Genomic DNA, 72,089 nt, shown 5'->3' with positions numbered 1-72,089 from the left:
TAACATGTCTTTTTGTGTCCTGATATATAGGTAAAACCCTCTTTTTCTTCATTTTCTCTATTTATCTTGTATTCATATTTCCCCTGCACCACGAAAGGTGGTTTTGAAAATGAACCAACCAAAGAAACAAACAGCCATTGTGTTGCCATTTTTTTTTTATTTTTTAAATACTATTATTTCACAGAGTTTAATTTTTCAGCCAAACAACATAGAGATTTACACTGATACCTGTTCAGTTAGTTCATTCACCCATTAATGAAATCCTGAAGCATCAAGAAAATAACTATATATTTGGAGACTACAGTTTCCATTGCAAAGGAAACTCTGAAATTTTATATAGAAATTTAAATAAAAAAACCTTTATGAATCCAGTGGCTGAAATTACTACTGAATTGACTACATTGGTTTAGTTTATTTGACTTATTGAATAAACAATAAAAAAGAAACAAATAGATCAAGAAAATCACCTCTAAGCAAATCTTTCAGCACTGATAATAGTCAAGGGCAAGATAAGAAGAGTTCTGCACAAAGACATCAAAGGGACTATTATAAATGAAGAAGGAAGAATAGGTCTCTGAGAAGATGTATTTTACTAGATTCTAATCAAGAGGTAGAAAATAATTCTGTGTGGTGAAGGAAAATTCTCCAGTTTTAAAAGTTTCATGAAATATTTTTTCCTTTTTTTTTTTTTTTTTTTAAGTTTATTTGCTTTACTACCTTAACTGTCCTAACAGAATTACAAGTGCTTACAAAACCACTATCAGAGCTCAGCTGGATCACCTGGGAATGACTGAAGACTTGGCTCCAGCCTACAGTGGCCTGGTGGTGGCAGAATTATGAAATTCCCCCCAGTACCAAGTGACTGAGTGGAACATAATTTGTGAAGGCTGCACACGGAAGGAAAGGCACCTTCAAACCTGTGGCCGAATATCAAAGAAGACCATCATTCCCGGAGAGTGGGAGTTCTTGTGGCAATGTACCAGTGGGTGGGAAGGAGAAGAAATTAATGTTTTCCAATAATGGTGATAGAAACAAGGCATAAAATGCAGGGACTGGTTTGAAATATCAATTAATCTTCCATTACTAGTAACCAATAGTGTTACATGCCATGTTGTAAGTGGATACTAATACTATATTCAAGCTAAATTTTCCCTCATCTTATGTTTAGGACACAGTGTCACTCTCCCATTATAAATTACCAAAGATTTTCTAAGGAACTCCTCAGGACACAAAAGTTGAGATGACATAAATTATTTGACAACTTGACCCTAAAAATTTGGAGAGACTCCAAAATATGATTTTCTAGTACCTTAGCTTCACATGGTTGAAGCAGCAGAAGAATACTGAGTGTATTTTACTCCCCAGATGCATATTGGAGGACATTTCCAGCCCTTTAACTTTCATTTGCTCTCTTCACACCATAGAGCAGAGTGAAGCATATAAGCTAATGTACAGGATATAAAGCCTAATTTAGAATTCAGAGCATTTGCTTGCAATATGTTTGATGCTTTAGTCAAGATAGGGGTGTCTAGAGATTAAATCTACAGCTGTTGGAACATTTTGGAATACTGGGTGAAACCAAATAAGTACTGCATGAAAATAGAATTAAACCTCTGAAGTGTAAGCTTTTCTTACTGTAGCATATGAAACAAGTCAGGTAATAATTTAATTATTAAGGTCTTCACCCAGCTCTGCATCAATGTACCTTTCCAACTCCACAGGGTTCTGCTTACTTCATGGTTGTTTGAGTTAAGCTGAGGCTAATTTTGGAGTCAAAGGACAATTTTTTAAAGACTTATTTTGTGTATCATTACTTAAATCTTCTATTTGGTTTGTGTCCACCAGTATGTAGGATGACTGTAGTGGTAGACACAGATGAAAAGATAGACTGGCCTAGAAGTTCTAGGAGCTGAATTTTTCCTTTAAATAATTGACTGCTTTAAGTTTCAGAATTTTTGCTTGCTTCTTTTTCACATGGAGACTTCCTCTGTCTAGAAAGAAAGAGCATCTTGGAACATCCTTTCAAAAACATGTTTTTCTTGCAATCTAATACCTACACAGACAAAGTAAAGGAAAGTCAAGCTTAATATTAGTCAAAATTTTTTCAGGCTTTCACTGTCAGATAAAATACATATGAGATGGTCACACATGCCTAAGAGCTAACTTGCTTTTTCAAACAGTGAATAATACCATCAAAAGTTCATGTTGTGAGATACTTGTCTGACTTAAATAATTTGATATTGACATTCTTTGCTTTGCCTTTAATAATTCCTACAGAAAGCTGAAAACAAGATTAAAAAAGAACAAATTAGTAGATCTACTTTATAGGGAGCATTTATTATCTCTCATATTTATATATAAAATGTGGTTCAAAATGTTGCTCTCAAATGTAATATCTAAATAATTCTTAGACATTCATTATAGAGTGTTGAAAGTATAATGAATATGAATATATTTTCATTTGATGACATCTTTGCTATTTTCTCTTTTACTATGCTTTGATTAAATACTTGAGTTGCAACAGCCTTACAAAGTAATTTTTCAACTTTACCCAGAGTGCCATCTAATGGTATTGTTGTCTTAAATGGGAGACAAAAAAAAAAAAAAAAAAAAAAAAAAAAGTGTGGGTCATACTGAAGATTTTATTTTAAGATACAAATGAATTACATCACTATGTTGGAATACAGCCATCGATTTCTTTAGCTAGTAGGGAAGAGTAGAGCTGAAGTGATCCAATCTTTATATTGTTTCCTCATTGGATTAATTCATCATCAACATAAATTCTGTTATTTTAGTGAACCAGTAAGACTACAGTATTTAGGAAGGGTTGGGAATGAAGTAACAGTAGTGGTAGGATAATCTCATTGTCTTTTCCTTCATCCTCCTTTTCTCTTCTCTTTTAGGTTGATATCATTTTCTGCAATTCTGAATGTTACTTGACTCTAATGCAGCATAGTGTTTAATACTATGCAGAAACTTAAATTTCAGCTCCAAGGATCTATATAACTAAAGGCACAAAATAATCTTGGAATTTAAACTTTGCTGACTTAATTTGTTCTGTGGAACACCTTGCAGATATGTGGCAACTTTAAAACCTACTATTAATGATGACACATGGCTCCAGCTGGTGCCTACAATAGGTATCTAATGAATTACTTCAAATTTGTACAGATTCTTTTGGTTTGACCTCCAATCTCTTGTTAGGGCTTGTATTGAATATAAATCTTATATATACTAAATGCCTGTGGTAATATGTCAGGCTCACTTGACTGTGAGAAAAAATTTAGCTTGAAAAGCCTTGTACTGCATAACACCTTGGCCCATTATACTTCATTTACTTTTATTGCAGACAGGGAGACCTGATTCATCTCACAGCTAATGCTGGCTTCAAAGGAAAAATGCACTGCTAATAATGCACTTTGTGTTGGTCCCCAGATAATGGTTTAAAAACTGAATTGATTATTATTTTTTTTATTTTACATGCAATTTTATTCTTCTTAGTATAAGTACATTGTTGAGATTGAAACTGTACAGCGGAGGGCAAACAAAATGATTCAGGTTCTGCAAGTCTAAATTACAAAGAAAGATTTGCCTGTATAGTTTAGAAATAGAAGTCTAAGCAAAGGCCCTGTAGACAGGGAAAAAAGATTTTGAAAGAAAGGAGCACTCTAAAATACATGAAACATTTAATAAAAAAAAATAAGAATAAAATTAAAAATACTCTAATTGTCCGAAATGACAGAAGATGTCAAAGAAATTATGTAATCCACAAATTGTACCAAATGTTTACATCCATTCTGTAAAATAAATCCATTCAATGAAGTAATAGACACACAGAAAGGATAAAAAATAAGAGATACCTTGTTGATCGAATAATACAGAAATACAGCAAGCTGTTGCATACGAAGCTGTCATGAGGATGATCCCCTAGGTGCCAGCAGGAGCTGGACAACAAATTGTATATATGCAGTCACCATAAGCTCCTCTGACCAGCATATCATGCCTTTCATAGGTACTTAGAAAGCAAATAGAGGATGGATAGTTCAAGTGTGAATTATTAACTTATGTCCAAATGTGACTGTAAGTTTCTATTTGTCACCTGTGTGTATGTTCAAACATATTTCATCCCTGAAACATTCACATTCATTTTGTAATCAGGATATTGAACTGGAACACTCACCACTTCCTGCATCTCATTTTTAGAATTAGTAACTCAGTTTGAGACTCAAAACCTTTAATTCTCTCTCTTTTTGATATAAAGATAAAACCATTACAAACCACAAAGGTTTGGGGTCCTCTTTGACCACAGCTGCAATCACCAAATGGAATTGCTTTTCAAATTCAACACAGACATTTTAGGATAAAAGGCTTGATAGCTGTGAGCTTTTTCCTTAGGATATACTATACTAGGACCAAAGCATTTGAGCCATCCTGCAAAAGCAAAATACTCTAAGCTTTATTTTGGACTGCTCTTCAGACTGAAAATTTCTTACAGGAAAAGAGAAATTTTACAGCTCTTGGACTGCATATCTAGAACTGCAACCTATGATAGATAAGGCCATGTTATGAACTTAACTGTATCCATTCAAATGCATCAGTTTTATTGGGGTTTTCTCAGTGGAAGAAAATGCAATCTAGCATACAATATGAAATAGGAAAATATGGAGTCTCAAATACTACTTTCCATTCATGTTTATGTACCATTAAGGTATTACAAAGGAAAACCAGAAAAAATAATAGGTGCAATGAATTTACCAGTGGATAGTTTTGTGACATGGTGATTTTATGAGGCTGTTTCTTGAAGAAAGATATCCTCACTGCATAACACTACTGTGTGATTTTTCAACTTCACATTGCAGTGTTACCAGATCTTGAATAAAGGTCATAACTTACTCCAGAAATTTGTGGACAGTTTTCCTGGACTACTGCTTGTTATTTTACTGATCTTTTGCTTGAAATAGCTATTAGAGAAGACTGTCAATTATTTTACCTTGATATGTGCTGATTTTTTTCATATATATCATCTTTCTAAAGAAATCATCACAAAGACCTGTGATAGTGCTAGTTAACTATTTGTATGCAGTTCACTGCAAAAAACCCCCAGCTAATTCCAGTGCAGAGATGGTCACTACTTTTTCCCTCATTTTTTTCTTAATATGACATTAAACATCATACTTTTAAGATGACTGAGCCTAATTTCACAATTTTTTTTGCATCTGCTGGCCACTGTTTGCCATTTATTTTAACAGTAGTTGCTCCTTTGACCACAAGTGGGAAGGGAAGTAGAAAATGTGTTGGCATAAGAAAAGGTTGTACAAGTATTTCCATGTCTATGCTGTTTGTGTGCATGTTGCATCTGTTATTTCTTTTGCATTTTACACACACATATATAATTTAATGCTGTTGCACTCATGGTCAGAATGCGGATTGGAAAAAATCAAAACCAAAAACCAAAGCCAAACAAAAACCCCAAAAGATAATTTATTGGGATCTTTTGAATAATGTAATGCTTTCTTAGGGAATTGAATCTCTGTGGCAGGATGGTTGGTCACAGTCCAGAGGGTGATAGGAGTCTTTGTTGCAAGAGTCCTTGCAATGACATCCAGCTGAATTGGAATGGGGTTCCTTGAACCACTGATCTGCTCAGTTCTTACATCCAGCTAGGCTGTGGTCCCACATGACCACCTCAGCACATGCATAGAATCATAGCATCATAGAATGGTTTGGGTTCGAAGGGACTTTTGAAGATCATCTAGTTTAAACCCCTGCCACGGGCAGAGAGATCTTTCACTAGATTAGCTTTCTCAAAAACCCAGCCAAACTGACCTTGAAAAAGAGAAAGGAATGTGTCCATACATTTTAAAAGGATGACTTCTTCAGTGTAAATGGTTTGAAGCTTGATTCAATGGCAAAGTTTCGCAGAAAAATTTCCCTTTCTGTATAGCGTGAAGGAGCTATTTATAATTTTATATTGTAACAGAGAAGATTAACAGTGATGACATGCATCTCTAGAAAATCTCTTCCACCACTAATATCTGCACAAGAGTAAAAGGAAGGATTTATACACGTGTCTTCTTCTTTGGACATATGTAATTTGAGCATTCTCTTCTTTAATAGCAAGCAACAGAGATGTTTGGCTACAAACTCCATTAATAATAAGCTCCAGAAAGCATCAAATAAGCTTCAGGGATACTAGTATGTACATGTATTTATTCATCTGATGTTACAAAAATAGGCGTGCACAGAAATAAATAAATTAATACATTGAAAAAGGATTGAAAGACTATATATTCCAATACCTTTTATGCTTGCAGGCTGACTTATGCTGATGCCATAAGCAGCTTTATTTCATATTTTGTAGCTCCTCTAAATCACGGTATGCTGTAAATGCACATTTAAGGGACTTGGAAGCAAAATCCCAAAAGAACTCATCTTAAGCATGTTGAAATAAAAGCTGGAAATGTATCTGCTTCCCAAATTATATCTGAGTTCAGAAAGATAGCTGTATACATGGCTCACAGCTTTAAGCTGTGCAGTCAGGGTCTGAGATTAAAATTGTGACCTCTGCCCAAGCGTGACCTCTGTTGTGATGATTGCCTCAAAATAAGTGTATGAACTTGCCGGTAAGCACCAGCAAAGTTTTGGTGTGATACACTAACATTATAACAATCATATGCTTTGTCATATGTGTTTATCTAGTCAATCAGTACAATATTATTCCATTTGCATCTTATATAGATGTTACATTGAGGACAAAACCAAGTGTTTGGAGATTATCAAATTTATAGTGGACTGAGAAACAAAATATAAACATCATTCTCTGCTCTAAAGTGCTAAAGCTTTAAGGGACTGCGGGATCATATTTTCATCAAAGCAATAAAGGACCTCATGAGGATCTAACATCCAGCTATAACAGTCATCCATTTCAGTCTTTAATTTTGAGTGCATTAGACTTTTCCCCAAACATTGCTTATTTTTCCTGTCTTCTTGTTAATTTCTATATCCTAGTGTCTTTATTTCTAATGTAATTTTTTTATTTGTCATTTCTACAAAGATGCACTTTGATACAAAAAATGAGAATCTCCCCCTACGTATTTTAACAAACTTATTTAATTTTGATCACTACACTTAGGTATCTCTGACACTATGATTGCAACATATATGACTGCAGCTGAAACACTAAATAAGAGCAGATGAAAAGAATGTTATTGTGGGTTGTAAGGTGATGATTCTGTGATCATAATGTAATGATTCACCAATGCAATCATACATCTGTTATATACTCAAGTTGGACATCTCTCTAGTTTGTGTATTTAGAATTACTAAGTAGGTAAGAGTGAGCATTTTTCTTGCAGATACTCACAAAGGTAATTTTGTTCACCAGATTTTGCTTTTTTCCGCTGTATATGAATATCCTGAAAATAGGATACAACATCAGTTAAGTACTTTACTACATAGGTTGCCTGACTTCTTGGTGCAAATATTTTCTTGTTGCCATTCTTTTCCCATGTTTTCCTCTCCATAGTGACCCTTCCATATTAGATTCAATTCCCAGATCTTTTGTCATTGTTTTCATGATGTTCTTTGAATACTCTTGTTTAATTGTTCCCCTTACACAGTAGCCTAAATGATTCTTTCTGTATCTTTAAAACCAGCCAAACAAAAAACCCCTAAACATGCACATGCTACTGCTATCTATAGCTTGTCTGCTCATTTGTCCAGTTCAGATTCAGTTCAGATTTCTTGTTCATGTTTGTTACCACATTGCTTCATCGTCCTGGTAATATGTATTCATCATTTATATGTTGAATTAAAAGGCAGCTATTGGTTATTCATTATTTCAGGCCTAATGTTCTTATCCTTTGTAGGTGGATGATTTTTCCCCCCTTACCTTAGATATTTAGTTGTCGCCTCGTACTAATCCCCCACCCTCACTCAGAATAGTGCTCTGCATCTGAAATAGCCAAAACAGTACAAAATGTAGTTTTGATCATTTATCATCTCTGAAAATATTTTCTGCTGAACCATGACCAAATGCCCAATTACATGAGCATTTGGAGATACATTCTGGCATCTTTTGATTGAATAAGCATCTTACTCCTCAAGATGTCCACCTCAACACAAGTAAAGTACACATGAAAAATATATCCAGTAACTGTGAATAATGGAGCCAGAATATGGCCTCAGTAGAACATGCTGTCAATCCCCAAAGAAAATACTAGATAAATATTTAAGTAGCTAAAAACTGCACATAATGAAAATGAGTGGTATTATAATTTACATTTACAGATGGATCTTAAAAAAAAAAAAACAACTAAACTTTTTTTTTTTTTTTTTCTCATGAAGTAGCTGACATCTGTGTTTAATGCCAGGAACATTAATCTTGCTACGGTTGTCTCTGTCAAACTTATTTGCATTTTACTATTATTAATTCATGAATGGGTGAAATCTTTTGCTGTTCATTCATATAACTATCCTGTCTCCTAAATATCTCCTACCTGTTTTACATTTAGATAACCCAAGTGATTTAAATGCTAAATTAGCCAGTTATATCTGAGACTATCACCAGTAAAGTGAGACATATTCAGTGCAATGTTTGCAATACTAACTAAACCTTTAAAAAAGGTGATGATTACTATCATGAAAGAGGTAAGTATAATTTCTGAAAAAATCCTGCAGTTTTCAAGTTGAGATTTGAAAAATAACATTCGTCACTTGTATCAGACATAAACCTTCAAAAGAGAATATAAGACAGATTATAGTTTGCATAAACTTTGTGCTGGCGTCCTTCAAAGAGGTGTGTGTCATACTCTGTCCTCACATAGGCAAAATTACCATTGAGTTAATTGTGAATTTGTACTGATGAAGGGCTTTAGGTTACTGTCTATTGAATATTTCTGTTTATTATAGTAGTTTAAACTGAAAGATAATGGTAAAGCATATTTTTCTTTCTTTCACGGTACTAGGGGTGGTTTCTAAAGCTTTAATGAACTGGTCAATTCCTTTCCCCCATGACCTTCTCTTTCTTGCCCCTTCTCCCAAGCAAAGGAACAAAACCCCAAACCCAAACCACCCAGCTCAGCTCTTCTCTGTCCCAGAAGAATCCAAACAAAAAGTTCATTATAGCTTCTGGATTTGACTGGCTTATGTGCTCATTTGTAAAATGTACTGCTGACAGTCTTAATTTTCAATTCATTATCAGTTCTACACAGCCCAGCATGTTGAAAAATACTAAGCATTTTATAAAAAAATCCTCTTACTTCTTAAGGAGTAATCATAATTACACATTTTTACAATGTAAATGGTTCTGTAACCACTCCATCCCTGGTGTAACATTGATAGAGTATGTTTAATAAATCAGTTTTATAGCTCATTCTGAAATGACAATACTTGGGCTGTGTTATATTTTCAGCTGTATCTGTATGGTGCAGAGTTCTGTTCTGTACCTCAGTGTTTGCCAGTTATAAGATAAAAATAAGGGTTAGATAACAATGGCACTTAAGCCGTGTGCTTTAAATGCGTTGGCATCACAGCAATTAAATCACCAGTCTGGCAAGACAGTCTTCTGCTGTCTTAAGTGTGTAAGATAAATAATTCTGCAATAAACTCTTCACAGTTACCCTTAATGCTAAGTGGCAGGTTGAGATAAAGGGCAAGTGTGTTACTTAGCTTCAGTTACTCCAAAAACTACTTCGAAAACTAACATTTTGTGGCTGTGGCACAGTCCCAGAATTATACTGCTAGCACCCATGGTGGTGAAAACAAATTGAGGATTGATCTAGGGACCAAGATGAAGTATAGCTATCCTTGCAGTTGTGACTGGTCATTGGTGACTAAACCTAAAAGACTAAGAAGAGCATGAAATCTGTGGGCATTTGCAAAGCACACTATGAGGGAGACTGCCTACTGTCTTTCTTTCATGAAGACCTTATGGTTGTCCTCTTTGCTAAACAGACTCATCATGGACTGAGAAATAAACTCTACCAGGTACAACACAGAAAACCCTCAGATTTCTTGCTTTTTGTAACAAATATATAGTTTTTACCTTCTCTTGGAGCAACACAGTAATGCACTGTGTAGTCATTTATTAAGCACTAATTCAGGTACATAATTTTATGCACCTAACTCTAAATTTATTTATTTCCTTGAAATCATATGTATTTACAAAATCTGCAGCAGCAGGCTACATTTCCTCCTTGTTCTGCACAACACCTAGAAAAAGTGGCATTAATCCCATTGGCAAATACACAAGCTATCACTCTTCACGAGACCAATCTGATGATGAATATGTTATCAAAGATGCAATGGTATCTGCAGTAAAAGTGATATCAGCAGAACTGTGCTTTCCACACTGCTGTGCTGGTATGTCTCAGTGCTGACATTGCTCAGTGACAGAGAATTGAAACTCCTCTCACTCACAGCATTGGAATCCATTCTGATTAGAGAGAGACTGGGAACTTTAGCAAGATTTTACATTGTTACAGACCTTCACTGCTCATAGTTCATTGACTACGCACAGGGTACCAAGCACTAGCAGTCTTTAATGTCGCCCTGATACAGTTTTAAATAAAACACAATTATTGTCATAAGCAGAAAACAGGATGTACAGAAGGTAGAACCCAAGTGCCAGGTATTAAACAGTGCTTTGTCACCTCACAGGGAGTGTCAGCAGCAGTGGTTTTTCTTGAGATTAAAAACCTGTTCAACAAGAAAAATCTTGGTGATGCCCACTAAGGACTTTCGGATTGTGCACATTATTTAGACACCTCTTTGCTACCTGCCATTGTCTGTTTTGAAATGGTAGGTGGTTTAGTGTGTTCTGATCCTTCCCTATTCCTTTTCAATTTATTTCCTCAGAGAGTATGGGTTAGGCACAGCAGCTGGCTGTCACTGTGACTTGTTTTTTACTCAGCTGTGCAGCTGAGCTGAATAAGGAACAAGGAGAAAAAGTCAGCAAAGTTGTCCAAAGTCAGTCAGTGCCATAGCTGAAACTGGAACATGGAATCATCTTGACTTCCAGCCTAAATGCTGCAAGAGTTGCCTGCTTTTAATTAAATACTGTACATTTTGGAAAATATCTTGCTTTTCTGTTATATTTTACTTAAGCAATTCTTTGGAAAAAAATTGTGGTAGTGGTGAGGAAACAAAAAACAAAGACCCCATACTGTGAGCTAGATATTTCAACTTACTGTATACAGGAGTTTCTATATTTTCATATACATGTCTGTTTATTGCTTCAATTCAATATTCAAGATTTCTGAATTCATTGGAAAACAGTAAAATGGGTCTAACACAGGAATGAAGGCATGTAATAGGTGACAGACAGAACAGAGCATATTTTTAAATGCTTTTCTCATTGAATAGTGATACATTTTAATATATTTTAATTAATGTCATTTAAGTAATATGATTTTTAAAAATTCCAGCTATATGTCTAATGAAAGTTTATGTTCAGATAAGGTCAAATAGGTTTGTTCTTCTTGACCCCAAGTGATATGCTGGTATTTCTTTACAATGAGTGAAAGTGTATGTTTATTTCACTTCTTGCTTTACTTTTCTAAAACTATCTATACTGTCTACTGTGACTTGGATGTTATTTGCATGATTTACACTCTTTCCTTAAGATTTTTGTTTGTTTGCTTTAAATAAAACTTGTTTAGTTTTATAAATTTAGGTAGCATCTGCTCCAGGTAATACAGTGCTATTCAGAGACATTTAAATGAGTTGTACATGAGCTACTTCCGTAACTATATGCTACAGCTCAGTCAGTGCAGTGGTTTATTTCAACTGAATAATCAATAATCTGAGAAACCAGGCAATTGGTTTGGGGTAGGTGATACTCTGAACTATATTCCTCAGCTGCTACATTATTTCAAGTAGGGATAACTGCACATTTGGAGGCAGCTTATGTCTTGCAGATGTATCCATGAAATCTCATGTTATTAATAAGCAGAGGTAGCACTCAGGTTATCAGAACCCATAGAAAGGAAAATAATTTGTTTAGAAGATAGGGGAAAGAAACACGTGATAATGGAGCAACCAGATGCAGCTGAGGAACTAAACCTAAAAGTATGATTGTGGGCAATTACTGAAGTAGAATAGAAGCCCTAAAGATGGATTATGTGAAGGCTCCACAGAGAAAGCCCTTCAACTTCTAAAGACAGATTCATTTAAGGACAGACTCAAACAATTGTTACTACTGCAGAAATTTATGCAGGTTTTGGCAAAAGAAAACCAGAGAAAAGACAAAGAATGTGACCTTTCTGGTCCAGTGTCTATAGTGTAAGAGTAGATACAACAGAGTCAGAAAAAACAGTAGTCCACTAGGTGAGATGAAACTAAACTATTTCATGTCTTTGTGTTGCAACTATGCCATAAGTTTCATAAGATCATAGGAAAATTCAGGTTGGAGGAGACCTCAGAAGGCTGTCTTCTTAAAGACATCCTCATTAATATGGCAAGACTTCCCTGAAGCCAAGTCTTCCCCAGGTTGTACAAGCTCCACTCCATCAACCTTTCCTCACAGGACAAAAGCTGTACCTCCTCACCACCCCGCTGCCTTTCTGCTGAACTTGCCGCAGTCTTTCCAGACTGTGTACAGCAGGTCCAGAACTGGATGAATTATGCCAGACTTGGTTCAATGCTGAGTAGAGGGGCATAATCTACCAGGAACGCTCCTGTCAGTACAGCCCAGGAGGCACTGGCTGCCTTTGCTATCCGGGCACACTGCTGACTCGTACTCCATCTATTGCCAGCCAATACCCACGGCTCATTTCAGCGCAGCCGCTCTGCAGCCAGTTAGTGCCCAGCCCTTGCAAGGGCTTCCCAGGTGCAGGACTTTGCATTTGTCTTTGTTGATTTTGATGACATTTTGTTGTTCAGTTCCTCCAGATTCCTCTGGATGGCAGCCCTGTCCTGAGTGATATTAAATGTTCCCCCCAGTGTGGTATCTGCAAAACTGATGAAAGTCCCTTCTCCTGGTCATTGGTAATGATGTCAAACAAGACATGATCCAGGATAGACCCTTGTGTTATTCTACGTGTTACCTACCATGTTACCACATGCTACCACCTGATAAACGTAGTAACAGAAGGTGTCCCTGCCCATAGAGTAGGGGTAGGGGTGGGGTGGGAGAGTGGAAATAGATGATCTTTAAGGTTACTTCCAACACAAACCATTCTATGAGTCTATTGTTCTATACCTTGAAGCAGAGACCCACCAACCATTAACTTCTGAGCCTGAACATGCAACCAGTTATTTACCCATCTAGTTGCCCACCCATCCAGACCTTAATATCCCAACTTGGATTCCAGAATATTGTGGGAAGCAATGGTAAAAGCCTTACTGGTCAAGGTAGATGACTTCCAATGCCCACCCTCCATCTGTAGACTTGGTTGTTTTATCATATGAGGCAATCGGGTTGGTCATGTATGGTTTACCCTTTAGAAATCCATGCTTAGTACTCCCAGTCATCTTCGTACGGCCATAAATTTGTTCCAGCATGACTTGCTCTGTGGTTTCCACAGGTATAGCCTATAAAGGGCATATCCAGAGATCCTTAATAAACACATATTGCAAAGAGCGCTCAGATGTAATGTTTCCAGCTAGACTATCAGATTGGTGGCTAATTCAGTTATGCCTCTAATCCAAGCAAATATAAAAAAAAAATCCAAGCAAAAAATGCTGCAAAATAGCAATACTAATTTGAACCAAATGGAGGAAAAATATTTGCGATCTCTCATAATGACTCCAATTGTGAAGACAGTGGGCAAACATAAGATGTCCAGTAAGAAACATACTGATTTACTCTGAGATATAGTTGCTGGGCAACAAAGCATTCCAATATATAGATGTGACTAGAGGATAATTTGAAGGTATCCTCAAAATGGGAAGGGAAAAAACCCACTCATTAGGAATTGTAAAAAGAATTATAGCAAAACCTAAAGCATCCACATGCATAATGGCATATCCAAAGTTTATCATGCAAAAGAAACTAAAAAACATGCAAAAAATTAATACTTCAATATCCCTACTGCAACTAGCATAGATAAAAACAGAAATTTAGTACTGTGAGAAAATGTTCAGATTAATTCATGCAAAACCACCGAACAAAGCAATGAAAAAGAATTACTAATCTTTGCCAGCTATTAAGGACGCTCTACATGATTTACCAGATTAAACTGCTGAATGTATGTATTTTTACATGCAAAGTATCAGTGTCATTGGAACAGCCTGGCACTTCTTCACATGCCTCTTGGCAAGTATTGATGGGTGCAAAGGACTTTGGGCATGAACAGAGTCTGCAAGCCATTAATGATGTAAAGGAAATAGGCTTTGACGGGAAGTACAAGCATCTTGATTAGAATAGATTATAGTCTTACTTAAAGAAATTAAAGAAGAGGAAATCCATAGCAATGGTATGGAGAGGCAACTGGATTAAGCAGCTTGTTGGAAAGCATTTAAGGTCAAACTCAAGCTAAAAAAAAACCCTATTGCTGTCTTCCTGAGAATTTTTTGATTCTGAAAAACTCTCTTAAAATACTGAGAGCCAGAAAGCCATTACAAATATATCCAGGCCATAGGATATGAGAGGAGGCCAGAAATTTACTTTAAAAAAATCAATCAAAAGCCTGAGAATACTCAAGTAACACAAAACGATTCAGCACAGGAATAACTGGAAATCAGGAACCAATATTTAATGAAGTAATGAAATAGATACGTGAGTCACTGATCCTGAAGTACCATAATCCAATGGAGTGGCCTACAATGTGAAATCATACTATACTGCTTTTTAAGGACTTTGAAGATCAGCACTTAGAAAACTAGAGATCACAGCATTTTCTAAATACAAACAAAGACAAATAACATTCAGGAAAGTAGCTCCTGGTTACTTTCTTCAAGACTGAATAATTCTACTTTCCTCACCTTTGGGCACAGGATGTTTGTGTAGGCAGATCACAGGTCATTAAAAGCATCATGAATAAACCACAGCTGAATGCACGAAAACGTGTACAGCAGATGCTACTGGGCCTTGAGTGTTATGATGTGAGAATAAGCTGCTACTCTGGAAAGCTACCCATGTTTTAGATATTCCATGCAATGTGTACTTTGCTGTATGTAGCAGAAATTACATGGCTCTGTCAAAAAGGATATGAAATCTGCCCATATGTGAAAAAAAAAAAAAAAAAAAAAAGATCAGCTAAGAAATATTAGGAACGGAAATGAAAACAAAACAGAAAATGTAATTGTGCCAGTACATAAATCCATGATGTTGCTTGAACATGGTTCATAGTTCAGGTCAAACCATCTTGAGAAGATGAAGCAACAGAAAATATTCTGGGGTAGGCTGCAAGAGATCAGAGGCATAGAATACCAAATAAAGTTTTAAATGTGAAAAAAAAATTCCACATAAAATCATTAATTGCATGCAAATGCAAGTGGTGAATTATCTCTTTTCTTATTAAAAAAATAAGGGTAGAGAATTCAATTACCAAATGCCAGTTTTTAAAAAAATGAGTAGGTTTTTTACACATGATGCAAGGTAACTTTATAGAACTTATACCTACATGTTTTTGATAACAAATAGATCAAGAATTTGAATAACAGAAACTGTTTTTTACTGAAAGTGAAATTTCAGTTACTGCATTCTGGAAACTTTTAGCCCAGGATGGATTAATTTCCATACTCTTACCTTCTCTGATGTTTACCCCTTCAGTTTTTATTACTGATCACTTTCAACCACTTTGGGATGCCACTGGCTCTCCTTACCATACATACACTGACTGAAATGTCTAAGTACTTCAAAACAGCTTGATTTCAGATACAACAGATAGTGCATTTATTTATATTTTAGGGTTGATTAGGCAAAAAGAAGCAAATGCCATAGCAACTTATCCCTATTATAGCAGAAAAAATAAACTGTAAGATGATGATGTGGGACCTCAGCTGGCTGGAAGCTTGACCTGAAACTGCCCCTAAATAAGTGCCATGAACAAGGGGTTTAGGTTAAGTGGCTTAAGGAATCACCGTTAAAGGTATGAGTGAAATGGTTTTAATATGGATTTGTGGGAGTGCAACTTCACAAACTTTGGTGGCAAGGTTTCCTCTGTTCCTTATTACATAGATACATCACACAAAGAAGAATCACATTTAAAATTGAGCTGGAATGATTTACACAGCAGCTAAAAGTGTAAAAGGGTAAGAGACACCCTTCCTTTCAGTCATAAAGTTCAGAGTGGACCCCCTTGCTTCCTAAACTCTTGATAAAGCTTAGGTGCAGCTAGATCCAGCCTTAGTCTCAGACTTGGTCAATGGTTTATATCTAAAGGATATTGTAAGGGCCCTTTCTGAGAAAAGGCTTTGTTCACTGTCTGGGTGCCAGGCTGCAGAGTGATTATGCCTTAAAATGTAGTGAGGAAGCAACTAGCACTAAATCTGGCTCTCGGAGCTCACCTCCAAATCAGGTCTGTGCACACCTGTCTGCAATGAGGGGCTGCCCAAAGCCTCCCACAGCTTAAATCCTGGTCTGGGAAGAAGAGACCCCCTTCAGGTGAGCATGGAGGGAGTAAACAGCTCCATGGAGGGTGAACTGGCTGCAGAGTTGCTTTACTGCATGTAGGCACATTCCAGGGCAGAACTTGGGTAGATAAGTGATTGTATATAACCAGCACTTATGTATGCAATAAAGGATCTCACGTGGGGTCCATGCCTTGATATGCCACAAATGGCACCTGAACAGGGACTTGAGGACCGGTGGCATAGCCCAGCTGAACCAGGGAAGATGGATATGTGAAGGTGGATACACAAGTGCTCTCATCACCACTGCAGGACAGTATGTTAGCAGCTGAGAATCATGGGACAATTATTAATACAAGAATAGAAAAATTGGGAACAGAAAAATAATATGGTTGTTTTGGACTGAAATGGCTGAAATTGCCCCCACCTACAGATTCTGCATTTTGGGCAAAATCGACTGAGTCATCACATTCCAGTGAGTCATCTGAGATTATAGGCTTTTGTAACAAACGTTCCCTTGGTAATCATGTTTATCCTCTTGCAACAGTAGGATATCATGTCTAGTAGAGGCTGTATGAATTTCACTCATGTATTTGCAGCAAGGAGCAAGAGGAAAAACCTGAATCTTTTCTGTGCTATTTTGCAACTGTGACTAGATATGTAATTTAAATTGTACCATGCATTTTATTGACAAAGACCTGAAGAGAGACTTGAGCTCAAGCAGTTCTGAAAGCAAGAGAAAGAGATTATGCTACAGTGCCTTAGATCAGTGCAGAAAGGAGGCTATGCAAAAGGGATACATGGAATTATTCAGTGCATTCCTCATCTGGTATCAGGTGGGGTGACCAATTGTGTGGGAGCAACTCCTATATGAAGCTGTAAAAGAACTCCATTGCTCAGTTAAAGATTTTTGGACTCAGATTGGCATTGACCATGAACTTGTACACTGCCATTGCAGAAGGATATGTAATGATCCTATGTGATTGGAAAGCACTGTGTCATATGATGCTTACCTCTATGCAGTATACAGTTTCAATAATGGAGTACCGGGACACAGCTACTGTGTAGACACTGGACAATTCAATAAACATGAAAAATGTAGATAGAGGGCCTTGGTGGATCCCTGCTTGGCTTGTTTGACCAGCTGATCATGGGCCTCCTACTAACAATGAGCCAGAGAACAAGCCAGAATAATGTGCTGCTGCTTTCCTTGCATCTGGCGTTGCCGCCACCCAAGCTTTAAGTTAGGATGTGATACAAAAAATATTGATGTGTGGATTTGTTATATTGCATGGGGGTTTGGCCATTGTTATATGTCTACCATATTTGATGAACTTGATGCAAGCCATGATACAGAGGGCTATCCATCAAGCTATGATGGTTCAAATTCACACAACCTTAACCTTATCCAATTTAACAAACACAAAAGGGGGAATTGTAAGGGCCCTTTCTGAGAAAAGGCTTTGTTCATTGTCTGGGTGCCAGGCTGCAGAGTGATTATGCCTTAAAATGTAGTGAGGAAGCAACTAGCACTAAATCTGGCTCTCAGAGCTCACCTCCAAATCAGGTCTGTGCACACCTGTCTGCAATGAGGGGCTGCCCAAAGCCTCCCACAGCTTAAATCCTGGTCTGGGAAGAAGAGACCCCCTTCAGGTGAGCATGGAGGGAGTAAACAGCTCCATGGAGGGTGAACTGGCTGCAGAGGTACTTTGCTGCACATAGGCATATTCCAGGGCAGAACTTGGGTAGGTAAGTGATTGTATATAACAAGCATTTATGTATGCAATAAAGGATCTTACTGGGGATCCATGCCTTGATATGCCAAAAGATATAAGGAATATTCACAGTTGAAGGTTGATCATAGGATTTGAACAACACTTGATCATTGACTAACTTATCATTCCAAAATGAATCAAATAGGATTTACTAAATTACAGCATTAGTTACACATCTGAGATGGTAATATTTGTGTTATATTTATTATGAGGTACCTATATGAATTCACATATACACACAGACAGAAAGGAACAGATGTACAGAGATAGATGTACAAAGGTATATACACCTGTTAAAAGTTCCCCTCAATTTCAGTAAAATATTCATGTTGAATACCTTTGCATTTCTCAATAGGCAAAGGGTTTTAAAGGTTCTAAAGAGCCTTTAGAAGAAGGAAAATCAGCCCAGGCCCCATCATCAGCTTTTGGCAATGTTCCCCCTGGTATAACAAACTTGGGAGTTTGTGAGCTCTGAGCGGCATCCCACTCAGAGGGAGATGATGTTTGCAAGCTGCTGTGGTCCAGGAGAGCTCAGAGGGCTCCATTTAGGACCACTGTTTATAGGTTTAGAGATGATTGGCTTTAGTTATCATTAATTTTCCATCCTGGCCACAATCTGAGTTGGTAATGAATGGATTTTAATTTTTTTTTATAATTCCATTGACGGTGGTATTGTACAATAAAGCGTTCCCAGGCTTGTTAAGGGACTTTATGGTCCAGATAAGAAATGCTCCAAGGCTGTCAGGTGGTGGTGTTGGTGTTCGGATAGGGAATGTTTCAGGTAAAGTCAGTGCAGTTTCCCACCTCAGCCGTGCAAGAGTTGATAATATGGTGAAGGAATACTTAACAGCCCAACTCATTACACAGAGGCTAAGCCCTAGCAGGGATTCCTGAGATCCTAGAGAGGCCCAGGGGAGGGGGTGAGATGCACCACCATAAGCATAGCAAAATATTTTAGTTTTCTAATCTTCAAATTTCTAAGAGAATATAAAAATGCACACTATTATTATAGCACTATTAAAAAATAGAGACTATTCCAATGTGCAGTGACATGAACTTTTTTCAAAGTATGCTGTAACAGAAAACACAACATTGTGTAACTCTTCCACATTCGCACCTTTACAGATACCAGTTGACTCAGAAATTACTTTGTCTATAGCATTTACATGTTTCTAGACCAGGGACAGCTACATGAACAGGAGGAAGATGCAGAAACTCATTTTACACTACTATTGTTGCTAGGGAGAGTGCTCCACTGGGATCTCTCACTAACCTTGTTTGTCTCACTCTGCCTGGAATTTTCAATGTGACAGTTCGGTGACATAGTGGAAACTCAGTGATTCGTTTTTTTCTGTTTGTTTTTCCATCATCTTTAATTTTGTAACTGAGGAATTTCTAAACAATAGGTCAAATCCTCAGAGGATAGTAAGCAGTTTTGAGTTTTTTGATACATGTAGAGCTACAACGATTTCACAGCCCAAGGTTCTAGCCTGTTAGTGCCTAGAGAGAAATAAAACATCCCAGTAAATTCAGAACCAGTCAATTACCTGATTTAGGGTCTGATCTGATTCATGCTAAATTAATTCTCAGGTTTATGACAGACTTGTGGGAAATTGGAATCAGTCCCAAAAAGTATTCATTTTTCTTCTTCCTGATTTGTGATGTGCCTACTTTTAATGTTATAGATTCTGTTTTTGATCCCCGCCCCCCCCCCCTTTTCATTTTTTTTTTTTTTGTGTTCCTTTCTGTCTCCCATCTACTTATACAACTACAAGTACTTTAATATTATCAAAACACAGTGTGGAAAACTGTATAAAACAATATACATATCTGAAAACTGGGTATGTTAGCCTGATAATTGTAAAGTGCTATTGTTGACTACATACTATTATGACTTCTTTTTCATTTGACAGGACTTCCAAGTCCAACACAGTTTCTGTGGAGGATAACAACCACACAGAGCATCCAGCAGGTTTCATGCTTTGTGTAGTACTTTACTTATTTTTAATTTCACTGATCTCTCTGTAGAGTGAAGTCATAACTTGTATTGCAAAATAGCAAAGCAAAAGTGCCTGTGGAGAAAGAAAACCATTAAGTGGCATGGAAACAGGAAACAGAGTTCCTTAAAAAAAGCATGACATAACTCAGATCCCCAAAGGTTTTGGTCCGAACAACCTTCTGTGATGCTGAGCTCCTTCATTCCAGATAAAAGCCTGATTTCCTGAACCATTTTCTGCATTTGTCAGAGTATCACAAGAAGAGGCACTCCCTCACAGATGCAAATGGTTTAAAGTGTGCTTTGGTTGACCTGTTTCTTAAATTCAGTTTCTCTCCCTGACTTTCTTCAGGTTTCATCAGTTAAGTGTAGCTTGGTTGGCCACCCTTCATATTGGCATTAAATTTCAGTCCTAATATTATATGCTGTAACATCCTTGATAAGACACATAAAAATCTAACTTTTATGGGCTTTCTTATTCCTAAATGAACCCATGAGACCTATAAACTTAAAATGCTCAGAGAAGAGATGAGGTACCTGATATAAATTTTCCAAAACACTGTAACTGGAGGATCTGATCACTGTATGGAAGTATCCCAGAAACTTTTGAAATATTTTCTTTTTCAGATCAGCTGTTGATTTGACAGTTGTTGATATCTATGAAGAATTTTAAAAAATCAAGGTCTTTTCATGCTACAAAATGCCTTCACATTTGACTCAGACCTTGAAAGGTTATCTGAACCCCTTAGAACGTTATAGCTGGACTGCAGATTTTTTCCTAGTCTCTTTATATTTCCAGTAGTAACTCTTTAAAAAATTATATTAACTTTCTAATTCTATCTGTAAAAAAATTACAGAAAATAGTTCATTTTACTCTTGTCCCTAGACCAGTGTCATAATACTTTTTTTTTTTTTTTTCAAAACAAGAGCCAGAATAGCATTAATAAGTCAAACACTGAGGTTTTTTCAAGGATCAAAGAATAAATTCAAATGGCCTCAGTGGGTAAAGGGCCCTCATCTAATGGAGAGGTCTATGTGTCAGTGAAGAGTGCAGATATTCTGACATGAAGATCTATTATGACGCCATTCATACCACTACACCTCCATTATAAAAGACTCTCCAAGTTCTTTTATTGCATTCTTTCAGGCATTTCCCTTTAGAAACTGATAAAAAAGATGATTTCTTGCTTTCAGTATTGAAATGTGTAGATATTACTGAAGAAATATAGTGGGGTTTTTTTAAATAAATGTAACTCTACCAGTTGAAAGTAAAAGCCAACAGTTATATTTGACTGGTACCCCTATTTAACTGGGAAAGAGGCCAAGAAGAGAAAGTAGTTTAAACTTTTTAATTACTGAACAACAGATACATACAAAGTGTCATCTAGCAGCTATATATGTTATATGAGCTGGCATACAGCATGGTATTTCACATGCTTCAGTCTCATACATCTTGTATTTTATTAATGAAGAAGAAAGGAGACTTTTTCCCCCTGGTTTTCTGACTCTGAGCCCATAGCAATGATGGCAGTGAAAAGGAAATATTAGTTAAAGGAAGAAAAGAAAAGTAGAAAAGATAAAGGAAGAAAAAAAGACATCTCCTGTGCTTTAATAGGGGTCATCATATTTTAAATGGGAACAAGAAAAACCTGAAATCCCAGATTCCAGGACAGATTTGGTGATTTGTTTTCTGTTAAACAAGTTGAGAGCTGCTACTGACTGTTTCCTTTCCTAGTCCTTAAAGTCTCCTCTGGTTGAATACTTTTAATTTAGGAAATGGGGAAGTCCATATTATCCAGATTGTTAATTCCTGATTAAATAATTAGATGCTTAGGCGTTGTGTCACATTTACCTCACTTTGAGAGGCCGCAGGGACTTTGGCACAGACAGACATCTTCATGTTCCTGTTGTGCTCTATGGTTTCATTAACACAAAAGTTGCAGGAGCCATGAGTAAGAGCTACTACGTGACATATGGATAATCACGGGGGTGAGGAGATTCTTTACATGGTCTTTCCATACTTGATATAAAAAGCAAACAATGCTGCAGGGTACAGCAAAAGAAAAAATGGTCAGAAGCAGAAGCACACAGCTACAATTTCTAAATTGTTTAATTGTGCATTTCTGTGTATTTTTCCTGCTTTGTCATTTCAGCGATTACTTTTAATTTTTGTTTTGTGTCTAGTAAAAAACCCACAGTTACAGCGTTGTGGTCTTTCATCCAACTCCTGTTAAGCACAGTTTAATAGCATTTTATAAATCCAGTAGGTGAAGAAGATCTCCTTTGTATGAGGAACACGATTGTTATGCTGTTGGTATTACTCAAAAGGAGGTTTTTGCAGATTCACTAGCAATTCTCAATGCTTCAGAAATACTTGTGATTTCTATTTTGTATGTTGGAGAGAATAAGAGAGTGTTTTCTAGCTGATTGAAATGATGAAACGGGCTTAAGCAAATCAGGATTTAGTCAGTCTCATTATAAAGTTAAATTCAAAGTCAGATTAATTGTAATATTTTAGGGTTTTGAGCTATTTTTGTTTAGAAACAACTCTTCCCCTACCAGGCTATCACCAAGGCAGATTTTCTTTGGAGATATGTCTGAAATATTTTTTTCCTAGCTTATAGCAGACAGAATCACAGGGTGGAGGGGAAGAAAGGGGATATATAACAGTGACTGCAGCAGCCAGAAATTCTTATCAATGGAGAAAGCACCATTTTGAAGAAAGTGTACAGCTTCTTATTTGTACAGCAAATATTCAAAATAATGTTGGGAAAGGCTATAACATACTTTTTTTTTTTTTTAATAATTTAAGTAAGCTTGTTGTGGGTTTTTAGTTTGTCTGTTTTGAGGGGGTTTTTTTGGTTTTAATTTGTTGGGTTTTTTTCTCCCATGAGCAGGTAGCCAATATTCTGGGGCTTACAAGTTGTTTCCATTGCTAAGAAAAAATAGTGATGGAACTTAGTTATTTTTAGTTCAGTCCTGTTGATTTTCAAGCGCAAGTCAAAATGCCTTATCAAACCAGAGGAAACAATTTGCATCGTCTCAGTTTTCTAACCAGCCTTTTCAGTTAGTACAAGCATTAGACCACAGTTGTTTTGACCCCCATGAATCTTTCATTTCCTCTGACTCCCTGTTGCCTTTTGCATCCTTGCACATACAAGCACACACGGTTGCATGGGTAGAATACAAGTAATATGGCTCCCACATACTTTATACAGCTCCAGGAAACTTGTTCTGAATTTGTTCTCGGATGTTTTATTGAACTCCAGTTTGACAGAGTGACTTTAATTTTTTTCAGCCACTTTCTACCTCGTTTTAAATGCTTCCTTCATTTAACCAGGCTGACAAGTGGATCTGCTGATATTGGTGAGATAAGTCATTGCCCATTTAACAGGGGCCAGAGGACAGGCAGCTTTCAGCTTTATCCAGTATTACTGTTGTCACGTTCTACTACTATAAAAAGTAACATGTAGGCACTGGGGCTATGCTCATTAATACTGCTCAAGGAGGTACAGCATGCCTGCTTGTCAGGACAAAAGGATAGAGCCTTGGGCTCCTTCCTTGTCATTGACGTTTGGAGTGGGTGTCTTACAGTTGTATACAGGGAGCTATCATTCTTCAGTGAAACATTGTACAAACATAATTGAAACGTGGGAAGAAGAGAAGGAGAAAGGGAATATTTACCACCTTCTAACATTTCTTCATCAGCAAAGCAAATCTGTGTTCCAGTTTTTTGAATCTGAGTCTACTGTAAATACAAGTATTTGCATAAAAGATTAATATGATTCTTCTACGGCTGAAAAGCACAATTAATATTGATAAACAACATTAAAATCACATATGCTGGTGGAGCTATATATCTTATTTGAAAAACAATATTTTAAGTTGGTAATGAATCATAGTATGTCCACAGTCTGAAATTATCCTGCAGATGAGTGGACGACCTGCAGTTTACACTTTAAAACAACGTTACAGAAACAAATTCTGAGTGTCCAGAGCTCAGGACATTTCTTTTTGGAGCCTGAGGTGGTGTACCTGTGCTGTTTTGTGTTGGATGTCCATGCTAATATTTTGGCAGTGAGGAGACTTCAAGGGTGGCCTCTGAGAAGTGACCAGGGGCTGACCATGCTGGATGCAGCTGGTTCCCACCATCTCTGCAACAGTTTTACCACAGGAAAAAGCTGAGCCCATCAGTGAAAAAACACTGCATAGTGGTGTGAGAGAGAGGAATGAGAGGGGGGAAGTATGAGAAACAGCCCTGCAGTCTCCAAGGTCAGAGTAGAGGGAGAGATGGACGTGCTCCAGGTGCCAGAGCAGAGATTCCCCTGCAGCTTGTGGAGACTATGGTAGAGCAGGTATCTCCCTGCAGACCCTGGAAAGAACCATGCCAGAGCAGGTAGATATTTCCTGAAAAAAGCTACAGCTCATGGAAAGTTCATGCTGGAGCAGGTTCTCCTGATAGGGACGGCAGCTGGTGGAGGCTCCCACTTTGGATAATGTATATCCTGAGGGACTGCAGCCTGTGGAGAGGACTCTGACAGGAGCAATTCTTCAAGAGTGGCAGCCCATAGGAAAGACCCATGTTGGAGCAGGGGAAAAAATGTGAGGAGGAAGGAGTGGCAGAGACGAACTGTCACGGTCTGATGGCAACCCCCTACTCCCCATGCCCATTGCACTGCTCAGGGTGTGGGGAGATGGAGGAGTCAAGAATGAAGGAGTGAAATCAAGAATGGAAAAAAAGTTGAGTGGGAGGAAGCCGTTTTAGTTTTTGTCTTTATTTCTCAATATCCAAATCTATTTTAATTGACAATGAATTAAATTGATTTTCCTTAAGTCAAGTCTGTTTTGCCCATGACAGTAATTGGTAAGTGATTTCCCTGTCTTTATCTCAACCCACGATGTTTTTCGTCTTATTTTCTCCCCTGCCCTGTTGAGTAGAGGGCTGAGAGAGAAGCTGGGTAGGTGTCTGACAGCCAGACAAGGTCAACCCACCTTGCTGAAAGCTAAATATCTAAGCCCTTGCTAGTCACTCTAGGCTTCATTTTGTGATCAGTGGATAGAAACAGGCATGTTTAGAAGGCAATGTATCTGACTTGTCTAAGGATGAGCTGAAGTGAATATTACCTTGATTAGAAACAGACACAGGAGTGACTAGCTCAGGCTTAGATGTCAAGCTTTTAGACATCTAGATTTCTGTCCATGTTTCATTCTTTTAAGTCCTGGATACCAACTTTGACATGCTGTCAGAGAATACAAAGCCTTTAGACTTTAGACTTTAACAGCTTTGTTTCCTGTAATAATCATTAGCAAGAGAATAGTTACTTTTCACATAACTTTTTTTCTTTTTATTTTTCCCTCCTTTCTTAATTTCTTTTTATCCCAGAAGAAAGAAGGATCAAAATGGCAGTCAAAGAGATTTGGAAAAGCATTTACAAAATGTTAAGGTTTATACTATGCTATATATCTCTTCCATCCAAATAGGTATTACTACACTTTCTTTATTGATCCTGGTAACACCATCCTTTTCATCAGTATTCAAAGAAAAAAAGAATTTTTGACCCCTTTTTTAGAAAAGTGAATTGCTTTATTCTTTTGGCTGTTTATCAGCACTGTTATCATGCAATAATTGACTGGTGACAAGAATTTCATTTCTCAGTAGTGTCTAATGTAATCTGTAAATTATATTACTGAGCCTTACTCATTGCATCTGACGTACTTTGCATTTTACCTGGCTGGCCATAGAGCTTCTCTTTTGAGATTTAGATTGCCAGAAATGTAACAGAGAACAAGAATGGCTTCCTGCCAATCAAATTATAGAACACTGAAAAGGTCAGAGTTACACAGTATATTACTGTCTTTCAGAGATTGTACTGGGTATTAAAATTCTCTGATGTCTCATTTCACTGACAAAGTTCGTAGTGAGAACAGGAAACAGGACAGGATGGATCGAGCTTGCTGACTAGTTTTTATGACGATGAGAAATGGAAAAAAAAAAAGACCTCACCAAAAAAACAATCCCTTCTCATTATATCTAGACGTCTAATATATGGAGTTCTTTTGTTAGGAAAACCCAAATAAAAATTCCTTAGATCAGAGCTGTCCATGCAGCTCTAGGTTAGACACAGGATACGCTACTTCTGTTTCAGAAGTAGAATGTGAAATTAATTGTGAGAGAAAATGAACAGATATAAGGGGTAGGTAAATTGCACAGGACAGTTTCCTGCTGTAATTTACTGCGGGCTCTGCAAAATTCAAAGTAGATGTTCTTGTTACCACTTCAGAGTAGAATGAAATCAAAGCTTAAAACCCCTTCCGCACTGGATGAATTCCTGGATGAGTAGCAAAGTAGCATCTGTAAAGAAAACTGGCATTCCTGGATGCAGGGACCCTTGATGAAACAAGTTTTTAAGTTTATTACTATTTTATTTTTGGGGGCTTGTTCCAAATATCCGGTAGTTTGTGTCTCAATTATCACACACAAACAGACCTTCTTGATCTCTACCACTACCTGACAGGGGGCTGTAGCCACATGTGGGTCAGTCTTTTCTCCCAGGTAACAAGCAATGGGACAAGAGGAAACAGCCTCAAGTTGTACCAAGGGGGAGGTTTAGATTGGATATTAGGAAAAATTTCTTCACTGAAAGGGTGGTCAAGCATCAGAACATGCTGCCCACGGAAGCGGTTGAGTCACCATCCCTGAAGGTATTTAAAAGACATATAGACATGGTGCTTAGAGACATGGTTTAGGGGTGGACTTGTAGTGTTAAGTGTATGGTTGGACCCAATGATCTTAAAGGTCTTTACAATCTAAATAATTCTATCATTCTATCAAATAATGCAACAACTTCACATTCTAATTCCAGAGGGCTTTATTACCTCTTTCCCCTGCTGAAAATGGCTACATAAAGGAATGGATAAGTTGATTTTAATTTCTTTTGGGTCATACACTTGTGTCTATGTTACGGGACAGTGTGTCTCCACCATCTCTTCCTCAGCTGAGGTAAGCTGAAGCAATTGGGAAAAAGTAATAGAGATTTAGGTTGTCTTTACTCACAGCCATCTTTTTCTATAGCAAAAAATTGCTTAGCTGGAGCAGATAATCTAGGGCTAAGATATGACCATAATAGTAAAAAAAGGAAAAGACGGAGAGACAAAAAAACCCCACCAAAACCAAACAAACAAAAACCCCCAAACACACAAAAAACCCAAACCCACAAAAACAAAGAAAAACCAAACCCAAGAGCAGTAACATAAAAGGTTAGGATAAATGTTTACCACAAAGGCCAAGCTGAAAGTATGAAGCCTGAGGAGTTAAATAGCAGAATTTACTTTCCTTTACAGAAAGTAATTCTTCAGAGTTGATGTCCTGTATCAGAAAATACGTTTTAAAGTAGCAGCTATATCAAGGTTTTTATGAAACTTATTTGTTTACTTTCATAGTTGTGATATAAGTCCTAAAGAAATACAATTCTACAATATCATCCCTCATCTGATGTCTCACAGAATTGTGAATATATTTTAGTAGTATCTTCATGCAAGCAAAAGTGTTCTAAATATAGGAACCAGCATAGAATTGTCCCTAGATTAACCAAAGTGCAGTGAACACCATAATACAGCACAAGAAAATATACATATATCTAAAGCTCTGTGGCAGAGATTAGCAGACCAAGTTCAAGTTTCTTTTTTTTTTTTTCTTTTTTTTTTTTTTTTTTTCTTGAAATTTCACATATTTGTGTGGCATTCAGTTTCTAAGTGGAGAATGCCATGTTTTGATAGCTTTTACTGGTAGTGGGGTGACAAGTTTGTTGATGTTTTTTAGTCCCACAGGCGTTACTGTGATGGCAGTTCTGGATTTGCCTACATTTGAAACTGTTGATAACTGCCGTGAAAGTCTGTACTACTTCCAGTAGTATGCACATTAATGGTAGAGTCTGGGCTTTCTTTACCATCCCTAAAATTCAATAGGAAATACCTCATCTTAAAGTATTAATAAAAAATAAATTTCTGTCTCTTGACCTCCTCCAGATTTATGCCCTTCAAACCACTGGCAACACTGAACTAGAACTGGTACTTTCAGATGGATATATATAAAGTAATAATTTTAGGGGGAGAATAACACAATATTTGGCCGAAGTTTGCTTTTGGAGCCAATTTCATTAAACAAATATAAAGTTTTGTGCAATAGATTTCAGACCAGATCCTTTATGTTCATTATTTCAATAAGTAAATAATGTTACATTTTTAAACTGACATGTTCTAACAAGTTGCAAATTTTATAGTCTATTTTCACTATGCTAACATTCATTGCCATTGAAACTGACATTACTCCCATCTCTGACGTAAAGTAATTTTTAAAATTATTTTTATTCCATTCCAGCTAAACTTTTAAATGTTTAGTACAGAAAGACCGTAGATAGGCAAAGCACTGGAAAATATTGCAACATACTCAAATTATAGAAGCATCCATACACATTTTTTTTAGAACAGCTTGAGAAGGGAAAGTGTCATGTTGATTAAATATAAAAAGTGGTCAGTATTAGACAATATTTTCCTCTAAGACTTTTCAGTAGTAAAAAGAGGATACAAAGCAAAGTGAATATTTCCTTATGTGACTACTCTAATCCATCAACAAAACCTATGCCACTTTGTTCATAAAGTAAGAATTCAGAGTGTGTAAGGAAGGTGTTGTATACAGCTGTCATGGTTTAACCCCAGCTAGCAACTAAGCACCACACAGCTGCTCACTCACTCCCCCACCTGGTGCCAAAACGGCACAGAGTAACTGATTAGAGACGAATTTTGTCTTTAAGCAGCAAAGGAGTTTATTTTGTGCAACGCTGGGGAACTAATTGATTCACATTGGACAAACTAACTCCAAAGTTTTCAATGAAAAACTAGGTATTTTATACAGTTTTCGTGAGAGGTTACATAACATCTTTACATATATATTCATTTGATTTTGATACCTATTCATTCCATTCACCATAGGTCAGATCTAGGTGGAGTAGACCTTTCAATTTTCTTCAACGATTTCCTGACTTGATGCTCTCCTTATCTCCTTCAGGTGCCCACTCATCTTTTTTAATTATTCAGAGTACATTCAGTGAAACCTTTTCTAATTATTCAGAGTACATTCCTTTCTCAACACAAACAGAGCATCACCCAGAGCATTGCACCAAACTCATCCTGAATAATCCTTTTCTTTTTTTAAGACCTTGTTCTGTTTCACTTCCCATGGGCAGGCAGGTGTTCAGCCATCGCCAGGAAAGCAGGGCTCTGTCATGTATAATGGTTACTTGCGAAGACAAACCCCATCACTCTGAATATACCTCACTTCTTCTTCCCCCAGCTTTATATGCTGAACATGACATCCTATGGTATGGAATATCCTTTTGGTCAGTTGGGGCCAGCTGTCCTGGCTGTGTCCCCTCCCAACTTCTTGTGCCCCCCCAGACTGCTTGCTCGTGGAGTGAGGTGAGAAGCAGAAAAGCCCTTGGCACTGTGTAAGCACTGCTGAGCAGTAATGAAAACATCCCTGTGTTATCAACACTGTTCTGAGCACAAATCCAAAACACAGCCCCATACCAGCTACTATGAGGAAAATTAACTCTTCCCCAGCCAAAACCAGCATAACCACTCTTGCAAAAATATACATAATCATTAAAATGGGACCTAATTCCATCTACCAGGCAGGGCACAGTTTGCTGCACGATTTGATGGCAGTGAAAACCATAGTTTGGTGTACACTTGTGTTCCAAACTATTAATGCATGTTATAATGCTCCATGTTCGGACACTTCTAGTCCTCAGCCAGGGAACCAAACTTCTAGATAACTGGCTTTAGTAGTTATCCACTGTCTATAGCTGACTTGATGGTTCCCAGTGAGCTTTTCATATGAATTGTCTTTGTAAATTACTGTAGAGCGTGGGGGCACATACTGATGCATGACAGGGGATCAGTCTTTGAGAGATTAAAAGGAAAGTGTGGTGGAACTAGGTTTCAGTGGTATCATCAGATGCTGAACTCAATTGAATATTTCCCCAAAATAATTTGTATTTCCTCACTTGGCTGTAGCTAGGGGTTATGAAGACTTTATTATCCTCTTTCATAGCACCTTTGAAACTGTAGGTGGAAGATGTTAAAGACCGGAATCTCTTCAGTGGGGGACCACCAAAATGATTAGGCAGCTGGAGCACATGACAGAAAGGAAAGTCTGAGAGAACTGGGTTTATTAATTTTCAAGAAGAGGAGGCTAGTGGACATTTATTGTTGTCTCCAGCTATGTTAATGAGAGGTTGTAGAGAAGAAACAGACCTTTTTGAAGGTATAAAGTAAAATGATAGAAAGCAACAGGAACAAGTTGTAACAAGGATGTTCTGATTAGGTATCGGGGGAAAAATTATGATAAGTATGATAAAACACTGGAATGTCATCCAGAGAGGATGAAGAACCTCAGTCTTTCAGGATATTTATAACTGTACAAGGCTCTGAGCAACCTGATGTATTGATCCTGCTCTAGCTGGGGGCTTGAAGCAGATGAGATGCAGCATCCCTTTCCGATCTGCATTATCTTATGATTCAACAGTTTCTCGCTTAATTTGCAGACAATGCTGCAACATTTGTCAGTGGAAAAACACAAGTTATTTCTCAGCACAATGTCAGAGTCAAGAATGTAACCATTCCTATTCCTCAAAGTCAGAGGAAGCCAGTAGGGATCTGTAGTGATCATTATTTGCGTAAGAATATAGAAAAAAAGATTGTGGTGCAAAGTGAAAAAGCATGAACTCATGCAAAGCCTGGAAAAGAATCTATACTTATTGGATGGGATTCTTGAAAAATGTTACAAAGGTATGTGTTTTACCTTCCTTATCATAGACTGCATGTCCTGGTTTCAGCTATGATAGAGTTAATTTTCTTCTTAGTAGCTGATGCAGTGCTCTGTTTTAGATTTGGTTTGAGTATAATTTTGATAATACACTGATGCTTTTTGGTTGTTGCTATGTAATATTTATACAAAGTCAAGGACTTTTCAGTTTCTTGGGCTCTGCCAGCGAGAGGGCTGGGGGGGGCACAGGAAACTGGGAGAGGACACAGCCAGGGCAGGTGACCTGGACTAGCCACAGGGATATTCCATAATATGACGTCATGCTGAGTATATAAATTGGGGGAAGAAGAAGGAAAGGGGGGAACATTTGGCATTACGGTGTTTGTCTTCGCAAGTAACTGTTATTTATGACAGAGCCTGGCTTTCCTGGAGATGGCCAGATGTCTGCCCGCTGATGGGAAGTGGTGAATGAATTCCTTGCTTTGCTTTGTTTGCATGCGTGGCTTTTGCTTTGCCTGTTAAACTGTCTTTGTGTCAGTCCACAAGTTTTCTAACTTTTACTCTTCTGTGTCTTTCCCCCATACCGCTGTTGGGAGAGTGAGCAAGTGGCTGTGTGGGGCTTGGTTACTGGCCGGGGTTAAACCATGACACTGCTATTTATGTTAGTCTACTTCTTGTTCTTGACATAATCATTAGGAAAAGAAGAGAGAGACCAGTTATAATGTTCTATAGAATCTGGAAGCGATTGGTGTAAAATATGCAATTCTTTGACCTTTCCAATGTCCTGACAGTCAGTTTGATAGTCTTTCTCAATTCTCTTTCTTCAGAGCATCAATCACCTCTGAAAAGTGGAAGGGGGAAGGGAAAAGAGGCTACTACCTAGCTGAAAAAACGTGTAGGGACAGATTTGGTTTTGACTGATTTGATTTATTATATGACGCCTAGAAGCCTGCACAATTCATTGCTTATTTAACAACATTAAGTCCTCTCTTGGGACTGCACTAGTGGCTCTAATCTATACTTAAAATTAAAGTCCTGTTCTCACCAATGCTGTGAAAGAACACTGGGTGGATTGCTTGAAATAGATACTTTAGTTTGCATGGTTTTTTCTTTACAAGGCAACAAGTCTGCATTTTAAAGCTTACAGTGTAAATCTAATGTTTTTATAAATCAAAAACAAAAGAGAACAAGCAACACTGATTTACAAACTGGATTGTAATGGGTCATTAAGAACCACTGCTGGTCTCTAAATTCTGCTGAGACAAATCTATGAATCCTGTGATAGATCAAATATCACAGATCATAATGCTAGAAAGGATACCAGGTGTGACATAGCTAAAAGCTAGGATTAGCATTCTCAGTTGGTAAGGTAAACTAAAGAAACAACCAATGTACTTTTAAATATTGTCTCTGATGCAAAGTTAGAACTCTCTGTAAGCTAGTCTAGTAGCTAATTATCTCACAATTTAAATAAAAAAGTCTTATTACTGGACTGAATTAGCTTAGCTTTGATTTCTAGACACTGTACATTGTTAAACTTCTGTGGGCAGAGCATATTACCAAGATTTATATCTATACACAGAGATTCAGAGTGGGATTATTCTCAACTAAATTTTAAGGTGAGACTCAGTTTGAGACACAGAACCTTAAATTTATGTGTGCATATCTAAGGGTCTGTATTGAACCAAATTTCCAAAAATCATGGTTTTAGACAATGGAGTCAACAGCATCTGGAGGTCTATGCAGCTGGGCAGCCAGTAGGTTGAACAGAATTGTTCTCCAGGCTCTTTTGATTGTACTGTCCAGATCTCTATTGTCAACAACAGGATTTTAGACGTTCACCACACAGGTGCTCATCCGTTTTAGGTATTTTAATTTGTGCCTGAATCACAGTTTTGCTGAGTATTTTGCTTTTGACTGAATGCTGGCAACACAAATAGTTTGCCAAAATCTGGAAAAATTGTATGTTTACCTTCCTTCAACAAACAAGTCCAAGAACATGTAGACCATAAAAAGAGCAGTAAGATGGGAAACTATTTCCACAGTCAGTGTGTCAGCTAGTAAAGTCCTCTGGCTGAACACAATATAGCAAGAAAAGTAATGTTGGTGGGTTTTTTTTGGTGAGCAATAGTATATGTCAAACCCCATTTTCCAAGGGAAAGCTAGTTCAAGTGTCAACCACACAGAAATTATGACACCTTAAAAACACCATAGAACTCATCCACCAAGTACTCAAGCATCTGTTTAAGTTTAAGCACTTTATTATTACCTTTAAAGTCAATGTGCCAACTTGAGTTCTGAAAGTTAAGCAGATGGTTAAGTTTCTACTGGACTGGGGTCACTGCCTGTACTTCAGAGCATATGTGGACTCATGATAAAATGGTCTGAAAATTAAATGACTGCAATTAAACTTCTGTGTATATGTTGTCTCCTGCTTTTGTTTAATCTACCTTTGTAATTTTCAGATCTCGAGGGCTGCCCACAGCATCTGGTCCACCGGCTGCGTCTTGTATAGAGATCTGAAATATGCCTGCTAATAAGCCTACACACATTAACTAATTAACACATAGATGTTCAGGAACCTTTTAAAAGAGGCAGAAAATAGTTGTGAGGTTGAAAACTGACACTTTAAACTCTAATCCTGTTGTTTTCTGTGCCCTAAATATTTTTATGAGACTACCTTTTGCCTCCCTGACTGAGGAAAGGAAGAGGGGGTTGGAGGGACTACAAGGTCAGGGTGAAAAAGGAGAAAGATTTGTTTGTTTGCTGGTTTAATTAAGAAATGGGATTTTTTTTCCTGAAGGTTGTGATGCAATCAGACTGCATTTATGAGAGGAAAGAACTGGTGCCAAGGTCCTGGTTTGTCGCAACATGTATTATAAATATGGATGAAAGCCAGACTGTGCTTACACAAGAAAGGGTGCCAAGGATAAAGGCAGAATGGATTCTCTTCTCTCCGTTCATTCCTGAGGTAGAGAAAACAGAAGTTTTAAATTTCTTTCAGTAATTGTCATATACGAAAAAGGAGACAAGAAACTGGTCTGTACACCCTGACTAAACAATAGTTTGTCCAGATTTAAATAGAGGTAGATGATTTTATATTTCAACACTGATTCTGCAATGGGATTATCTCCAAAGCTCCTATATATATATAATTTAATTATGAAATTAAGCAATATAAAAATTCTAAGACAGTTCTGTTAAAATCTCAAAAAAATATTTGTAATAGATCACTTACTGAATGTTATTCCTGGTATATTATGGTATCCCATAACTACTTTTGATTCTAGTGATTCCTTTTATAGAAATGTTATAATCACTGGTACAGTATTGAGATGGTGCAAAGTGTGGGGACTGAGAGACAGTAAACACTGCAATTCACCAACACAGTGTCATCCACTGATTTTTAAAACAGCAAATAATGCCTCTATTAATGTGGGCACATATGATTCACTTATTTAAGAAAAAAATGGAATAGGACATTTCACAAGGTGAAGATTTTCAAAGAATGTGGGGTTAATGGTGGATAATCAGATGAATATTCTTGTCTTCTAAAACCTTTTCTTTGGCTAAAAGAGGTAGACATCTTCCTCCAGGGAATGAAAACCAGAGTTTCACAGGACTAGGGACAGAGAAAAGGCAGGTGTAAGACTGGACACATCTGGTGCCCCTCATTAGTGGCAGTGCTGCCATTGCTGCAGCTTCTGAACAAGAAGACTTATTCTTGCTAGTCCATTGAAGAAGCTGTAAGTAGGAAGAAAGATAGCACCAGGGTAGGAGGGAACGCTAGAGGGGAAAAAGGTCCAGACTGAACGAATGTGAGGCCTCAAATGGTCTTGCTTTAGGTGTGAGCAACAGGTTTTATCACATATAATCTCTTCATTTTAATTGTCTCACACCTAATGTTGCTTAAATTACTCAAGGTGTCTTAATTTCCTCTTATGAAAAGATCTTTAAATTGCATACATTGAAGTACCTTCATGGAATTACTCAGATTTCTGAAATACAGGAAATTACACTTAAACAACAAAATCTTGTTTACTGTTAGTGTGATTCAACTTTGCAACTGATTGTCCAGAAAGGCTGTGGAGTCTCTGTTCTTAGAGATATTAAACATACATGTGGACATAGCACTGAGCAACCTGCTTTAGTCACTCCTGCTTTGAGCAGGGGGTCTGGGCTATGTGATCTCCAGAGCTTCCTTGACAGCCTCAACAGTTCCATGCTAGGAGAATACTCATCCTCTGTTCTACAGCTAAACACCCTCTTCTATATCATTAGTAGGTAAAATGTGAGATATCACCATTGGCAGAGTATTGCTGGTGACAACACACTGAAAGATATCCTGTGTCTCAGTGGGGAAAAACAAACAAACAAACAAACCCAACAAAACTGTAGTGTTCAGTGTAGCCTGTAAGTTTCTTGTTCACCACTAGTTTCTTCAGCACCAAAGCATTACAGTTGCCAGGTGCAAAAGTGCTCCATCACCTTCCAAGGGATTGAGGTGAGGCTGACTGGCCTGTAGTTAGTTCCCTGCATCCCCCTTCTTGCCCTTTTGAAGATAGGCATGACGTTTTCTTTCCTTCAGTCCTCAGGTACCTCTCCCAATCACCATGATCGTTCAAAGACTATCAAGAGTTGCCTGGAAATTGTATCAGCTGGCTCCCGCAGCACTCATTGGCAGCATCTTATCAGGACCCGTGGATTTATGTACGTGCAGTTTGCTTAGCTATTCCCTGACCTGATCCTATTCTGCCATGGGTAAGTTGTCCTTGCTGCAAGCTTTCTCAATGGTCTCTAAAGCCTGGGATTTCTGAAGGCCAGGCTTGCAAGTAAAGACTTAGGCAAAGAAGGGACCTAGTACCTCAGCTTCTCCACGTGGGTCAGGGCAATGTCAAGCACAAACACAGGCTGGGTAGAGAAGGTATTGAGGGCAGCCCTGAAGTGAAAGACTTGGGAGTATTGGTGGACAAAATGCTCAACATGACCTGGCAATGTGCACTGGCAGCCTAGAAAGCCAACCGAATCCTGTGCTGCATCAAAAGAAGTGTGACCAGCAGGTCTAGGGAGGTCATTCTGCCCCTCTGCTCCACTCTCATGAGACCCCACCTAGAGTGCTGTGTTCAGCTCTGGGGCCCCCAACATAAGGACATGGACCTGTTGGAATGAGACCAGAGGGTCATAAAGATGATCAGAGGGCTGGAGCACTCTCTTATGAAGAGGGGCTGAGAGAGTTAGGGTTGCTCAGCCTGGAGAAGAGAAAGCTCTGGGGAAACCTTATAGCAGCCTTCCAGTACCTAAAGGGGGCTTACAAGAAAGCTGGAGAGGGACTTTTTACAAGGACATGTAGAAATAGGGCAAGGGGGAATGGCTTTAAACTGAAAGAAGGTAGATTTAGATTAGAAATAAGGAAGACATTTTTTATGGTGAGGGTGGTAGGATGTTGGAAGAGGCTGCCCAGAGAATTTGTGGGTGTCCCATCCTTGGAAGTGTTCAAGGCCAGGTTGTATGTGGCTTTTAGCAACATGGTCTAGTGGAATGTGTCCGTGCCCATGGCAGAGAGGTTGGAATTCAATGGTCTTTAAGGTTCCTTACAACCTAAACTATTATATGATTCTATAATTCTGAGTCACCAGGTCACCTGCCCCATTCAGCGGCGGGCCCATATTTTCCTCAGTCTTCCTGTTGTCACCTATGCACTTACGGAATAACTTCTTGTTGTCTTTCACTTCTCTGGGCAGATTCAACTCCACTTGAGCTTTGGCTTTCCTTACCTTATTCCTGCATGCTCTGACAATTGCTTGGTATTCATCTGAGGACACTTGTCCTTTCTTCTACCCCCTGTATATTTCCTTTTTGTGTTTGAATTTGGCCAGGCACTCCTTGGTCATCCTTGCAGGGCCTTTGGCATTTTTGCCTGACTTCCTATTTAGTGGGATGGTCTGCTTTTGAGCTTGAAGGAGGTGATCCTTGGATATTAACCAGCTTTCTTGGGTCCATCTTCCCTACAGGGCCTTTTTCCATGGGACACTTCCAAGCAGATCTTTGAAGTGGCCAGTCTGCTGTACTGAAATCCAGTGCTTTGATTTTACTTTTTGACCTGCTCCCTCATCTTAGGATTCTGAGCTCCTGACTCTCATTGTTGCTGCAGCTAAAGCTGCCTTCAGCCTTGCATCCCCAAGGAGCCCATCCTTGTTTGTGAGTATAACATCCATCAGAGCACCATTCCTCATTAGCTCCTCTATCACCTGGGTCAGGAAGTTGTCATCAATGCTTTCCAGGATCTCCTGATTCCTTATGCCCTGATGTGCTGTCCCTCTAGCAGACACTGGAGTAGTTGAAGTCCTATATGAGGACTAGAACCTGTGAACATAGGACTGCTTCTAACTGTCTGTAGCAGTCAACCAGAAATAGGAAGTGATGGGGATTTTCAAATATCCCAACTTTCAGGTACTCTTTGTATACTTTTGACTTTCTAATTCTGCCTTGAGTGAAATTAAATGTATTTACAATGAACACCAACTTAATGAAGTGTTTCTAACCAGGTTGGGAAAAAAAATAAAAAAGCCAGCACTAGTTTGAAAATGATGGATGTCAACAAAGAGAAATTTTTAATGTTCATATTTAACATTACACTGAGCCTGAACATTTTCACCTGGGCTTATTCATCTTGTTTACATCAGTGACAGTAGGTACATATTTGAATGAGTTTAATAAAAGCCTTGTTTCATTACTGCATCACTTTTCCGTTGCACTCATGCTGAGAAATGTCAGTAAGTAATTGGAGCATGTACTAGGGAATGTATACAGGAATGCATTTTGGGCCTGTATCATGCAATGTGATTTCTCCTGCATGCTAGAGGTATTCAAGGAGCAGAAACAAGCAATTTATAATGCTGTATCAGAGCTTCAGAGCAAAATATTACTACCAACATACTTTGTTTTCTAGTATGTTGTCTTCCCAATATTGTAGTACTAGTGCATTCCATCCATATGTGCCTTCAACACTAGAAACAAAATCTTTCCGCCTTCTTCTCTTACAGCCACTTGAATTTATTACCTACTGAGATGATCTTAAATCTTATTTAAGAAATACCATCCTTGATACTGACCAAGGTATCACTTATCCACCTTTTGTGAATAAATGCTCATGTGTTTCAACCACTCTGTTACCTTTTAATTCATGGTGAAATAGCAAACAATGTTACGCTGAACTGGGATTCACAGACAACAGCAGAGATTACAAATTACTGTTAAGTAATTATTGCAATCAGTAATTGTTGGAAATATAACTCAGGCAGAGAGGACTTTCAATCAATTATTGTCTTTTTTAAGTACTGAAATTGATAGAATGTCTTTTAGTAGTTCAAAACAAGCAAAGAAAAGAGGAAACTGGCAACTGACTGATTTCTATGCCTTCCCATGTTATGAGTCCTAGCTTGTATTCAGAAACAGTTGTGGGTTTTTTTTTTAGTTCAGGTGTATAAGCCCTAGAGATGAGCCCATAGCGTTTCAAATCCACCAGCAACCCTGGGAGATGCATCTTGGAATGTATTTATCACATCTTTTTTCATGCAACTAAAAAAAACACAAAAAAACTAACCAAATTATCTATTTGACTGAAAATTAAATCTGTTTCCATCACTGAGTAGCCATTAACCTATCAGCAGAAAACATAATTATCCATCACTGGTTTTATGTAGTTTCAATTTGAAGGTCCCTTTGGGGCAAGTAACTGCCCATACTATAGATATTGGTTCCTTTACTTCTGCTCGCTACATGAATACTTAAATGTTACAGACCAAATTAATCTCTCTATCAGGAGGAATTGAGAGAATCACTTATAAAAAATGCAATAGCCAGATGCACAACACTCTTCAAAGAAGTGGCATGCATTGTTTCAAAGCCCTTCAGATATAAGAGAAAAGCAACAGTTTTCCATAATCGAGATTTGAATACAAACCATTGTGCTGATGAATCAAGAGGAAGCTATGGTATTCTTACTATATATTTTTTTTTTCTAGATTAATGAAACTACTTTCCTGCTACCACCATTTTCATTGAAACAACTATTTCCTAGGAAGAAAGAAAGAAAAATCATTGTCTGCAGTTATATAACATCACTATTTAAATTGGCAGAGATCTTTTACAAAATATTAATATTTTTACTGTGAACATTATTATTTTAATATTGTGATTCTAAATCTAAAGAAAACTTTAAAATTGGCTCAAGCAGGAAAGAAGATGCGAACAGAAAAAAATATCATCTAGAGTTGAGAATTCTGTTTTTTGAGGTTTTCTGGTAACAGCAATCATGATCAGCGGAACAATAAAACAATGAATCAACTTCAGCTTTTGTTATCTACTGCTGAATCTTTGGAGATGAAAGTTGACTCATGTAACCCAAGGTTCTCATGAATTTGAAAGTAGATAAACCAGAGTGATTTACTAATCACTATTCTAGGCTCATGGTTAAAATGCAGTTTGGATAAACACACATGGTCTGTTTTTAATGCTCTCAATATCATCAAATAGACTTTTCTGTTCCCAGTTACTGTCCCACATTGCAGTTTGTAATTATTATGTCTTGTGGCTCTTTTGTTGCTTTTTTTCCCCTTCCCATTAATGGGGCATATAAGAGTCTGAGAAAGTTATTTCTTTTCTACTGTTTTTTTGTTTGTTTGTTTATTATATTTTTTTTTGGGGGGGAGGGTTGGAGGCGGCAGATGCTGAATATAATTATCCATTAAAAAAAAAAAAAAGAAAAAATATGTTTCTAAACTGAATGTCATGAATTAGAAGTTAAAAACATCTCTCCTAAATTTCTGGTCTACTGAGGATTGTCTGACATTACATGTTAAATAGGTCCTAAGTATCTCTTAAGTCATGAATAAACAGGATACTTTTTGCATTAGTATTTTGGGATTTGGGGTTTTTATTTCTGTTGTTGGGTTTTTTTACACCTTTACACTGGATTATACACTAATAAAGAATGGGACTATAAGAACTGAAATAAATTACTAGTAAGCCTGGTAATTAGGAAATGAATATAAATCACATCAATTATTTTAACTGAAAGACTAATGAAAGATATAAAACGTTCTTGCAATATCTAGACTACACTTCTGCTACATGGAACAACTGTTAGAATTTGAGTCTTCTGTTACAGACTAATTAGAATGATTTGTATATTTTTACTCATTTACTTTAATTCCTTTCATTTTTTTTAGTGTGGTGGGTTTTTTTTTTTCTTAAAGAGCTAAAGTTAAAAAAACTTTAAAAAAAAGAAGCAAATTCTAGAGATTGCAATCACTAACAGAATGAAAAAACTGGGAACAAGTTAGAAAAGAATATGATTAAAGAGGGTAAAAAATACGTTCTTTAGAAATTATGTGGAGAATAATCTTTAATTCCCTTCCAAATGGGTTGTGAAGATAGAATTTAATACCGTGAAAAAGAAGCAGCAAATTGCTGGACTACTGATTCCTTTGAGTGTTGCAGAATGTAGTCTAGTGATATGGTCAACCTGATTATAGCAGAGGTCAGCACATATGTTGTCTTTTTGATTTATTATGTAATTATAACCTTATTCAGCTGCCAAATAAATCACTATGAGTCCTTTGGTTGATTGCAATGGGAGTAGGATAAGAATCTAAATAATATCTTTCCTAATCTAATGGGACACTATTTCTGAAATTATGATAGAGGGCCTGGGAAAACCAAAACCAAACAGAAACAATAAATTGCAGCCTATGTAATATATTAAGGAATAGTGTTAATTCATTGTCTGAATTGCCATTTAAAATGTCTTATTTTTTCATTACGTTGTCAAGTTTTTGCATTTTCTATTAACTAGAGATTAGTTATACAGTAATATAAACATTTTCCTATGTGGTCTTAGTACACAGATAAAAATTCCATTGACTACAGAAACAGTAAGACTTACAAGAAGAAGCCAATAAGGACAGTAAATTTGATAATGCCCTTTTAAAATAGATCATCAACTTGCTGTTTTATACAGATTGAGACTGCTCCTTTTAGCATGCCATTGTATGATTTGTCTCGGTTCAGAAAAAGAAACTTTTATTATACAGCTTCCTCAAATTTTCTAAATAAATACATTCTTATTACTAATACCATTCTGTATCAAGAAAAAATATAGAATATTTTTGCTGTTAATAAATGGTAAATACATTTTAGGCTCATGATTTGTAAACGCAGACTGATAATTGCAGTGCACCTACAGTTGCCACAAAACAGATATATTATTTTGGGAAATCCATATAGGTATAATATTCTGTCTGCAAAAGCTAAGACTGGATGAAAAGACAAATAACTTTTTTGTTGTTGTTGTTTTCTGTATTACTATCAAAATTGAATTACTGTTAGTATATTCAAATCAATGTACTCAGAATAAGTCCTCTTCCTGGGCATGTTTTGCCAAAGTGTGAACTTTGAAATATCCTTCCTTATTCTGTAGAGAGCTATTTTTCAATTGTTATTAAATTTGCTTAGCATAAACCAAGTGTTTGCCACCCATAAAATATTTAAAAGATGTGTGATATAAGTTAGGTCCCATTAGACTTCAAATAGTCAGTATTACCCCCGTTTATTGTTGTCTAATAACATTACATTTGTAAACTGTGATTTTGAATTTTCTTTCATCCTATGCTGAAACATCAACAATGGCAATCCGAAGAGTCCATTTACAATTTGTGTTGCAATTCATGAGAAGTTGTTGCATTTTATTTTTGCCCATGGAGAGGAGGATCAAACCCTTTATTATTTTCCATTGACATGCATTTTTTTCTCCTGGTGCTTCTGAAAAGAATGGTGTAGGGAATTTCACCTATGGCTGAAGCAGCAGCTGTCATCATCTCTTGGTTTACATCAACCGCAAATTAAGTACTGTTGGCAGTATTTGCTTATAAGCTTTTACTTGATTCATAAATTATTTTGTCACTAATTCCCAACTTGCCCATTCTGTTACTGTAATTTAGGACAATAGTGACTTTCCTTGTCAAATCCAATAGTTATAGGACAGTAGCAGGCAAGATCTGAGTGGAAACTAACAACTAAAATTAATATTACTGTATAATATTTTCAGGGTCACAAAATACTTCCTTTCTTCAGCCCTCCCAATACAATTTTCTATCTTGCCACATAGCTATGTTTGCATAGGCAGATATATACCTCTTTGTGGAAGTACTCCAGGTATCTCCTGATACGTGAATGTCTCAACAACTCCTAGGGCAGTTTAATTCTTTGTAAAACTTATTAGCTATCATGTAATGCTATTAATTTAGTAAGCTACTAGCACGAAGACCATCAGTCTCCTAGCATAAGAATTTATCTTTTCTGCTAATGGCCAAATATGTATGTAGGTTCTATCTTGAGCTACTGTTATGCTGCACCATTTAGGTTTGTAAGCTGAATTTTTCTTTCTTCACTAGTATAACACTGTGAATTAAATATATGATAATAGATGACTCCACAGTTAATACATTATAATCTGGTACAGCTACACTAAACGACTTAAGATAAATAGACAGAGCCTCAGAAATACTCAATAGCATGTTGCACCTTATCTGTTAATAATACAAAAGAGGTTAGCATTTACTTTGTTTTGTTTACCTCAATCTTCTGTAGCTGCTCTTAAGATAAAAGGATTAAATAATTCTTCTATGCATGAGGATGGTGGCTGGAGTGGGAGGTTAGGAATGAATCTGGGAGATCTTTTTCATTGGGAGATAAGAATTTTCGCATGACAGGGCTTTGAAATGTAAAACTTTCAAGGGATTTCCCCAATGTATTTTTTTCTTTTTATTCTGTTACTAACACAATATGAAAACATGGATAAAGGTCAGTTGCTGAAATAAATTTCATCACCATTTTTACTTTATTGCTGTATTAGAAGACAAAAAAAAAATCATATTATAAAGGGGTTCTGCTTAATTTTCTTTATAATAAACAAATATAAAACATATTATTATGTCACCAGACTACTACACTACTTACTACAGTAGAACTACATAAAATAATTAAATTTATCCTCATCCAAATTCCCATCAGGATGGAGAGATTGGTTTCTTTCGTTAGTTGCTTGTATGATAAGTTAGCTCTGTGCATGAGCCAAACCCAGCACACTTTGTCTGCATATTTTCAGTAAAAATTATTCGTAGAGCTGCTTGAAAAAGCTTTAAGGGCATAATCCCTTTTTTGTTTGTTTGTTTGTTTCAGAATTGCTTCATGGTCATATTAAAAGAATGATGCTATGAATTTTGTGCTGAGGCATTTTCTTGTTTGTGAAGAGCATGATGAGAAGGTAAGAGTGAAGTAAAACCAGTGCAAGTAGCAGTGAGCATATGAACCTTATGCTATTTTTTCAGGAGGGATTATTTTGTTTTCTGTACAAGGGTTTAAGGTCATGATTAATCAATATAGTTTAATCAGTTTTGGCTAAGGTATATTGTTATACAGCACTAAGACAAGTTCAAACTGTTAAAAAGACAAACACACACAATGAACAACAAAAATTAGTCTTCTGTGCTGATACCAAAATCAATTTCAATAGCAATCGCTTATGTTATAGCAGTCTGCTTGTAATACAGTGAAAAGGTCAGTACAATTTCTTGCCTAGTTAGTAATGTAACTTTCAAGCTTCCCTGGGCCGGAGTTGTGTTCACAGTGTCTGGCAAAGTCATTTTTTCCACAGACCTTGTGTTTGTCACATCATTCTCCCAGAGCTCAACATTTTCTCTATACCAGGGGTCCTCAAACTTTTTAAACAGGGGGCCAGTGCGCGGATGAAGTGGCAGGCAGTCATCTGCGGCTGCTTGGTTTCTCCCCCAAACCCCGGCGAGGCGAGGCGGGTGGGGGGTGGGGGGTGTTCTGTAAATACTAGGGGCCAGAGGGGCTGGATTGAGGACCCTGGGGGGCCGTATCCGACCCGTGGGCCATAGTTTGAGGACCCCTGCTCTATAGTATTCTTAACTTCACAGTTGGCTTTTTCTTCTTTCTTTTAGTAAAATTGACAACAGCTACACTCTTCTTGTCTTTAAGAACCAACACTGCAGGGAACTAATGAATAATGTTTCATTTTCATGTTAGTATTCTTAAACTTTCCACCCTTAAACCCTCTGCAGCTTTGTCACTGCAAGCAGAAAATGCTATTGCTTTATGGCTGCACCATCCTTGGAGAAGAGTGTGATACAAGCAGTCACAAAAAAAAAATTGGAACGAAATTAGGCAACATGTCAGTTGCTTATGAGCTGATATTTCTGCTGTGTAGGCTATAGAAGTCTGGGTAGAAGTGGAATAAATAAGTTAGGTCCCAAATAATCACTTCCCCTACAAAGCAAAAGGATCACCAGTATGATTCAGAGCACTTGCTAATGCAAGTATATTCTTCCTTTCTACCCTGAGATAATTGTGTAAGAACAGCTGTTAACCTGCAATACAAAAGTGGTTTATTTTTTTATATTTATTTGGGATAAAGTGAATTTTCTTCTGATTTAATTTTTGTTATCATGACAGATGTTCACTCATAACAAAGTTTTCAGTCAAGCACTGGAAGAGTGTCTGATTTCTGAGAGATTTTTTTGTTAGCAAACAGTTTTCTGATTCCAAAGAAAACAGATCTGCTACCTAATTCATTAATATAATAGCTACAGTTAATATTGATGAAACTGGAAATTTATTTTGAAAATACTGCTTTTTGTGATAAAATTTCACATTTTTATGAAGGTGTTTCAGAAATTAGAGTTGGAGAGAATATTGATCCACTCTGACTACTAAACTCATTCTTATTTTAGAGTAATAGTTTGTACCCAGCTATATTAAACTGTTTAAAATCTTGTGCCATGTGTATAAAATTGATATTCTTTCTAAAGGGTGTAGCCTTTACTCATTACCTACTAGCCGCACTAGTCAATGTTTTTATAAGAAACTGACACACGTAATCTCAAAATCAGCATTGTACATAAAAATTTTTATCCTGAAAAAACATAAAACCTTTATAAAGAACTCCAGAAATTAATATTCTTTCTTTCTGATAAATACATTCAAATAAAGTCTATGAAGAAAAAATAATAAAAAGAAAACCTTCAAAAGAAGGCCTGTAGAAAGAAAAAATTAAGAGGAGTGAAATGAAAACAAGACAAGAGGGAAAAGTAACAGATGTAAGAAATGGCCCATAGGGTTGACTGTTAAAAATACTTGAATTTCCAGCGTTTTTAACCAATTTAGTAGCATATATCAAAGTAATTTGCAGCAGAAACTAGGGTCCTGGATGAATTATAAACTTCAAAAACACTCAATTGCTTTTCCTTCATGTTTTCCTTATATAAAATAATATTGCAAAATCACAAAGCATTTATGAATAAAAAAACCAGTCCCATCTCTTAGTTTCTGGAAAACTAGTCCTTAATTTTGTCCCACTGGTCTATGGTTTGCAATTACAAGTTAGTCACTGCATTCAGTACTTTTTATTACACCTCTGTTTTGCTTCTTTTTCCTCCTTTCCTGTAATCTTTTACCATCTCCTGCTGTTTTGGAAAGAAAACTATCAGTTCTCTTTCCTATTTGCCTTTACATTACATCTATTTGATTGTGTTACTTTCCCTTCAATTGGTTTTGCCACTTGGGGTCTTAAGAGAGGAAAACTCTCTCCAAGATGATATTTCAAAAACAATTCAACCAGCCTTCATGCATTATTTTCTGAAGTAGCAACACAATCAGTAGATGATAGAATAACACCAGTGGGTTCTCAGATGTGATGCGTCCCATGCTAACAATAGTTCTTAAAACCATGCTATCTCCAATAAATATGTTGTTCCCTTAGACTTTTCTGATGCTTTGCAGGGAAAAACACAAAAAAAAGAAAAAAAAGAAGAAATATTTTTCCAAAGTAAATTCATTCTACCCTGTGACTGCTTCCTGCCTATGCTTACACAATGATTGTACATTGAGTCCCCAATCTGAGCAAGTATGTCTACAGTCATCACAATATTCATAACAGAGAATACCACATTAGCAATAGACAAACTAAGTGGCCCTCAGCTTCACAGATTTTTAGGTACAGTTTTCCTAGGCATTTTCTCTAGAAATTTTCTTCATTTTCCATAAAAGTTAGTTCTGTGTAAGTAAATGAGGCAAGTTTTTCTATTCCACCAAGGAAAAAGAAAAAAGAAAAAGAAAATAAGGTGAGACTTTCAGATCAGATCCTAGATCTTTGAAAAACGCCCAGGCTGCATGTGCCGTTGTGCTGAGGCAGCAGAGCTGGGTTAGCCTAGAAGCTGCCTTACTGTCCTTGGGACGGGTTCAGAGGGAAAAAGCCTGTGCACACCTGTAATGAGCAAGAGCTGAGCCCCCACTCACCTAAGAGCCATAAGGGCTAGTTTCTCAGCTCCACCTACTGGAGTTTTGAAAGGTCCTCTCTGCAAATTTAGGTCATCTCGGTACATTTGCGTGTAAACCGTCAAGATATTTATTCAGCACTGGTCGTCCTTCAGCCACCTCAGCCTTGCCATCTGGGTTTTCACTGTCTCTCCCTCTCTGGGACAGCGGCATACCAGTCTTCCACAGTGAGGGCTCAGTACTTTCACAGAATCATAGAAACGTTTAGGTTGGAAAAGACCTTTGAGATCATCAAATCCAGCTGTTAAATTGCAAAGGTTGTCTGGTGCTCAAAACCCCATACATTTATTTGGGTTGCTTTGGAAGTTAAAAGAGCATAGATTCAATATTATAGTCTAGGTAAAAGGTTCCTGAAATACAGGAATTCGGGAAGAAAAAAATAAGCAGCTTTCTTAGAGGTCAATAGATTTTTTTCCTCGAACCTTAGGCTAGGTCTTTTTGAGATCAGATACCCAGCAGCTTTTGCATAGCACCATTATTTTTCTGAGAAAGTGGAATTTAAATGATAGCCTTGAACAAGCTGGACACAGCTCTTGCTGTGTGCACATGTAGCCTTACAAATCAGATGGATTACACTGTGCACGGAGGAACTGAATTGCAGAATTTTTTTAGCAACCAAAAATCCTGCCATTTGTAATTATTAGGTACCTTAAGGAGGTATGTAGTAGCCCTTTCTCTTTGTCTGTGTACGGGATAAACCAAAGCCGGACATTTTCAAGAATTCACAAGATGCATTTTACCTGCAATCTCCTTTCAGAACAGGCTTCTTCCTACAGATCGGGGTGCAGAATGCAGGAGTACAAGGGAAACTGGTAGACATAAAAGTCCTTTGGAAAAGGGGCTTCTTTCCAATATTTATTTATGCTAGGGGTCTGAACTTCTTTCTCGATGTACCTTGGAAGTCCTGTACTTTTCTGTGATAAGTGAATGGATGTGCTCAGAGTCTACAGGGAGCACACAGGCTAGCACAGATGACATTACACCTCTCAGACCTATGATTTCAGAGTGTCTTAATCTCTCTGGAATAATTTGAGCTGAAAATCTGAAGATGTCTACTCTAGTAATAGAGAATATTTATTTGGTTTCCATTGAAACTTGATGTATTTCGTGAGTAAGACAAAATTAAGAATCCAAAACAGGTCATTTGACACAGGTCTCTGGATATACAGTGCTTCTGAAGGTCAGCAGTGATTGATACTGCACATTCAGTCCATGTCACAGACTGGCCCACAAATCCTTGTCACAGCACAGTTATCAGTGTGTTCTGGTCATTCTTTATTCCTTTGGTAAAAGTTTTAACATAGCACTGACCAAAAGATTCAGACTGTTTAGGTAAGCACAAACCTAAATATTGGGGTTTGTGGAAGAAAATGGGCTGCCTGGCCACAGCTAAACTGCTTTTCTTCATGTAACACAGGCTGGATTTCCTCACATGTTTTAGGGACTTCCAGAGAGTGAGCTTTTTTTTTTTCCCCACCCAAATAGTGGAAGTCAAAGAAGGGTTGTGGAGGGCATTTGTGGTGGGTCTGAGACACTCCCTGTCTCTGAAAAGGCAATGTGTCCAGAGTAATTAATTGGAAATTGGAGACATCTAAAAGTTCAAATGCAAAGCTGTGGCACATGTGATTCACAGGAGTGGAGGAACTGCTTGTGGCTAGTGGGCCAACACAGGGGTTGAGTGAATAAGACCTAGGCCTATTTGAGAGGATCCAGCTGCAGCACATGCAGAGAGCCCAGCTAGGGTAAGCTCATAAAAGAATGTCTAGACAAATACTGTAATATCTAAGACCTATGCTAACCTGTAACATGGTCTTGCCTGTAATAAAACTATAGAGCAGCAGAGACTGTCATGTAGCAAAGGGCAATTCTTCATACACTAGTATTATTTTAATAATATTGACCTATTGGGTCATCAGAATAAATAAAATTAGAATAAAGTGGAAATGATGACCAACACGGTTCAATGGATAAAGAAATAAATGCATGTAAAATGTATATATCTTCACTCATATTCATAATTTACTCTAACCCCTGCCATTATTTTTGGATGCAGATTAAACTCTATGGGTGCTCTACATTAGCAAATTAGTAGGAGGGGCCATTTTTGGTGTGAATTTGCCTTTTGTTTGTATTTGGGAGCCCTGCAGTACACACTCATAGGCACCAGATAATACATTCAGCGTCCTGGTTGAAAGTAACTCATTGGGGCACCATCCAGAGCACCCCCTGGCAAATCAGATCCAGGGCCTTTGAGTAATTGTTTTTCCTCATAAGTTGTGCATGCCCAGAAGCAGCACCTGGTGCAAGCTCCATTGTGTCTAAATAAACAATGTAGAAGTAAAGTCTTGGAGAGATAATGGATCATTGCAAACCTAACGGATCATATCATCTTTGCATTCTATCAGCAAGTAACAGAAACAGAACTGGAGATTTCACAGAACTGCAGAATCCCAGGATGGTTGACATTGGAAGGGACCTCTAGAAATCATCTTCTCAAGCAGGGCCACCAGAAGCCGGTTGCTCAGGACTGTGTCCAGACAGCTCTTGAATATCCAAGGTGGGAGACTCCATAACCTCTCTGGGTCACCTGTGCCAGTGCTCGGTCATCCTCACAGTAAAAAAATTGTTTTTTCATGTTCAGACAGAACTTCCCATGTTTCAGTTTGTGCCTGTTGCTTCTTTTCCTGTCTCTGGACACCACTGAAAAGAGCCTGACTCCATCCTCTTTGCATCCTCCTTTCAGCTATTTATATACATCAGTAAGATCCTCCCTTCTGCCTTCTCTCCTCCAGGCTAAAAAGTCCCAGCTCTCTTAGTCCTTCCTCATAGGAGAGATGCTCCAGACATTTAATCGCCTTTGTGGCCCTTCACTGGACTCTATCCAGTATGTCCATGTCCCTCTTGTACTGAAGAGGCCAGAACTGGACACAGGACTCCAAGTGTGGCCTCACCAGTGCTGAGTAGAGGGGAAGGATCACCTCCCTCAACAGACTGGCAACACTTTAATGCAGTCATTAGCGTTCTTTGTGGCAAGGGCCCATTGCTGACACATTTCTATCATAAGCATAACATATTCTTTTATACCTATGTGTTCAAGTTAGGGAAAAATATTTAGGAGTCATATTGCATCCAGAATCTTTACCTAGCTTTGGCTGTATCTCAATTAGCTAATAACATTAACTATGTAAACAGCTATCATTTCCTACAAGAAAAATATCCCCAATCAATAAAAAACAAATCAAACAAAATCCCTAAAGAAATTAACTGGAAATGAAAAATACAAGTCCTTCATTAATATAGAGTTACAGTTTCCAGGTGATGTCTTGAGGTGTGCCACAAAAGTTCAGTTCATTAAAATGCATGTTTCAAGAAATAAGCAGAGTCAAATTTTAAAAGCACTGCTGCTTAATTTTGTCTTTTCAGTAAATGCCCCTGACACAATATGCAGTGTAGATAGAACTTGTGTCCTTGAAGTGCACTGAAAGTGAAGGTATCTACAATCACCCTGTAGTCAAACACTTAGGGTAGATTTAGACCATGGAGTGGAGCACAGTGCCAAGCTTCCAAGGCTTGCAGAGATGAGAGCCAGTATAACTGCATAACTATGGCAGTCTGGAGAGGAAAGATTTATTATTTTGGTGCAGGGTTGCATGAATGGACTTATATTTATTCCAGACTGAATCTGCCTTGTATTGAGACATTTCAAGCCCACTGGACCTTCCAGAACTTTGTATGGCCACATTAGGGAGTGTAAAGGCCCCACAGACATCCCCTTAATTTAGTCCACACAGATACAGTAACTCTTTTCACTCCAAACTACTTTTTTTCTTCATTCTGCTCACTCTTATACTCTGAAACTTTTCTTTTAGCTGAACTAGATGTAATGGAAAGGCTCAAGATACCATCTACTAAACTTAATCTGAACTAAAGATGTTTTTTGGCCTTTGAAATTATAACAAATACACCACACAGGAATACGTCAATATGTGTTAGGTTATATATGCCAACTTCTTGAAGAGAACCAACTTAACACTGTCTTGATCAAATTAATTGTACACCCATTAAAATATGAGGCTGGATTTCCCAAAATGATGAATTCTAACTTAAGGAAAGACATCAGAATTCATCCAAGGTAGAGGTCTAACAGTAATTAATTTGTATATTCTGCAGTTATCACTGGATTTAGTGGGCTATCTATGAAACTTTGAGATTCATAACATTAAAAATAACAATATTACTGATAATATCTTGACTTTATTTCATAACCTTTTATATAAAGGTGTAGAACTATGGGTTTTTTTCCTTGTGTGATACTGTGAACAAACTAGCAAGGGCCTGCTACAAAGCCAGTCCAAAGTCTGCATATTTATAGAAACTGCTAACATATTTTACAAATAATCAAGAATTCAATATTATGCATGTTGGTGGTTCAGTTTAGTTATGTTTACAACAGTTGTGAACATTCAATGTAACTTCAGTAATCTATTATATTTTATAATTAAGGATTTTCACTTAGGCTTACTGAAGACTTATTGCAGTATGCAAAAAGAATAAATACTTAGTTTTTTGAACTATTGCTAATACAGGATATATTAATATTTTTTCAGAACAAAAGAAGTACTTATGAATGTATGTATATGACTTTTTAATGCATTTTTTCTATAACAGAGAACGGGTAAGAAGACATTCTTTCAGGAAACACAGTAAAAAAAAAGAAAAAAATCCATTCAAATTCAAAATTAAAATACAGAGTTAAGGCACATAATGAATATAAGGGACCAACACAGGGGAATCATGAACATACCACAAGCATAGCTGGGAAGGTCTGGCTGAAGCAGAGACATCTGGAGACTGACTACAACCTCTTCTCTTTATTTGGTAGATAGGTTGCTTCTTGCTGGGGGCAGGGGTGGGGAATGTTTGTCTTACATTTCCTAAGCGACATTTTCAGACCCTTTTATTTATTAATTCTAAAGGTTGCCTGAGACACTCTTCTTCAGGTGGTTCCTTCAGCAGGGGCTGCCAAAGGAAGTAGGTATTTCTCAGGGCTCTGCAGAGGGACTGACAATAGATCCATTCTCCTTCCTACCTCTGGCCAACTGCTTATAGAGCACGGTGCATACATTCAAGGGATCTATCAATGATGTCCCCATTCCTTCCACAGACTGCAGCTGGCTGACAGGTCATAATCTGTCTCTGCATGTTCTGCGTATCTTCAACTACTGTATCTTATTTACTTTTGGAATGAATTACAAAGGGCAGCTCAGCCCTGTCACTTCCCTGCTTCATATTAAGTGAAGGAGCCTGGAGAGCTCAGTCACTTCACTCAAAGAGATATTATTAACAATGAATCCCCAAATGCGGTTTCAGTTTTGACTCTTAAAGGCTAAGGAGCAAAGGTCACAATAACCTGTGACTGCTCTTGCCTATTTGTTAACCTTCTGTGGTTCGTACAGTTTTGTCATCTAATAAATTGAATTTTGATGAGACAATTGTTATTTCTTTCTGTCATGGGTATTCCCAGCTCTAAGCTAGACAGAATTATTCTTTGAGTCTTGAGTTGAATAAGTAAACTGTTCACATATGTTGTATATATAAGGTCTGTACAGTTCTCCATGGAATTGATTACCGTGCTAAAAAGCAGAAAAGCACAGAAGTTAATAGAAATCTCTAAAGATTCTAATTAATTTTGTATGAAAACGAGACAAATAACATGACTTCCACTTTATTATTTGTTCATCTAAAAAAAAAAAAAAAAGAAAAAATAAAAACTTCTGTTACTTTGTGTAATGGTTTAGGGGTTTTTTGCTTAGAATTGTTGGATTTTCTGCAGGTTTTAAGTTATAAGAAATTATAACTAAAATAAAGTTCTCAAGACTCCATTCCTGTGACTGAAATCCTTTAGGGTCCATTGTTCAGTATCTACAAGACATCAACATTTTCAAAATTACCACTTGGTTGCAGCCTAACTTCATGGGCTCTAAAAATCTCTCAGATACCTAAGACCTTCACTGCTTTTATAAAGCTACCTAAATTGGGGTGTTTCCTGTAGCAAAAAAAAAAATGTTACTATTACCTTATGGCAAAGACCTGGGAGTCCATACAATTCTCAAGACTAAATATCAACAAGTCCCAACTGACCTGGCATAGCCCAGGTTTGATTAACCTCTCAGAACTATCAATCTCTGCAACAGGAGGCCTGAAGGAAGGCTACCAAACAGTGGAAAAGCAACATGGGCATCAAAATGATGGGCGAAATGGAAACAAACAAAACACAAAGGGAAAAAGAAAAGTCAGTTATCTACTAGATGTAGGGGTTGGAAGCAAATCGTGCCTTGCAAGATTGATTTTCTGGTTGTTTGATTTAGGCTCTTAAATCCAAAAAGGTGTTCATAGTTGCAGAGCTGAGAGTTATACCAAGTCAAGGAAGGGGGAAACAAATAGATGAAAGTAATAATGGCCTGAAACAAGTTTTTCTTCTAATTTCATCTCAGAAAATTAAAATATTTTCTACTTTATCTATGTTAGCAGTGCAGCAAAAATCTTTAAATATTTCAGAAGAGATATTAGTGCATTCTAATGTTTTTTTTCAAAATCTCACGTCTTTATTGCAGTAAATGTGGTTTAGTATAAATCAATAGAATTGAAAATAAATTGCAGTTAAAAGTTCTAATAACACTGGAGTAAAATATTTTGGTTTTGTTAATAAAATCTATGAACTGTAGATCATGTTTTGGTTTTTTTTCCTGTAAATCATGTTTTCAGACTTTGACCTATGCATGTAAAAAAGGAAGGTTTTGATAAAACAGCTTTTCTTGATGGACAGCCACTTCATCAAAAAGAAAATTCAATTTGCTTTACCTGTAGGATGTGTACACCCAGATTATCTCAGAACTAGAATAAGAATATGTTATGTCTGTTTGTATATTAATAGGACCTAAGCAAAAACCTATTTCAAAATCAAAAGTAAATCATTATGGGAAACTATCAAACAGTCACTGTTGCTTGTGATTTAGGTTGTATGTTAAACACAAGTACTTTCCTACAGTCTCTGTTTCTTTATATCTGATATTTAGTGATTAGACAGGGTTGCTGTGTGCATGTTCTATGATCAGTAAAATCGAGGTTTTTATCATATGGGCCGTCAAAAGCTCTGATTTCACAGAATCACAGAATGGTCAGGGTTGGAAGGGAACTCCGGACATCATCTAGTCCACCCCCTGCTAAAGCAGGTTCACTTAGAACAGGTTGCACAGAGTTGTGTCCAGGTGAGTTTTGAATGTCTCCAGAGAAGGAGACTCCACAGCCTCTCTGGGCAGCCTGTTCCTGTGCTCTGTCACCTACAAAGTAAAGAAGTTCTTCCTCATACTCAGATGGAACTTCCTGTGTTGCAGTTTGTGCCAATTGCCCCTTGTCCTGTCGCTAGGCACTGCTGAAAAGAACCTGGCCCAATCCTCTTGACTCTCACCCTCAAGATGTTTGTAGACCTGTATAAGATCTCTTCTTAGTCTTTTCTCCTCCAGGCTAAAGAGGCCTTTCCTCATAAGGAAAATGCACCAGCCCCCTCATCGTATTTGCAGCCCTCTGCTGGACCAGGTCCAGTAGTTCCCTCTCTCTTTTGGACTGGGGTGCCCAGAACTGGACACAGCACTCCAGATGCAACCTCACCAGGGCAGAGCAGAGGGGGAGGATCACCTCCCTCGACCTGCTGGCCACGCTTCTGCGAGTGCACCCCAGGATCCCCTTGGGCTTCTTGGCCCCAAGGGCACCCTGCTGGCTCATGGGCACCCTGGTGTCCACTAGGAATCCCAGGTCCTTCTCCGCAGAGCTGCCTTCCAGCAGCTCAGGCCCTAACCTGTGCTGGTGCATGTGGTTGTTCCTCCCTGGGTGCAGGACCATTCATTCACCATTGTTGAACTTCATGAAGTTCCTCTCTGCCCAACTCCCTAGCCAGTCCAGGTCATATTAGCCAGCTCTCTTGGACCCGCTAACTTTCTAGAATCCTAACCCGTGGGATTCTGCCAAAGAGGTCCCTGAAGACGCAAAAGTTAACTTTCCTGAAGCCCAGGGTTACAATCCTTATTGCCCTTCTTCCTCCACACAGGATCCTGAACTCCACCATCTCATGGTCACTGCAGCCAAGGCTGCCCTTAACCTTCACATCCCCAACCCATCCTTTGTTTCTGAATAGAAGGTCTACCAGAACAACTCACCCCACTGGCTCCTCTGCCATCTCTGTCAAAAAGTTATCATCAGTGCTCTGCAGGAACCTCCTGCACCCTGTGTGCCTAGCTGAGTTGTCTTTCCAGCAGATACCAGGGAGGTTGAAGTCCCCCATGAGAACCAGGGCCTGCGGTCATCAGGTTACCTCCAGCTGTCTGTAGAAGGCCTCTTTGACTTTCTCTTCCTGATCAGGCGGCCTGTAGCATCACCCACAACAGTGTCACACATGGTGACCTGCCCCTTAACCTTTACCCATAAGCTCTCAACTTGTTCTGCATCCACCCCAAAGGAGAGCTTGATACATCCCCATTGCTCCCTCACATAAAGAGCAACTCACCACTTCTCCCTGTTGACCTGTCTTTCCTAAAAAGTACGTAGCCATCCACGACAGCATTCCTGTCATGCAGGCTCTCCCACCATGTCTCTGTAACTGCCATGAGGTCATGGCCCTGCACCACACACAGATCTCTCATTCTTCCCGTTTATTCCCCATGCTGTGTGCACTGGCGTACAGGCATTTCAGAGAGCTAGTTCATCCCGCACGCAGGTTTCCCAGGAGGGCTGCAAGAACACCCACCATAGTCATGCATACCCTTGAGGTGGCTGGCCTTGTGGTACTCTTCTTGGTAAGCAGCTAAGGAACATATATCACTGCTCTGATTGGCCTAGCTTATTCCGCAGCTGGATGTGATGGCATGAGCACTGCCACACTGGACCGCTCCCCCCAAGCTCTTCGGTTTAAAGCCTGCCTCACCAAGCTGGCCAGCCTGCTGCCAAAGGTTCCCTTGCCTCTTCTAGGCAGATGGATCCCATCCCTCCCTAACAGGCTCTTGCCAAAAAATGTACCATTGTCATAGAAGCCAAACCCCTTACTGTGCCACCATTTACTTCATGCCTCTTCCTCTTAAAGTCTTTTCCTAGTTGTTTTTTTTTTCTCATCCCTCATCCACAGTAACTGCCACTTCGATATTTTCAGCCAAGACCAGGTAATTTTTGTTTTTCTTGTTCTGTGTAGTTCTCAAGAAAAAAATTCTTTTCATAGGCTTAAATTGTGTCTCTGTATATGTATGTTGAACAAGAAGCTAAAAAAAGCGTAATTCATATTCATAAGGCAGAACACACTTTGGGGCACTCTTTTGGTATTACTTTCCACACCCAGCATGTCCTAGCTCAACAAGTATAGTAAATAAATCTGTTTGTATATCTTAATTATAAAATTGATTGCTCCTTTAATATCTTTCCCAGTGGCTAAAATACCCCTAATGGAAGGGCGTAGAATAACTTTACTGTTTGTAAGCCTGAAATATACCCCAAATATCTGCTTAAATTCTGTTGTTTTTAAAGGTGTTTATTTATTAACATCCTGATCAATATATTCACAAATATTATAATGTTAGTGTTAAAATTATATTTTTAAAAGGAAAATATTATCCCTTTGTTGTTAAATGTCTGTGTCATGAAGTCTGCAAATCCTACATATCTACCAGATCTTCATATTGCATAACATTGGGGTACTCAGCATCTGTTTTGGTGATTGTTAGTATGAAGATGGATTAACACTTTGGGTAAAATAAAATCTGTTCTGAAGTTTCACCCACCAGTGACTATAACCCACATTTACTAGCTAAAGGAAACCATACAACAAAACATAGTGGCAAATCACCTGCTCAGTGAAAAATCAATAGCTTCTTGGAAGTTGCAGCTGTTTCATTTGTTTTGTGTACCAGACTGTTTTTCAGTATCGTAGCTTATTAGGACCTCACTGCTTGACCCTCCAAATGTGGCACATTATAACAAGGAAACCTCAGAGAATGCAGGACCTGAATCTAGGAGTAGAGGAACACTGAGCAATCTCTGCTGATTGCCAGGGAACTACCGTTCTCAAATACACGTTGCGAACCAGCCATCCCAAGGAAGTCTTGCCAAGTGTGAATCATTTTACAAGAAGGCCAAACACCGAGAGTGGAGAGGAGAATAAGATGATTTTAAAGAGGAGGTACTGATTTCTTTGTGAAGTTTTGGGTAAGCTTGACATGACAATTCATAACTTAAGGGGAAAATAAATCAAGATTTAAAAAAGAATAATGAATTTAATCTTTCTTCATTGACTGAAAACACCTCCTGTGTTTAGCTAAACCAGATAAATGGCATATATAGTCAGCCTGTGGGTCTGTGAATAAATGTGGGTATAATAAATCTATCTTATCTACTTTGCATAGTTTAAAAGGTAGGTGTTTATGCTTCCAGTAGGAATTCAGATAAAGCTGATAAAATGATATGTTGGACCAGGCCAACAGAGCCTGCTTCACGTCACATCCCTAAGCTTAAACAGTTTACTGCATTGAGTTACAATACAATTCATTCCCCTCTGACATTCCACATTAGTGGAACTCAGCAACTGAAAGATTTCACTTCCTTTCCTTTTTCAGGAACCAAACTCCACTGCAGTCATGTCAACTAAGAGCCCACATGTTATCTATCTGTATGTACATGTTCACTCAGGATAGTCGCTGGAGGCTGTACATCAGAATTACACACTGCAGATCAGTGCAGGTTACAGGACACATGCACCTACACTTTGGAGCTAAACGAAAATGTTATTGCAACTGAAGGAAAATAAAAGGCGCAGTGCAAATTGTCTTCTACCTCAAGCTCTGAAAAACTTAGATTGCCATGATTTAAAAGATTTAAGGTTTCAGAGTCTTCCCCCTCTCCTTCCTTTCCTCTTTGTTCCCTTTTCTGTTGTTTTCCCTTCCAGCTATTTTTTTAAAATACTTAAGTCTTTACAGATTGTGCTTTTGGTGTATTTTTACTGCTGTATTTCTTCTTGTCTACATGTACTCTCAGTTAAATATGGGAAACTGAGTTATTGTCTTTTCTGTCTCCAAAATGTTCTCGTAGTCTTGTCAATTTACATTCATCTTAGTGTTTCAAATCATCAGCAAAAGACAAAGAAACAGCTACCAACAGACTAGCTTAATAAGTTATTATTATCCTTAGATTTAGATAGTTCTTACACTGCAGAAGAACAATACCTGACTCCAGCACAGAAGGTGGCATTGCTAGAGGTAAAAAGTTGAGTCGTACAGTTATGTTTTATGAAACAAAATAATCATATTTAATAAAATAATTAAAAGATTTGGTTCATGGCTATATTTTTTTCATAACTTATAGAATTTTGTTTGATTTATAGGTGAGCAGATGGGAAGGTGAACTTCCCATACTCTCTCCAGCAATTATATCAGTGCCATTGTTTAAAAATCAGTGTTTTGCCAGTCCAAGTATTCTACATAATTGCTCAGGTCAGGACATAGAAACATATTGTTTGTAAAACTGTCAGGGAAGGAAGCCTGATAGTGGGGTAAGCAAGTTGGAACATAAGAGAGAGCCTGCATCAGCATCTTTCCTTGTGCTCGTACAAGCACAAGAAGAATATTGCATGTGAATTTCTCTTTTGCTGCCATAACTAACAAACAAATCCACAGAAACAGGAAGAATTTAATATAGTATAACTGAAGGAAATTAAACCTAGAGACAGTAGACCATACCAAGTTCATTTCTCTGCTATGGCAGCAAATATTTACATATCACCTCCTACAGATCAAAGCTGCTCCTAGTCTTTTCACTCCTGTTCCTGTTAGAATACTGTTCTGAAGTTTCACCTTAGTGGTGAAAGGTGTTCTAGATTCCATCTTAAATTCCATCCTGATCAGTTTAAACATATATATCTCATGAAATTTTATGGTCTTTTTGGTTTTCTTCCTGGACAATTCCTGAGGAATTGAATAGTACCCACCCCTGATCTTTCCTAAGCTAAATAAATCAATTTCTTTTAGTGTCCTACAAAACAATCAGTTGCCTATTTTCCCAGTCATTCTAGTAGCCATATTTTCACCGCACTTGAGCCTGAATTAATCTTTGATTGGTACAGAAGAATGAGGACACATCAGTTTCTCTTACCTGCTTCAGTTACAGTGGCCAAAACCACTGGAAACCTGAAAGATGGAGAAAACCACAAAAGGTAATACCAAATTCAGAGGCAAATATCCACCTGAGCTCAGAGGAGCTGACAAAAAGTACCTGCTTTTAATGTTAGCTAAATTCAGAGTGTAGGTGCCAAGGATGTACACAAGGCACCCCTCAAAACCAAAAACTAGTAAACTGTTTGGAGTAATTAACAAATTTTCTAGCAATACTCTACCCTCCTATTTCTGAAAAAAAAAAAAAAAAAAAAAAAAAAAAAAGTCATACATTCTTTATCATGAAAAAGCATGTTTAAATTTTTATTTTCTTCAGACACTATATATATAAAGCTGTGTGTTTTAATCCTGACATAAAACTTCCTGTTAAGGTGTTGATGACAAATGTAGCTATGTTAAACTAAATTCTATGAAATTTTGCTGAGCAACATCAGCTTGTGCTCAGTAATATAATTGCAGTAATTGACAATAATGTAATAAAGTAATACAGAAATATAGTAATAAGATAATTAGCATGGATGTTATGAATTACTGAGCTGATACTTATATCAGTAATTATTATTAAGATTATTTTTCTGTATATGCAAGGAATTTGAAATATACTGAAATACCAGTTAGGTTATGAAGAACTGAAATTTAGACTAGTTTGATTGCAGGTAATTCAAATATATATTATATATAATTTTATATATACATAAATTTACTTGGAATTGTAAATATGTGTTGAACTGTGACACAGCATTTAAATGTAGATATATACACATCTGCACATATGTAATTTTTTTCCCAAATGATATGTTCCCATAGGTGTCCCTGGTATCAACATAATGCTTACTTGCTGCAGATCTCTCAGACAATAATCTTCCTGTCCTTCCTTCTAACAATAAAAAATCAAAACTTGTGAGGTTAATTTACAATTAACTGCACTGCTGTAGTTACACAAAAATTAATTTCCTTAATATTGTAGGAGCTGTGATTGTGAGGTACAGCTCAAGAAAATACCCAGACTACCAGAAAAAGCTCAAGAAAAACCCAGACTACCAGAAAAACACATAGCTTCATCCATCAGACCTTCTTACAAAAGTGAAATAGTTATTGAAGAAATATCCACCCCAGTAATATGCTACAGATAATAATAGTAATAGTAATAGACAGCCTATTAGCTTCAACATCTCTTACAGCTGCGAGTAGCTGAATCCCACCCTGGCTCTTAAAGCTTGATGATAAAAATTTTCCCTGCAGAAAAGCTAGAATATAGTCAGGAAGATAAAAAAATAAAATAAAATAAAAGGAGAAAAAAAAAAAAAAAAAAGAGGGAGTGGAACAATTACATAGAAGAAAAAAGGGGGGGGGGGGCGGGCAGAAAAAAAAATGGTCCAAGGGACCCTCCGGTGATTACTGCCTGGAATGAGAACAAAGAGAGAGCATCAGGCAGTGGTACACTCAAAACTGGAGTGAATGCAGCATGACCTAGAAAAAGGGCCCTTTTTTGAAAAAGAAGAAAGAAAATAAGGAGTACAGTAAAAAGTAACTAAAAGGAAGACAGATTCTTATGAGACAGGAGTGGGAGATAAAGTGATTATTAGAAATTAATTAATACAAATAATTAATCAAAATTAATATAAATAATATAAAATTAATAGAAAAATAAACAGGAAAGGTTTTTCTGGAGATGGAATATGAAAGAAATTTTTATCATACTGTTTAACTTATAAAGGATTAATTTTTCTTAATTTTTCTACTACTCATTCTTAGTTCTGATTTTGGCTGATATAGAGTTAATTTTCTTCTTAGAGGCTGGTGCGGTGCTGTGGTTTAGATTTGGTAATAATTTTGATGATATACTGATGTTTTTAGTTGTTGCTAGGTGGTGTTTATACTAAGTCAAGGACTTTTCAGTTTCTCAGGCCCTGCCAGCGAGAGGGCTGGAGGGGCATGGGAACCTGGGAGGGGACACAGCCAGGACAGCTGACCTGAGCTAGCCAAAGGGATATTCCATACCATAGAACATCATGTTGAGTATACAGGCTGGGGGAAGAAGAAGGAAGGACGTTCAGAGGGATGAAATTTGTTTTCCTAGTAACCATGACTGTGTGACAGAGCCCTGCTTTCCTGGACGTGACTGAACACCTGCCTGTTGATGGGAGGTGGTGAATGAATTCCTTATTTTGCTTTGCTTTCATGTGTGGCTTTTGCTTTACCTGTTAAACACTCTGTGTCAGCCCATGAGTTTTCTCTTACTCTTTTGATTCTCTCCCCCATTCCAACGCAGGGGGAGAGAGCAATGTGGTGCTTAGTTGCTGGCTGGGGTTAAACCATGACAGACCTATAGTACCACAAGATGAGATTCATCTCATCTAATCTAATCCATTTAAAATGTAAACATTTAATTTAAGTACCATCTATCATTGTGGTGTGGGAAACTTCAAAGAGTGATTTATCCTGGGTTTGTTTAGCTGATCTTAGGTAAGATTATTCCTAGTCCCCATGCAGAGATTTCAGACACACATCATACTTTTTGGAGAATATATGATGAACAAAAAATAATTATCTCCCTTAGACAATATGTAAATTTGTAATCTTCCTTTCTAATGTGATCATACCTTCTAATGTTCAAGTTATGTGATTAATTTGTAAATAATACGAAAAACTGCTGGGAAATTTGGGTACATACCCAATACTAAATCTTTCAATCAAAAAAATATTTCAGTACTGTTTCACATCTAGAAAACACTTGCCACCTTTTTTCCAAACTGGAGATTTAATATCCACTTCAGTCTTTATGTCTTCTCTAATCTGACATGCTTTGTCACACTCACAGGAGACCAGCTACACTGGAGATTAGATCCAGAGATGCCTGCATAATAAGAACCAATTTGTAGAAATTACAGTTCAAACAATTTACAGTGAGGATAGAAAAGACAGAAAGAGAGAAGAATAAGAAAGTCTGTTTGTTCCCACTGTTATAGTTAAGGAACAGAGTGACTAATTCTGTCTACATCTTGCAATACAGTGCTCTGTCAGTGGCAGGTTAGTTAAAAGTTAGCTACAAATTAGCTGTTGAGAAAGGGTGCTACTTAAATGAAAAGTGGAGGACAAATGAGGCAGAAGAAAGATATGTAGTGATGTAACTGCTACATGTGGTGCAGAAGCATGCAAATGGAGAATGGCAATCATGGTAAATTTGCTCATTGCTGGATGCATTCACATAACACAAAGTACTGATGCGCAGAGTTGTTCACTAATATAACTATACAGTGCAATACTTTGTTACAGCTAATTAGCAATGTGTCCCTAACAGCTATGTCAATTCTTAATTTCAAGTTAGCTCAGTTATAAATTGATAGTGCTTAGTGCACATGTACCTTAAGCGACACATTCAAGATCGTACCAGAAGCTCATGGCAGAGTTTACAGCTGATCCTATTTCTGCATCTCAGTGTGGTCCCTCACTCATAAGACCTTTGCGATCTCTCAAAGGTGTTGGCATATTAATATGCTAATCAACCTCAGGATAACCTTTATTTTTTTAATGACTACACAGAAAATACAGTCTCCCTTCAGCACAGAACTGTTTTTAAGCTGTCGTTTGCACTCAGAAAAATCAGTCTTTTAAGCTATCTATGCAAATACAAATTCAGGAATGTCTAGAAGAAATCTTTTCCAAGTTAATGACAAAAATATTTCAAAGCCACTAAAAATTTTATGAATTTTTGTTGATATTGACCACTTTGATTTGCCATTAGCCTTCCTCATCAATATGAATTAAATTCAGTATTTAGTTTTTACCTCCTCTGAAAAAAATCATAAAGAATAAATTATCAGTTGTTCAGTTTTCTTCTTTCTTAGTGGTTTTGTTTTGTTTTGTTTTTAAATGTATTTAATACTGGAAAGGCTCAGGTGTAAACTCCTACAGGAGTCTGAGGTTTTGGTTTTTTTCACATAATTAAAGGCATAACTATTGTTAATTTACTTGCATAAAAGATCTTTTTCAATGACATGCAGGTATGAGAATTAGTATTAATATTTGTAAAGACTCCAGTTCTATGGTAAGTGTCAGGCTGCTAATTCTCCATTTTCTCTCTTCTCTCCTATCTATTCCTTCTTTCTAATACACCATTCTCAAAAATATAAAACCTGGACATGGAAATGTAAATCAGTAATATTGACTTTCTCAATCTTATTAAAGCAATGATATGGTAAATAATTTTATGAAAGATAACATTGGCTAAGTCAAGTCTTTATTTGGCAGACTCTCAAACTGCTCATCAGAGGACTGTCTATCAATGTTGAAACAGCTTAGGCAGAAAACAACTAAAATTAATTTGAGAATAGTTAGAATAGAAATTAAAGACCAAGTAATACACTGCAAACATCTAATACTAATGGAAAAGTTTTAAAATTGCTGGTTTTCTGTTCACAAGTACTGATAAAATATCTAAACTGTCAACAATCTGATTAGTAAATTGATTTTTTAAAGTCTTTCATTTTCTTCTTTGAATTTTTCACTATTAATTTACAAACATTTATCAATTACATGATGTGGAAAGCCTAAAAATAGCTGTGAACAGGGGTCCTGTAATTATACTATATATTTATGTATATATAATTTACACGTGCATGCATATGTAAGCCAATATGCTCATTTTGAAAAGCCATCTCTCAGGCAGAATGTGTGCAATATCAACAACTTATTTAAAGTAATATTAGTAGATTATATTTAAGCAAGTTACTGAGCCACTGCAGTGTGAAGTCAGAGCACCACAGGAAAAGCAGAAGTTTTGGTATAGTTTTTTTTCTTTCTCTAGCAACAAACCAAATCAATGAGTCATACAGGTGCACAGGTTCATGACCTGTTTCCCATTCTGCCCCCACAGCGAGTGGACTGACGGTGTGCAAAATGCTGGGAGGGAACACAGCAAGGACAGCTGACCCAAGCTGACCCAAACTAACCAAAAGGAAATTCCATGCCATATAACATCATGCTGAACAATGAAACTGTGTCAAGTTTAGGGTGATGGGGGGACAGTTTTCCCAAAGTATCTGTTGCTCAGGGACTGACTGGACATTGGTTTGCTGGTGAAAGATGTTGAGTGATTGCCTTTGCAGCATTTGGTGTTTGGGTTTTTTTGTTTGTTTTGTCGGTTTTGGTGGAGGTTTTGGTGTTTGTTTTTGGTTTTTTGGTTTGTTTTTTTGTTTTTAGGTGTTTTTTTTGAGAGGGGGAGGGTGTCTTTCACCCTTCAGTTATTAAACTGTCTTTATCTCAACTGGAAGGGAGTAAGCAGGGGACTGGATGGGGCCTCAGCTGCCAGCTAGGGTCAATACACCACAGGTGACAAGCAGAAATTACTCTTATATTCTGATGAAACAAAAAAGGTTTAAAAACTAGCTGGAAAGTGGAGTTGGGGTGGCAAAAAAAAAAAAAAAAAAGGATTAAAAAAAGACATTGAGATATTGCTCATGAAAAGTGAGACAATGAGGTTTGCGTTTTCCACATCAATGTTTTTAAATAATGAAATGGGTTTTCTAGGAATATACTGGATTTCCCATAATATGTATTTACTGAGTCCAGATTTAATGTCTGTGTAATGAAGTACCTATTTTTCTACCAGAGTCATGGCACTGATGTTAAAATCACTTGTCAAAATTGTGCAGCCTGTACAAAGCAGGAAAATAAATTCTTTCTCATGTTACTAATTAATGAAAATAAGCTTTCTGAAATGTATCTCAAGACTAGGTGTGCAATGGTATTGAGACAATTCAGGTCACTTAGTTATCCTCTTAATCACTATGACAGATATTGAGTATTTCTGCAACTGTTCACAAAACATTAAGTTTTGGCAGATTTTTATGAGTGGGACGTAGCATGATAACTTATATTTCTCATTTGATTTTAGAGGTTTCTGACAAGCCTTGGTTAGTTTTAGCATAGAATCATCATTTGGTGTGAACCACAGTATTTCTGAATCATACAAAGTTTAGGTATCATACAAATTTGTTTCCTCAGCAGATAGAGGATGCTATTGCTCTAGTGCATCCAGTGGTGCCTCTAATGTTTTTTAACTAGGAAGGATCACAGCATGACATGTTGCAGTGAACTTGCATGCATGCACAAGTGGGTTTGATGCAACAGAGATTTTAAAGAACAATAACATACATAAAAACATCATTATCAGTCGCTACCTGTCATTCAAGATTGAGACAATACTAGCAAGAAGAGAGTATTTAGTAGTCATACATTGGAAAACAGAAAGAAAGGTAGAAACATTGCAAAAGACTTTGTAATTTGCTATTGTGTGAATCTTTTTACACTCAGCACAAGATGCCAAAGCTTATTCATGCAAGCCTGGGGACAGCCTACAAAATCTTCACTGAGGGCTATTCACAGACACATGAATGCCTGCAAACTCTAATAAATTTCCTGAACTTGCTTTTCAACTCAAAAAGCCTACTTCACTAATGCCATCATGAAATGCAGCACACAACTACACCATAACTTCTCACCATTCTCCTCACAAACAACATAATGGTACAGCAAGGTACTACAGCCTTCCTGCCTCTAACCACAACACCCTTCCTCATCTCCCCTGTGCTGTTCAGGGTGGGAGCTGGGAGTGGAGGGAAGTTGAGCCTGGGAAAAGAGGGGAGAGGGGCACAGGTGTTCTAGTGTTTGTCCTTGTTTCTCACTGTGCTACTCTATTTTTAATTTGAAATAAATTAAATTAATTTTCCCCAAGTCAAGTATGTTTTGCCCATGAAAGTAATTGGTAAGTGATCTTGCTCTTTTTATCTTGACCCATGAGCTTTTTCTCCTGTCAGGTTGAAAAGGGGAATCAGAGAGAAGCTGGGTGGGCATTTATCAGCCCCACCACAACGAGTGAAGTGGGTGAGAACCTGCTTAATCAAATTTAAACCGAAATGCTAGAAGTACAAAAAGAAATAAAAGTAACCTGAGGAAATATTTAGTAGCATCTTCTGCCTCAAAAACATCATCATTTCATTCATGGAACATTTTCATGTTGATTGCAAACATGTTACCAGAAGGTATTATGAAATTTAGCACAAGAAATAACAGCAAAACTATATTTAGTAATTTTTCTCTTAAAAAATAGATTCTGCTTTTCTGTAAGAAATTAATCTCCTTTTCGGAGCAGGGATACAAAATGGATATAAGGGACAATGTAGGTCACTGTTTTTAAAAAAATCAGTGATCCCTTTGGCTTTACCCTCTCATCATCTTAATTACCTCACTGGATTACACCACAGGTTCCCAATGAATTAATATTATGAAAATTTTATCTCATAACCTTTCTTAAATATCAAGTGATTCTACAAAATCTCTTAATACTATAACTGCTCTTTTCACACCCCTACCCAAACCAGTAGATTCAAAACTTTAATTCCGTCAACTATTGAGGAAGATACCATTTTCTTAATTTCCAGTTTGTCATCCAAAAACACTTGGTGAGAAACTTACACTGATGTCTTATCCTAAATGACATGTAAGAGCATAATATTTAGCACAGGTCAGTAAGCTTCCTTTATAAGAACCATCTATGAGGCATCAAGCACATTTTGACACAATATAATGACAGAACAATGTTTTCTTTGCTAGCTTCATATTAGTAATTTTAATCTTCTGCAAGTGAATCACCAAATGTTAATACAGTACTTTGCTCTCCCTACCAGCTGTGATCTTATGGTGATTTATGGTCTTTTTTTTTTTGGTATATCAGTCCTCCCACATATTCTTGCTAGGGTTCATTTTTTCTCATAATTTTTTTTCGACTCTGTAATTGTCAGGAAACTTAGAATTAGATCCTGGTATATTAAGTATCCATTTACTGACCTAGAGGAATCATCTAGTATATCATTGAACATGCAGAAAACAAGTGTTTTGTGAAAGAGTATTACAGTGGAACTGAAGTTCCCCTAAAAAAAAAAAAACAACAAAAAACCTCCACAACCAAAATAAAAGTACCCTTTTCCCTGAATGTTACATATAAGGGATTTATAGAAAAAATATAAGAGATGAGTAAGACATATGACCGTGTATGAAAAAACGATACATAAATATGCGGAGATTTGTATGAAAATAACAGCTACATTTAAGAAATCGTGAGAATTTCTCTAAGCTGTGCTTTGTGGTCTTTCCACTATATGGGTAGGAATATTGCTAACACATGTAAGAAATCAGTAAGACTCTGCGTTCATCTTGAGTGCAGGCATGTATGTGTTTAATAGCTGCTGCTTCTTATGAATAAGTACATGCACTGTCTCTGGCCAGTCATACAGTCTGGATTTTTCTAGAAAATCAGTTATTCTATTGGTCAGTGAGATTTGTACTATTCGGTCTGGATCTTCCAATGCTGGAAGCTCTCCTCTCAAGTAAGCTGTTTTTTCACTTCTAAGCAAGCAGTATTTTCACTTCCTAAGAAAATACTACCTCTAGTTTAGTTCAGCTTTCCTGTTGTAACATTGATTATATTTTTCAATGTGTTTAATGGCATATTGAATATTTGTGTCACATGAATATATGCATATAACATATAATATGAATATTATATGAATATAACATGTTCAGTGTCAGCATCTGACAGAATCTTTTATTGCCTTCCTTCCTTTTCCCTTTCTCTTCCTTTATTCTCCACTATGAAGCTTGTGATTAGCATAAACACAATTATTTTTTTTGTGTGAGAATGAAACAAAAGCTACCTGTAAAGGTACAACGTTTCTTTTTATTTTAAAATTATACTATCAAAAAAAGAAATCTTCAAAACGTGAATCAAAAAAATGAGTCATCAGTTCCTTGTCTTAAGGGACACAAAAAATACTGAAACTTTCAGTAAAGGCCAAGCTCCCATAGTTTTTCATATGGCTTTCAATTGTATAGTTTCAGAAAAAAACACAAAGAAACATGATTACCAAGCAGAATGAAATTTATGTTTTGTTGTTCCTGTCTTCAAGACAGAGAATCTCCAAATTGCAGTTAACACTAGTTCTCACCAAATCCTGAATATGTTAGGCTACTCTTTCCCCCTTCCATTATTATCTTTGCAGTTAATCGGAAGCCTGGTTTAAGTTCCTAACACATACTCATAGGTATCTCTATAAAAATGTTAGGAGATTACCCCTGTCAAAATATAAGCTACTGCTATCCAGTATCATCTGTGATAATCACACCTGTTTCTCACATATCTTTACACAGTGGACATGCTGTGTCAGGGAAGGTAACATTAAATTTACAGTTTGTTGTGTCATGTAATCAGATAAGTGCAAAAACATGGTCTTCAAAGTTATAATCAGTTTTTATGGATAGTAAAATGTCTGATGCCCAGTATAAAACCTTTTAAATCTGCCTTAAAAAGTATAGAAATGCAAAGATACATTGTACATCTGAGACCTCCTTATGCCTTGGGAAGTTAGAGGAAGACTAATTATCATTTTTCTTGTTTATCCCCACATACTGTGTATTTGCTACACATCAACAATTTAGGCAAATACAACACAAGCAAGTAAAGAAACAACCTATGAAGCAAACCCTTATGCAATTAAGGAAGCTAAGTATGTGTTTATAGTTCTAAGTTTTTTTCACAAACATCCAAAATATATTTTTATTACTACATTGCACTAAACATCAAAAGTAAAAATACATTTTTAGAACCACAGACTGTCTTGATTTCAGTAGATTTAGTTCAATAAAGTTTTAGAAATAGATGAGAGATGAGGAAGTTGAAAGCATTTGAATGAACCAGTGAAAAGGGATGCTTCAAATTGATGAAAGCTTTTATTAGATTAACTCCTCTGATTGGAAACGAAAATCAGAGAAACCTTCATGCACGCCAAGCCCTCTTTATTGATAATGTGAAAAAAATACTTCACCTAGGCACTTATCTGACGGCAGTACATTCTTGGTTTGAGTAGCTTTGCTATGGTGTGAGGAGCCAGAGATGAACTTCCAAGTTTTTCCACACCACTTTTGGTAGAATCAATTTTCTATGGGATGTGATTTGTTTTTGATTCCCTCCTTTTCTGTCAATACTTTTCTCACATCTTTAGTACTTCTCTGTATGACATTTTAAAGTTTAACTATTTTGGCTGAATTTTTTACTATCGTTTGAGAGTATAATTTTTTATTTTTTTTGGCAAAATTAGTTTTGAGCTGCTATCCATGGCTTCTGTTGTGCTGAACTCTGTGTATTATTACATTGTGAAACAAATAGGGAAACTAATTTATTTAGGCTGAGGAAAAATAAAACAACTGCATTTCAGCTGGATCATCTCTAGGGAGGAAGAAATTACAAGCCTTGTTCTTTGGAAATAAAAATACTTTTGTTGGTCAATGGTTATTTCATTTTAGGCAAGTAAGGAAAAGAATAAAGTCTGAAGATCGTTCTAATGGATGTTTAAGAACACCAAAGTTAGAGGAAAAACCTCAGATTTAGAGATTCTGTGCTTGTTGCGTTTTTATGCTTCCTGTCAGAGGAAGCAAAGGAACTAAGACTCCCTAAATCCCACGAATTACCAATTTTCAGGAAAAAAAAATGAAATACATGGACTGAGAACACAAGGATGATGAAAAAGGTCTGACTTGATCAAAAAGATATCATGAGATAATGGGAATATTTCGTACAGACCAGTAGCACAGCTTTGTAGCAAGAAATCAAGAGAGAGAACTCTAACCAATATTGATCACATAAATATTAAAGGTAAAATTAATTACTATTTCTTGTGAAAAGGATGGGATTAGAAGGAAATTGCACAAATCTACAGTTTGCCTCTTCTACCATCATGTATATAAATCAAACACTCCAAGGGATCCTACAGAATGAGTAGACAGTTACTCCAGTTCTTGGTGATCTGAGAAAAAGTGTTCAGTGCTTTGCCTTCATGCTTTGAGCTGCCTTTAGAAATATTTTAAGATCTCAGTGAACTTTATCAGCATTTACAGCAAATGGAGAATTTAGTTCTGTTATCTACACAGAATTTTCACTTGGGGAATGAAAATCAATACTGCCTAGCTTGATTAGATTTGGACTTTAATTAACCTTTTGACTTGTAAATTACCAGATTTGGAATTAATCTTTATCACACTTTGTATATATTTCTGGATTAGTATTTTTACTGCTGTTTATTTTTAATGTAGGAATACTTAAAAATGCACTATATTTCCCTTACAATATTAGGCAGTCTCCTAAAAAAACCCAAACCAAACCCAAACAAACTCTTGTCTCAAAGGGTTTCCAAATTTAATAAAGAGAATGTACTTCCAGCAGTTGTTAGGATGATACAATGTGTATAAACTAGGATGCAAGGAAGTGGGACCATACCTTTTTTTTTACCCCCCCCCCCCCCTTTTTTTTTTTTTTAAGATGTATATTCCTTTTGTAAATCAAATGTAAAGCAAGCAGGGGACTGTTGCACATCCATAAAGGATCATGCATATAACTGATGAACTATGTTATAGACATAAAAATATGTATGCATTTTTGTAATGACTATATGAGCCCGTGAAATTATCAAAGTATTGATCCAACTGGTGTAATGATCTGCTCAGTTCATGTTTTTTAAACCAAATCAGGATCAAAATGTTTTATTAATTTATTAATGACAAATAATTAGTAGGCAATCAGTGATTAATTCAGGATCAATATCAGCAATGCAACATAAAAGCCTCCATATTAGAAACCTACAAAATGCTAAGAAACATCCCTCTATAAAGAATTCCAAAATGCTATAACCTCACCCGCCCCACACACCTACACATAGGATTATGTGCACACACTCTCACAGGCGGCGTGGGCTGCAAACACAGGTCACCTTTCCTGGGCATATGGATTCTCCCACTTGCACACACCGACTGACAGATGTGCATGCTTTAGCTTTCCATGCACCTGAGTTGTCCTCCAGCAAGGCAATCTTTACTCAGGATGCCAGGATTCAAGCTTTTCACAGCATGTGATGACTCGGATTGACCAAGGCAGAGGTACTGATGCCATTGGGAGATCTCTTAGCAGTGCATAAATAAGTTTTGATTATTGTTGTCTGCACTTCTGTGTCTCTCCCTCACAAATTTTAAAACTTAAAATTCTGCAAATTATCATGCCTCTTTTATAGTTCTTTTCCAGCTGAGCTCCTCTTAATTTCTAAAGTCTCATTGTAATTCCCAGGCTATTCTTTAAGCTGATAGTCATGTTCATCTGTAAATTGATCAGTCTGGGCAAAGCCTCTTTCAGGCAGTTTCAGGCGTTCCTTTCACAACCACTGTTCACTTACCTGTCTTAACAACTGTTATTAGCCAGGCCAAGGGTAGGCACTGCAAGTATCCCACAGCAGTGACTAGCATTAAATATAAGAAATTGCTTCAACCTACCTTGCAGGGAAAAGAGACCAAAACTTTAAAGTTTGCTTATGTTCAAAGTCAACTAGAGATTTATTTAAACATGTAATATTCAACCAGCTAATCCAAGAAACATGAAAAAATTGTCACTAGTATTTTGTACTTATGGAAGAACAACTCCTGGAAATCAGTCCAAAACAATTTGATTTTGCTTAAGCTCTGAACTGAGTTGAAGGGAAAGAAATGACAGGAGATCCACATAGCTTCTTCACATGCCAATCTTTCAGACGCAGTCCACGAACCTATCACTGCCTCCAAATTTTCTGAGGACTTTAGCCTTCATGTTAGCCTTCAGCCGCGTTGTAGTAACAGCCAACCAGAATAAACTTCGTGTAGTTTATCCTAAATCCAAATTGTCTCAAAAGTTCATATAGTCAATTTAATCATTCTTGTACTGTGAAAGAACACTTTGGGTTTATTCATCAGACAATAAGATTAAATTAAATAATCCCCAAACCCCTGCATAATTAAGTGTTCCTACTACTTGAGAATGAATAAAGTAAAAAAGATTAAAAGTTTATGTTTGTTCATTGATTTTACTGAAAATAATAAAAGCCTCTCAACCCTGTAGAAAGTTATTGGTGTAGAGATGTTCAGGACAAATCATCAGGCACATAGATAAAAGCATTTATTCTGCCTGACATGCACTGCTACCATTAATAATTTAGGACAGCCCAGAGGTCACACTCAGACAATCTATAAGTAGCTAAATAAGAACTATTAATCACATAACAGTATATTTGTTGACTAATGGCTTCTTTACTTTTTCTCCTTATGTCTGGTTTCAAATGTTTCACTCATTAAATAAATTACAAGAGTATACTGATGAATCATATGGCAGCTACAATTGCAGTGTGGCTATGCTGCCTATCTTTAAAAAATGGGATGGTACTGGGATTAGAATGGGGACTAGAAATTGGATATAGAAACTTTATTAATGTTTACATACACTAGTAGCT

Source organism: Falco peregrinus, chromosome 3, assembly GCF_023634155.1.
Source record: "Falco peregrinus isolate bFalPer1 chromosome 3, bFalPer1.pri, whole genome shotgun sequence".
NCBI lineage: Eukaryota > Metazoa > Chordata > Aves > Falconiformes > Falconidae > Falco > Falco peregrinus.
Note: the sequence above shows the minus strand (reverse complement) of the source record.